The sequence below is a fragment of the Vipera ursinii genome (assembly GCF_947247035.1).
Source record: "Vipera ursinii genome assembly, chromosome: 9".
NCBI lineage: Eukaryota > Metazoa > Chordata > Lepidosauria > Squamata > Viperidae > Vipera > Vipera ursinii.
The window spans coordinates 3950977-4023065 of record NC_139523.1 but is presented as its reverse complement, the minus strand read 5'-3'; positions in this window follow the sequence as shown (position 1 = coordinate 4023065).

Below are 72089 nucleotides of genomic sequence, written 5' to 3'. Positions count from 1 at the left end.
GCCCCTCCCCAATCACTTGCTGGAACTGAGAAAGCCAGCACTTGTGGCGGCATTTGTGGACAAGAGGCTGGGCGGCAGCATCTGTTCCTTGTGCTAGAAACCCTCCTTGGCTCGGTGCCCGGCCTCCCCGAGCTGTGCTTTTGAACCAGGCATGGTAAACTTCACCCAGTCACACCACTTGGTTGTTCATAAAACTGTAGATCAGCAGATTGAAAGGGATCCTAGAGAACGCCTCGTCAAACAGGCTTCTTGGTCCAATATCTGCTAAAGCATTTTGAATAGGTAGCTATCTCCCCCCCCAAAGCCTCCAGCTTTCTATGAGGCAGCCTTTTCCCACCATTTGACAGCTGTTACCATCAGGACATCCATCTAGTTGTCTACTCTGAATCTTCTTCTCATATCTCTAACCTGTTCTTGTCCTCCAAGGCAACAGAGAATAAGTTTTCTCCCTACTGTGTTTGATAACTCTTTAGATAGCTGAAGTCTGCTATCATGTCCCTCCCAGCCTTCTCTTCCGCAGGCTAAACATGCCCAGTTCCCTTAGTTATTTCTCATAGGATCTGGTTTCCAGTCCCCTCATCGCCTTGCTAGCCATCCTCCAGTTTGTCAGTGTCCTTTATAGAGTTCAGTGGCTAGAACTGGCCCCATTATTGTGGGGGAGGGGGACTCTCACCAAGATAGAGTGGGACAGTGCTGTCCGGTGATCTGAATTATACTTCAATTAACATACCATAAGGGAGCATTTGTTTTGTCAGCAGCTGCATCACACCATTCAATCATGTTCAAGTTCAACATTCAGATCCTTTTTGCATCTTCCACTGCCAAGCTAGTTCCCTCCCCCCCGCCCACATGCTGTAATTTGCTCCCCCTTCCCCCCCATGCAGGAGTAATTTCTATTTTTCCCAATGAACATCAGATTATTTTTTTAAAAAAATTCTCTTCTAAATTGTTAGCCACTATTTAGAATTTTGTATCATCTGCAAATTTGATAATCACCCCAACAACCCCTTCATTCAGGTCTTTATGGTAGTAAAAATGCTGAGATCTTTGGCCAGAATTTAGATGTCCAGTCCCTTCTATAGGTAAAGGTAAAGGTTCCCCCGCACATGCGTGCTAGTCATTTCTGACTCTAGGGGCCGGTACTCATCTCCGTTTCAAAGCCGAAGAGCCAGCGCTTGTCCGAGGACGTCTCCACGGTCATGTGGCCGGCATGACTAGACGCCAAAGGCGCACGGAACGCTATTACCTTCCCACCGGAGTGGTCCCTATTTTTCTACTTGCATTTTTACATGCTTTCGAACTGCTAGGTTGGCAGAAGCTGGGATGAGTTATGTGGCACTCAGGATTCGACCCGCCAAACTGCCAACCTTCTGATCAACAAGCTCAGCGTCCTAACCCACTGAGCCACCACATCCCTTTTAAGTCCCTTCTATAGCCCCAGCCAAAAGGGCCACAGAAGGAGAGTGCTTGTCCACAGCAGCCTATAGAGGTTGCTTGCATCTGGGTAGATTCCAACCCCCTCCATCCAGTGGTGGCATTCAGTCAGTTTGCACCGGTTCAGCAGAACCGGTAGCTCATTTTTTGTTGCCCAGGCCCAGAATGGACTTCTGGAAGTGGCATCCACACAGAGAACCGGTTGTTCACATATTTGAATCCCACCTCTGCCTCCACCTCATCAACCAAATGGTGAGGAAGTCTGCTATTGAGGGTTGGGGCAATAACTATGTTGAGGACAAGAGGATGCGAGCGTGAACCATTGGTGCAGAGGGGTAGAAAATCTTCTGGCAATGCAAACTGAAACTAAGCACGTTTAATATCTTGGCTTCAAAAGTGGATTTTAATAAACTAAAGACATTAAACTAAGATCACAAGAGAAGCGAATGGGAAAAGAGGCTAAAGATAGATGGAAGTTCCCAAAAAAGAAGGTAATAAATCTTGGAGACTAGGGAAGTGCCAAAGGACCCAAGAAAAGCCAACGTTGTTGCAATATTTTTAAAAAGGGGGTAGAAGTGGACCCAGGAAACTATAGACCACTCAGCTTGACATCTAGCCTTCTTTGACAATGTGACTAGAATACCAAGGCAATGCTGTGGGTGTTGTACACAGGTAGTTCTCATTTAGTGACCACCATATCACTTAGTGATGGAGTTCCCAGTCCCAGTTATGGTACTTAACTGAGGAGTACCTGTACTTTAAAAAAGGCTTTTGATAAAGTAGAACACAGCCTTCTTGATTCATTGGAAGAGTGTGGGATGGGTGGTCCCACCACCATGTAGTTTCACAGTTGGCTGAACTGATAATTCCTCCCAGGAAACACATCCTACTTTAACCTTGGAACCAGACTTGGGGCAGAGGCTGGTCCACGCTAAATAGTGACACAGCAAACAAATATATCAGATGCCTTTTTCAAAAACAGCAATGGAATTTCACTCAGGTCCAGGGACTCCCTTCTGCAGACATTTGCCAAACTTAATCAGCAACTCCATCCTCTGGTCTCCACTCCGATATGGAGGAAAAGGGTAAAATGTGTGGCAAGGCTCATCCCTCTCTCATTCCTGTTTTATGTTGAATGTTTCCAGGCCAAGAGCAAACTGATTAGGAAATTCAAATGATATAAAGAGAACCTAACTTTTGGTCACCACGAGAGAAAAATGATGTTGAGATTCTAGAAAGAATTCAGAGAGGAACAACAAAGATGATTAGGGGGGCTAAACCATTTGAAGAACGGTCACAGGAATTGGGTATGTCTTGTTGTTAGTTGCGAAATCGTGTCGGACCCATCGCGACCCCATGGACAACGTTCCTCCAGGCCTTCCTGTCCTCTATCATCTTCTGGAGTGCATTTAAGCTCACGCCTAGTGCTTTGGTGACTCCATTCAGCCACCTTATTCTCTGTCATCCCCTTCTTCTCTTGCCCTCAATCTTTCCCAGCATGAGGCTCTTCTCCAGTGAGTCCTTCCTTCTCATTAGGTGGCCAAAGTATTTGAGTTTCCACTTCAGGATCTGGCCTTCTAAAGAGCAGTCAGGGTTGATCTCCTCTAGGACTGACCAGTTTGATCGCCTTGCAGTCCAGGGGACTTGCAGGAGTCTTCTCCAGCACCAGAGTTCAAAGGCCTCAATTCTTTGGTGCTCAGCCTTTCTTTATGGTCCAACTTTCACAGCCATATATTGCAACTGGGAAGACCATAGCCCTGACTATACGCACTTTTGTTTGCTTTTTAGTATGCTGTCTAGATTTGTCATAGCTTTCCTTCCCAGGAGCAAGCATCTTTTAATTTCTTGGCTGCAGTCCCCATCTGCGGTGATCTTGGAGCCCAGGAAAATAAAATCTGTCACTGCCTCAATTTCTTCCCTATCTATTTGCCAGGAATTGAGAGGGTTGTATGCCATGATCTTGGTTTTCTTAATGTTGAGTTTCAAGCCAACTTTTGCACTCTCCTTCTTCACTCGCATCAAGAGATATGTCTACTCTAGTGAAAAGAAGGACTAGGGGTGACATGATAGCAGTATTCCAATATATAAGGGGTTGCCATAAAGAAGAAGGGGTCCACTTATTTACCAAAGGATCAGAAGGTAAGACGAGAAGCAATCAATGGAAACTAATCAAGGAGAGAAGCAACCTAGAACTAAGGGGAAATTTTCTGACAGTGAGAACAATTAATCTGTTCTCCAGAGCCTGTGGGTGCTCCAGTACTGGAGGTTTTAAAGAAGAGATTGGACAGCCATTTTTCTGAAAAGGTATGGGATTGGGCTAGAAGACCTCCAAGGTCCCTTTCAGCTCTGTTATTTTGTTAATTGAGTATTCCATCCAGGGCTTTGTGTTGCTGAAAAAAACAATACAAATATTTATTACAGAAGAAAAAAATGAGAATTCACTAAGGCTTTCTTAGCAATTGGTAGCACCATCTCAAGCCAGAAATACTGTTTTATTCTGGTACCAAGTGGCAGACCCCTGGCACTTTCTCACTTTTTATCGGCATACAACATTTTATTTTTATTTATTTATTTTAATCCCATTTATATCCCGCCCTTCTCCGAAGACTCAGGACGGCTTACAATTTATGCACAAACCAATGTGCTTAGCAATAAATAACATGAATAACCTCTGAAGTTGGATGGAAATCCCAATGTTAACTTGCTCCCCAATTGAATCCCAGTTTCATGTGCAAAAATAAAGACTCTAATAAAACAACTCAAAGAGAAGGGTGAGGGGTGACATGATAGCAGTGTTCCAATATCTCAGGGGCTGCCACAAAGAAGAGGAAGCCAAGCTATTCTCCAAAGCACCTGAAAGCAGGACAAGAAGCAACGGATGGAAACTAGTCAAGGAGAGAAGCAACCTAGAACTAAGAAATTTCCTGACAGTTAGAACAATTAACCAGTGGAACAACCTGCCTCTAGAAGCTGTGAATGCTCGAACACTGGAAGTTTTTAAGAAGAGACTGGGCAGGCATTTGTCTGAAATGGTATAGGGTTTCCTGCCTGAGCAGGGGGTTGGACTAGATGACCTCCAAGGTCCCTTCCAACTACTACTTCTTCTTCTTCTTCTTCTTCTTCTTCTTCTTCTTCTTCTTCTTCTTCTTCTTCTTCTTCTTCTTCTGATTATTATTATTATTATTATTATTATTATTATTATTATTATTATTATTATTATTATTATCTCCAGCCTCGTTACTTGTATTGATTGTATCATGCATATCCCTGGGGTCTAGCCACCAAAGTGAGGGGGTGTTCTACCTAGAATGTTGGATCGCAACCGTTTTCAAAATGGCAGCGCAGCACACTGCTGTTTCTCCTTGGGAAAGGAGACCTTCAGAAGAGGTAAGTGGAGTGGGGTAGGATGCACCCAGGAGGTGGGACCCACTGGGATGGGATGGGGAAAGATAGGTGAGTGAGGGCAGATGCAACGTTCCTGCGGTTGGTTGTAAGGGTGATTGGTTTGATAAGTGCCCAAATTTTGTTCATGTCACCATGGGTGTGTCTGTGTGTGTTGCAGCAGCCATAACTTCAGGTACAGATTGTAAGTCCCTTTGTTCAGTGCTATCATAATTTCGAATGGTAGTTGAATGAATTGCCTTAATTCAAAGACTACTTGTACCATGGATGAAAGAGTGACTGACCTTAAGAAATAAGTGGTTATTGGAATTGGAAGGACTTGACTTAAAATCTGGTTGGCACTGCTATTTATGGTACAATACAATTAAGGTTAATGTAGATTTCAATAAGCATTTTATTACAGACTGAGAATTTGGAATAGGCATAATTAAAATCCCTTAATGATTGTCAATCCTAGAGGCCTTTTTTAAAGAAGAGAAATGGTATTCAAATAAAAAATGTCTAACTTATGCTGATTTGCTGAATTTTTCCTAAGAATTTAAGTTAAAACAAGAGAAAACCTGCAGTTGGAAGGCTCCATTGGTTTCCCTATGCTCATTTAATGAAAATATTTAAACTTGATAAGAAGAATTATTAATTTAAAAATAGTAAGATTGAATTTGATATGGAGTTGTATACAAATGATCATGTTATTGCTAAGATGTATGAACTTTAATTGAAAATGGAAACAGGATGAACACATTATGCAGTATAAAGTGGGCAATTTTTTTGGTTATAATATACAGTTTAAATCAGTTGGAGAATATGTAAAAGATAGGTTTGAAATTTACATTGAATCATAATCTTAAAGAGAATTTTTATAAAATGATGTATCATTGATATATGACATCAGATAAACTGTGAAGAATGTATATGGAAATTTCAAATATTTGTTGGAAATGTAATCACACTGAGAGTAAGTTTTTTTCATTCTTGGTGGGCAAATAAGAAAGCTAAAAATATTGGGATCAAATATGTATTCTGATTCAGAAGACTTTAAAAATGAAGGTACAATTGAAATTAGAGGTTTTGTTTTTGGATTTAATGGACAAACAAAGGAAACATCTTGTGCAAAGTTGCTTTTATATATGCTAACAACAGCAAGACTTTTATAGCAATAGCACTTAGACTTATATACCACTTCACAATGCTTTACAGCTCTCTCTAAGCGGTTTACAGAGTCAGGATCTTGTTCCAATGATTTGGCTTCTCAGTTTACTGACTTTGGGAGGATGGAAGGCGGAGTCAGCCTTGACCTGGTGAGGATCAAACTCCTGGCAGTTGGCAGAGTTAGCCTGCAATGCTGCATTCTCACCACTGAGCCACCACATCTCAAAGGTGGAAGGACTTAACAGTACCTGCAATGGAAGAGTAGATGGTGAAGCTGATGGAAGTAGTGGAGATGGCAAAATCGATAGCTTTGATTAAAGAAAACAGTTTAACTAATTGTATTTTCACTTTGAAGACATTTTTGGATTTGTTGTGAGAAATTGAAAGAAATGAAATATTGATTCATGGGATTTAATAATTAGAATTAGGTTTATAGAAATTATATAGACAAATTCTAACCTTAGAATAAGAGTTTGATGGGGGGTATTTAAATTAGTTTTGTATTAGAGAAAGTCGGAAGTCATTCTCTTTTGGTTTATCTTTTCTTTATCTTTTTGCACCTCTGTCTTCTTTTTTTCCTGATCTTTTTTCTTCAATTTTTTCTTCGTTGCTTATCTATTAATCTTGTATTTTTGAAAATCAATAAAGTTATAATAATAAAAACATTGTCTGGTTTAATTCATATTTTTTAAAAAACAAACACATTTTTTTAAAAGAGAGGACATATTTCTACAAAGCCTCACTAGACCGAAATTAACATTTTGTAAAGAAAAAAAAACAACAGTGATTACTCCCAGCCTGGAAGAGACATGCAGTGGCTTGTTTGTTGCAATAATTTTATTAGAATTTATAATCTCTTCATTTCAAATGCTCAGAGTGGTAAAATGTTTACATGATGCAGAATGATAGTAAACTCCAGCACCCCATCAAAAGTGGCCATCTGAATAGCTTATTCACATGGAAATGAATCCAAAGGTCCAAATTATCCAGACAGAATGGATTAGGAATAAAAGATTTTCCTGCCTCTAGTGAGATGGCTATTTAAATGCAATAATAAAATAAAATAGGAAGAGTAAGAAAATCAGGATTTCAGGATTCTGTTATTACAGCCTGTATCAATTAAGGAGATTTCTAGTATTTGTTGTGGAATCTGTTTCCTGATTTGGACTACCTTGAAGAGCTGATGGTTTAGTAAGGCTTCTTCTGGATAAACATTTTTACCAAGGACATTTTTCTAAATGTTCACAAACTGCTTAACAATCTGTTTCAGAGCTTTGCCTAGAATCTTTGTCAAGGTGATAAGACTGCGGATCCCCAGCTTATCTTGTTCTATTTTTTTTTAAACCTAGGAATAACATTTGCTCCTATTCAGTCTTTTGGGTCATCCTCCATGATTTGCCGAAGATCACAGAAAGGGGCTCCAAAGGGACATCCCGCACGTTCTTCCTACTCTCAGCTGTCATTAAACTGGTTCTGCTGACTGACATTTCATTATGCCAGTCAGGTGTTCCCAAGGGTCTCTTTATTTAACTTGGGTTGCCACAATTCCCTTTTATCAGGTCTATGTCGACACAGTTGCCCTCTAGGGAAAAGAGGAAAGCAAAGTCGGTATTTAGTAATTGCTCAGTTTGCACCAGGATCACCCCCCACCCCTTAAAACTTCTCCAACACAATGGAGAACTTGCCTTTTCTTCCTTAGGGTTCTGCTTGAGGCCCACAGTCAGCCCTAGTTTACTTTTTACCTTTTTAAAAAAAATAATAATAAGGCAAATACACCCTCCCCTACAAGCTCTGATAACTTAAAAGTGTTCCAAAAGGGAAACAGTGGGCTAATGCCTCCTTAAGTAACACCAGCTGCCTGCAATTAGTGCAGGTTCTTGTCCCACCAGGCTCAAGGTTGACTCAGCCTTCCATCCTTCCGAGGTAGGTAAAATGAGGACCCAGATTGTTGGGGGCAATAAGCTGACTTTGTAAAATGCCGCTTGGGGGGCGAAAGCCCTAATAAGGAGGCATATACATAGAATGAAGGCTATTGCTAAGCACATTGGTTTGTGCTTCTTAGATTTTAAGCCGCCCTGAGTCTTCAGAGAAGGGTGGGATATAAATGGGATTAAAAAAAGGTATTTGACAAACTGTCCTCCCCACCCTCCTGTCATTCTGCTCATGAAAGTTTATTTTAAGGAAATATTCTCTGTGGTGGATAACGAACTCTCAATGTTCCTTTAGCTGTCTTGACCTGGAAGTTACTCTGTTGTTGTGTCTTCTGTGTGCAGGGATAGTTGCAGAAATTGTAACCGGAGCCCCTGCCAGTCAGGGCCCGGGGCAGTCTTTGGCCTTTGCCTCACCCCCGGATCTGGCCATGGTGCTGAAACAAACCCCTGTTTGTTTAAATCCAGGTGCTGTTGCTGATGATGATTCAGCTCTGGTCTCAGCTTGGCCAGGGGAAGATAGTAGACATCCTTGGGTGGCTTTTTGCAGACAAGAGGAATTCATTGTAAAGTGAGCACTACCTCTTTTTGGATTGAACATCATTCTTGCCCCAGGAAAATTTTCTGAGGGTGGTGGATGAGAGAGAGAAGAATGTCAAGAAATCAGTGACATGACAAAATGGCAATGGAACATCTGTCGACATGGATTCTAAGCCTGTGGCTAGAGATGAGCGAGGCACTGAACACCAAGCTTGTTAAAGGTAACATGTTTTTGATTTCTCCTCTCCATACCAAATAAGATGTAGCTTGAGGGAAGTTTGTAATCAGTTAATTGACACTGAATTAACCATGAAATGTACTGTAGCTACTTTTCTTCTGCAGTAGAACCCTGTAGTACTTTAACAAGACTTTTAATTATTGATGATTATGTATATGGGGAAGTGTCCCTATTTTTCAAGTTCCATGCCCCCCACACGTCCTTCACCTTGAATTTTCCCAGAAAAATGATCTTCAGGGATATTATTCTTTATGTATAATATTAGGAAACAAGCCAACAATCAGTGGGTGAATGACTCAAGTGATACCTTGTTATAGTTATTTATAGAAGAAATTGAAACTTTCCTTCATGTACAGTAATTGGAATAGCTGGGTTTGTAAAACTGAGATGGTATCTCATAGAAAATGGGCTGTAGGCAGCTGAGATCTGAGACTCTTTGGTGATAACCTGATGAGGAGCTGGATTGGATCCTTCTTCACAGGATTTTGGTGTAGAGTAAGCACATATTGTTTTAGTCTTTTCTGTTGGACTGAATCCAAAAAAGGTGTTAAAAGACTGTGATTTATCACTGATTATGATGGCCAAATAGTTTTATTATCTTGTCCTTTGCGTTATAAGAAATTTCTATGATGCCACTAGAAAACTCATTTGGGGTTTCACAGAATGGCGATGCCATTAAGCTGATGATATTCATCTCTTAGTGCTTTAGCAACAAGTAAGCAGCACATCCCTGTGACTATTCTGAATTCAATTATAGGTGAGGCTGAAGGATTTGAGATGCAAACAAATTTAAAATAAGTACTATTTGTCTCTAAAAAGTTAAGCTTGTAAACTGCCACGAATGCTCTTTCTGGAAAACAAAAAGAGATTCCTTCTGAGATATCAGCTTTGTAGCTAGAGGGGACATTAAACCTTCTGTTGTTCTTGGAGTTTGAGATGGAAAGAGATTATTACAAATTATTTTTGTTAATCTGTATTATATTTTTTTTGAGTCAGTGTGGGGCAGCTCAAAAAAAAATGCAACTTCTTTCAAGAGTTATGTAAAATCTATGGACTGTATATTCACACACACCAGTAGTTACAAGAGTGTTGCCAACAGATTTAGTGCGTATCCTGTGAGTACACTTGATTGCTTGAGCCCCTAGAATCACTTTTGCCCTTCAATTTTGGAGAATCCTAATCATCACAACCCTTTTTGATCGTTAAGGCTGCCGGAGAAGACCTTTCAATGGGAATGTCCAAGAAGTCTTCTTGAAAGTCTTCTGGCAGTGAATTTGGGGATTTCAGGACAAGAGGAAGCCATTGTGGGAGAAACACCAGCCACAAGTAAACGAGTGGCTGCTTCTACTTGAAAAACAAAATGATTGCGGTGAGGTTTTCTCTTCTGTGATTCTGAAACTGGAATGCATTTTGTTTAGAGTTGCCAGCCATGCCCATATTTCACATCTTTCCACTCAGTGGTTTAAATTGTTTTCAGTGTTTCATTGTTTTAGTTGTGATTAGGATGGCTTATTATTGGTGTTTATATTTCCATGACTTTCTACAATTTATTATTAATGCATGCTGTTGGCAGCTTTTTAGTAAAAACCACCACCATATGATATAAAATAACAGATTCAAGAAGGACACAGCTTTTCATGTGATAGAAAAGTCACAATGGCTGTGCGAAGAGTGTAAAGGGGAGGAGAGGAAGCCACAAGGAACCATGGGAGGTGAGCAGACAGGTGGAGCTGCCAGAGGTGGTTATAAGATAGATGGCTAAATAAATGTTTTAAATAAAACATATTTTACCTAAATAAAAGTCAGCCACAAAACTGGGGTCAGAATGCATCAAACAAAAATAACTCTAGATCAGGGGTGTCAAACTCAATTTCATTGAGGGCTGCATCAGCATTGCGGTTGCCCTCAGGGGGCCGGGTGGGTGTGGCCAGGGTGGGCGTGGCCTACTGGGTGGGTGTGGCTAGAGTGCATATGGCCTACTGGGTGGGCGTGGCCAGCTCTACATGGTTGGCATCAAGGGTGCCTATGGGGGCCTGGGCAGGAGTGGGACGGATCTGAGGGTCTCTGGCAGGAGGAGGGTCTCTGGGCCAGGGCCAAGGCAGTGGGGGCCGTTCCCTCACTGTTTCCAGGATGGCTTCGCGGGCCACATGAAACCACTTCGCGGGCCGGATCTGGCCCCCGGGCCTTGTGTTTGACATGTCTGCTCTAGATGAACAGATATGTACAAGAAGTCATACAGGCTTGTAATGGGGTACTCTAGGAAAAATAACAGGATAGCATATCAAAATAGCAGAGTTGGAAGGGACCTTGGAGGTCTTCTAGTCTAACCCTCTCCCTGAGAAGGAAATCCTATACCCGTTTCAGACAAATTGCTGTCCAATCTCTTCTTAAAAACCTCCAGTGATGGAGCACTCACAAATGATGAAGATAAAGAGATGGCTTCCAGACTATCCAGCTGCAAAGAAGGGTGCCACGCAGCAGCTAGTCAGTTTCCATCCCAGGAATGAGACCAAGTGTGGCACAAACATTCAGAAAACAAAATTCACAGGCACTGCAACTGGGTTCAGACAATAAAGGATGACCTTGCTTAACTAAATCAACTCTGTTTCTGTTTTGCCGAATATGTTGGATCCTAAATTAATCAGCTGGGCTGGATTTCCACGACACTCTAAGCTAATCCACAAAAAACCCCTAACATATGAGTGCAGCTTTAACTGAGCTGTTTTAAACACAATGTGTGAAGTCCATCTGCTGTGCCCAGATGCTGGGGAAGATTGCCAGAGAGATCTGGGATCACGCCAGAGTTTTCCTCATCTTCTCCCTGGGGAAAAAGAGAGCAAAATCGCTGTTGCTTCTGCCACTCAGCTTCTCCTCTGACTAAGACAACTACTGTTCCCCAACACAGGACCTTTTTGTGCCTCACTTTCTTTGAGGTAAATATGAACAAAACACAGGCCACACAAACGTAGCAAGAAAGCGCCTTTTCTAAGGGACTGGAGTTCACGGCCAGGACTGAGCTGGATTCCTGAACTCCCAAAACTCGATTTTCACCCTGCTGAAGTACGCAGGCAGCCTCTGGTTACGGCTCAGCAGAGTCCTGCCTGTGGGAATCTCCAATCCTCACTCAGGCCTCGGTGGGACTTCTTCGGCAGCTGAGTTCAGGACACACGCAGGCAAAGGGAGCCGCGCCTTTGAGGAGCCGCTGGCCAGAGGAAGGGAGGGCAGATCACACACACAGAGGCAACCTTCTCACCCAGCTACCTCCAGGAAAATCCCAGGGGCCCTACACCTGCTGCCCTTTTCAGTACCTCTTGGCTTTGCCATTGGATTGCAGTCCCTTGCTGGAGCACCTGGTACAGGGGCTCCATTCATTTATGAACAAACAGTCGGTAAGGTGAGAGAGCAGAGCAGTCTGAAGCATAGAGAGAGTATTTGAAAAGTACACTTTTTAAATCGTCAGTGCTTGTGAGTCTTGAGACCAGAGTGCTACAATGGTTTAATCCAGGGCTTTTCAACCTGTTCACCCATTGTACCACTTCTAGGATATGGCAACATCCGAGTACCACCAGTCCCCTAGCAAGGTGTCAAAAACTTGATGAGCAAAAAAAAGGAAAAAAGTGATGAAGTACAGGTAGTCCTCGACTTACAACAGTTTGCTTAGTGACTGTTCGAAGTTACAATGGCACTGAAAAAAGTGCCCCCCAAGCCACAGCCGAGCAACACACCTGCCTGCCCGCCCAGCGGCGCTCTTTCTCCTGTCCAAGGTTTTCATTGTTGTGAGCATTTCTGTTGAGGATTGGCAGTGGGGGTGGGGTGGGGGTGTTTGGTTTTTATCCCCCCCTCCTCTGCTGGGTGGTTGCAGCAGGTTTTGGTCACTTCACATGACCCTGGAACACTGTGACCATGACCGTCATAAATATGAATCAATTGCCAAGCATCTGAATGTAAATCACAAGGCCCTGGGGATGCTGTAACATTCCAGCTGATCAGCGCTTCTTCTGGGCTCAGAAGCACCAGGATCAGCCCCGAGCTCCAGCTGCAGCCTGGTGCTGATCCTGGTGCTTCCACTGAGCCCTGACAGCCCAGAAGAAGTGCTGATCCTGGCGCTTTTGCTGAGCCCTGACAGCCCTGCAGCTCCAGCTGTCTCTCACTCAGGCTTGTGCGGTGCTGCCACCGGTTCAGCTCCTTCCCCTCCCCCGCTATCACTTCTCTAGGATGGTCACATAACACCTGCCAGGTGCCAATGTACCGCAGGTGGTACCCGTACCACTGGTTGAAAAGCCCTGGATTTTAGTCCCCTACTTTCAGCCCTTTGGTTAAGATCACTGCATGTGCCAAGATAGTCAGTCTCCATCCTAAAGATGGAGAAGCAAGGTTTGTGCTGTCTTGGAGGCAGTTGATAGAGCAAGCTTCCTAGATGTAATCTCTGAGGCCTTGGTCCACCGGAAGAAACTGTTCTGAAACTCCAGGAGTGATCTGAACGGCTCCATTCCCATGCTGCCTGTTGTTCTCAGGTGGCAGATGTCCCTAGAGCCGTTTGAGGGAAGGAGAGGGAACTTTTCGGGCCTTATCTTCCTTCACCATCTGAAAACTGTAATTCTCAAGACTGACACCCTAACACAGAGTTACACCTGTCTGGAACCACTAGATCTTCAGAGTGGGTCTGGAATTCTGCTTGCAGGCTTCAGGAAATCCTCCATTTATAGGTAACCTCTTCAGTGATAGGCCCATAATTGTGAAATGGTAGAATTATAGAATGGAATAGTCGCAAATGACCTTAGAGATCACCTAGTCCAACTTCCTGCACACTAGAGGAATCCACTACTTCAGCTTTTTCAGAAGATGATCATCAAGCCACAATTTAAACATCTCCAATAGAGAAGAAACCTGAAGAAGTCATACAACCATAGAGTTGGAAGGGACCTTGGAGGTTTTCTAGTTCAGCCCTCTGCCCAAGGCACCAGTCTTCATACCATCTTGAATAAATGGTTGTCCAATCTTCTTGAGAACCTCCATTGATGGACTACCCATAAGTTCTAGAATAACTCCAAGCTGATTGATTAATCATTCTTGTGTGAGGAAATTTCTCCTTATTTCCAGGTGGGATCTCTCTTTGACAAGCTCCTACCTATTGCTTTTTGTCCTGGTTTCAGGTGCCACGGAAAATAGATCCATGCCTTCTTCCCTATGACAGCCCTTCAGGTATTGGAAGACTGTTATCGTATCTCTCCTGAGGCTTCTCTTTGCTAGGCTAAACATACTTAGTTCCCTTAGCCTCCTGATCTTTGCTGCTCTTCTCTGTCCTCATTCAAGGGGATCAGCATTTAGTTTTTTGTTTGGTATTCTGTTGAGCAGAATGTAACGCAGTATTCCAAATGTGACTTCACCAATGAGATATAGTGCAGAACTATGATCTTATACTGTTCCTCTGTTGAGCAGCCCAGAACTGTGTTGGCTTTTTTGGCAGTTGCAGCATGCTGTTAACTCATACATAAGCAATGGTCCACCAAAGCAGTTAGATTTCTCTCCTAGGCACTACTGTTGAGCCAGGCACTGCCTATCTTGTTTCCTGTGTGTTTGGGTTTTTTCTGCTTAAGTTCAGGGCCTTACTTTTCTCTCCACTGAACTGCATCTTTCTGGACAGGGCACAACACTGAGGTCTGTCAAGATCCTTCTGATCACATCTTCCAAAGTGTTAGCAATTCCCTCCAATTTGGTGTCATCCACACATTTGATGAGCAGCACTTCAACCCCATCATCTGAGTCATTTATGAAGAAGTTGAGGAACATTGGACCCAAAGACAGAAACCTGAAGTACCCCGCTGCATGCTGCCCTCCATTTAGATGTAGTTCCATTGAGGACTACTTGTTGAGTGTGGTTGGTCAGCCAACTGCAAATGCATCTGGTGTCGGTACTGTCTATGTATCCCACGTTGTTCTGTCTTACCAAGAAGTAGGTTGAGGTCTACTTTATTAAATGACTTACTGAAGTCTAAGCATACCATATCCACACAATGTCTTTGGTTCACTAATTCAGTCACTTTATCAAAGAAGGCAATACGATTAATTTAGCAAGACCTGTTTTTTAACAAACCCATTCTGGCTTCTAGTAATTACCTTGTTTGTTTCTAGGTGCTCAAAAGCCTGCTGCCTGAATTATCTTTTCCATGATTATTTCCAGATATTGATGTCAAGCTGACTGGTCTGTAATTTCCTAGATTCTTTCCCCCCTCCCCCCATTTTTGTTTTGAAGATTTGAAAGCTCTTTTCCAATCCTTTGGCAATTCCATATCTGTCCCATTGTTGTACATCCATTAGGAAAGTTGTCTGTTGTCCTGCCTCCTGGACAAACTGTGAATAATTCTGCTACTTCTTCTACATGACAGTCCTTCATATCCTTGGACAACTTTCTTGTCTCTATTTCTTTTCCCTATCCAAATGCAGAATTTTGCATTTGTCTTTGTTGAATTTCATCTGGTTGTTTTTTTTGCCTGTTTCAGCTTGTCAAGATCTTCCTTCATTTTGTCATCTAAGAAGTTTGATATCACTGCTATTTTTGTGTCATCTGCAGATTTGATCATTATGGGTTCTAACTTCTAATCCATAAATACGTTCTCCTTGGGACTACATGCATGGCCCTATCTTTGTTAAGTCTAACTGGACTTTGAGACAATCTGTTCTTAATCTATGTTCCACTGAAGCTATATTTTAAACTGTGAGCCACCCGGTTTCATTAGCAGTTGGGTGGCATGCCCATTTGAGAGCCTTGGTGGAGCAGTGGGCTAATGCCTCCTTAAGTAACACCAGCTGCCTGCAATTAGTGCAGGTTCGCGTCCCACCAGGCTCAAGGTTGACTCAGCCTTCCATCCTTCCGAGGTCGGTAAAATGAGGACCCAGATTGTTGGGGGCAATAAGCTGACTTTGTAAAAATGCCGCTGGGGGTGGGTGGGGGAGAAAGCCCTAATAAGCAGGCATATACATAGAATGAAGGCTATTGCTAAGCACATTGATTTGTGCTTAGATTGTAAGCCGCCCTGAGTCTTCGGAGAAGGGCGGGATATAAATGGGATTAAAATAAAAAATAAAAAATAAAATTTGACAGATAAATGGAAAACTTTACAGTGTGCATTTTTAATTTTTTTTGTAAAAGAGTTTATTTTACTTTACACAATTGCCTGATGTATTGATACCTTCTTCTCTAACCAGCCTTGAGCATTGGCTAATCTGAAAGGTCCCCTGCTGTTGCTATTTGGGTTGGACTTTTCCTGCAGAAGGTTTGCTACAAAGCAGAATTGCTGGTGATGTTTTGCAAAAGTGGCCCCCTCCAGCTGCTTCTCCAGCAGGCTCAGACTGGATGTGGAATGTGCTTTGAGGAAAGGCTCTCAGGGAATTTCTCTCCTGCTGACATTGAAAGAGACAAGCTGTGTTCTGCTGAATGTGCCCAACCCCCACCAGCCTTGGCCAAGACCAGGAGGTTGCAAAATTCCCAGAGAAGCTTTCTTCTCCTGGTGATGATCTGGATGAGGCTGTGGAACTGATGAAAGAAAGCAAAATATGTTTATCATGCATGCTCTGGCCTGATCATGCCACAAAAGGAGATAGTGGCTGCCCAACAAGTTGAGTTTGGTCCGTTGCAACCTTGGTGTTTTGTGTATATGGAATTGTAGGAGAAAGAGTGGCAGAACCTGAAGGTGGAGTCAAAAGAGGAATCAACCTAAAGTCTCTACATAGCTACAAATGGACTAATTTCTCTTGAATTCTGTTGACCCTTATTTAGCATCAAAATATTGCTAACCATTAGTTGAGTAGATTCCAGTGCATAGGCATGAGTAGTAATAAATCAGTGTGGTTGGAACTTACACATCTGGACCTGGTCCTTCATGCCTGACACTGCCTCATTGTTTGAAAAGTTGGAACAGAACTTGGAGACCATCTTGTCCAACCAGATGCTCAGTGCTAGAACCCAGCATCCCTAACAGATGGGCATCCAACCCCTATTTTACAATTTCCAGCAAGGGAGATCCTAGCTACTTCTGAGGTTCTCTCAAGATTTTTTTCTGATTCCAGCTGAAATCTCCTTCTTTACAATTTTAATCCCCTATTCCTTGTTTTCTAAGTCATCTCTTAACATCTCACAACTCTGCTGTTGGAAAAAACCCCTACGTGATGGCACTTCAGATGCTCGTAGAGAGCTGTCATCTTTCCCTGCATTGGTCTCTGCTCCAGATTAAACACACTTAATGCCTCTAATTGTTCCTTCTAAGTTTACCTTCTTTGCTCCTTAACATCCCCCTCTTAGACTTATTCTATTTGTTAATGTTCTTTGTAAAAATAATAAAGGCGGGATATAAATAAACAAATCATGGTGCCCAAACGGGATGTTGTATTCTAGGTATGATCTAATCAATGAACAATAGAGAGGAACTGTGACTTTTGTTAAATTGCTTGGATTGCACTTCCTTTTTTATTTTTTATTTTTTGCAAATGCATCTTATGTTGGCTCAATCGGTTCTAATTCCAAATTTTGGGTTCAAGGACAATTTAATGTTTTCCAGGTCACTTTGAAGAACAATTTATATAATTTATCAGGTTAATGACCAAAATGAATATATTTTCTCCCCATCTCTCTCCCTCTCCCCATCATCTCTCTATCTATCTATCTATCTATCTATCTATCTATCTATCTATCTATCTATCTATCATCTATCTATCTATCTATCTATCTATCTATCTATCTATCTATCTATCTATCTATTCCAAAATATGAATTATGAAACAAAATTCAGTCTTTTCCCCAGGAGCATGAGGCTTTAGGAGATATACCAATGGACCACATTTCAAAATACATTTGGTGGATTCAAGAAAAAGGCTACATTTTTTATAATTGCATTTACAGTTGCATTGAATTAATATTAAGTATGCAATTATTCTCCAACTGTGCATTTAACAAATTTTGCTAATTATATTAAACTTTTCAATTAGTCAATTACACTTGGTAACTACTCTTAGGGAGACCGTACTCAGTGCTCTCCAGGGTAGGCAGTCAGCCTGGGACCCAGTTTATGCAGCTCTGTCTGTTTAGAATGCAGAAGTTCAGCCGAACTGCTCTTCTGCCCTAAAAAACATTCAGAAGACTCAGAGCTTGAGGTAACCCCATTAGTCTGGCTGTGACCTGCCTGTGACCTATCAGTCACTAAATCCGTTATTCCTCCATCCCCCCCAAGTGAGCTACCTGCTTTCAGTACATGCCAATGCATTTTTTCCTCCTTTTAAAGTAGATGTTGGGCATCGCAATTTACATCACAATAGAATCAGAACTTTCTGAATGCTGAGTTTTTTTAAAAAAATAATAATTTTATTAAACAATTTAGCTAATTTTCCGGCGTATAAGACGACCCGGCATATAAGATGACTCCCCAACGTTTGAGAAGATTTTCAGGGGTTAAAAAGTCGTCTTATACGCCGGAAAATACGGTAATATAAACTGCACAAAGAATACCGAATAGAAAATGCAAAAAGTCCCAAAAATATAGAGAGAAAAATAGAAAAGAAAAAAGTAAGAATATAACACGGAAGAAAAGAAATATATAAAGCAATGACTTCCTCCCTAATTACTATAAACAATCTTAACAACTTATCTCCTTCTCTTAGAAATAAAACAGATAAACATATCCTTAAAACCTCGTCGCTCAGTTCTGGTCAGCAAAAGTCATTAAAGGTTACCAGAAATAACTATGTATCTATTTAATCACTTTTATATAATTCCGTTTCACTTTGAACAATCTTAATCTTTAATCCTTTCAAATACTGTCCTAGAACTTAATTCTATTTTCATTTTTTCTTTCTCCCTTCTGACAAAATCCTTCAGAACTAACAGTCACTTTTTCCATATTGTTCTTATCATTTTTAAATCCACTTTCAGATTACTCTCAGTTTTATCTGGTAAAACTTGTTATTCTTCTTTAGCCTCTGAACACAATCTATCTATAATAGCAGACATTTTTAATGAATACATTAAATGTTTTGCTCCATTCTGAATTTGTCAAATTTAAGTGTTCTCCTTACAAAAAAATGGTAATCTTTAATTTGTGCTCCCTTCTAATGTCCAATGTTCAAATTCCCAACTTAATCAAGTTTTTGTTTAAAATTTCAAAACAAGAGCATTTTTCCATGGGAAGGAATCTTATAATTAATTCCAAAGTCTTATTTCAAATCTCTCTGGATTTTTGTTCATTTATAACTTTCCAAAACCAACTTTGCAATCATCTTTTTGCTGTTTATTCCCAAAAATAAACTGTTTTTTTATATATATTTTTTCCAAACTTCTTTTACTGTGGATTAAAAGAAACTGACCTGAAGTGTATCATAAAACTTATTGATTGAAATGTTCTTAATAGTTGAAATAAATGAATAGTTAATAGTTTATAAGTTGAAAAGCCATAATTAAGAAGCAATTTCCAAATCTGATGGGCAACAGAATTTTGTGTTCATAAGGCTATATTGTAGCTGCAAGCTTGATGGAAATCCTTTAGCTCAATTCATGAGCTAACTGCAAAAGCCTCAGTTCCTACAACTTATTCATGAGGACCAGCTGTCCGAAGTACAAGTGGGCAATCTCGTGATCTCTCCTTCATCCAGATAGATTTGGCCAGCCAGAAATTGTCTGGCCACTGACATAAGCAATAGAATGGTGTGGCTGGAAGGGGCCTTAAGGTCTTCTAGTCGGTCGGTTGTCCAATCTCTAATCTCATTGCAATACTGTTTCTGCTCCTTGGGAGACATTTAGTTTGCCACGAATCTTCACTGGACGTCCCTGGATGTCCAGATCTGACACAGAATGAGATCAGATCCACCTGACCCATCCATTTTAAATAAATGTCTGTTCCAAACTGCAGTGCTTGGTCACGGAGCTGGCTTTAGCCAAATCTCAAGCACATTCCTAAGATTTTTACTGTCTTGTCCCAAGCACCCACAAATACACAAAGAGGCAGTTTTGTTCTCCTTATTAAATGACATTTTCAACACACGCAGGTGCAACCTAGAGATAAGCTCACCCCAAATCCAGCAAGTTTGGCATTCTAAATCACAGTAGCAAGCCAGGGAGTATTCAGGCAAGTCTGAGGGCCAGATCCTGTAGCAGTTTGTTAGCTGGCCTGGGTTCAAGTCAGGACTGAGAGGCTCAAGAGTCAAGGCACATGGAGTTAACAGGCAGTTGTCATCAAAGAACAATTTGTGCTTGCGGCTCCCTTTTAATAGACGCTCATTTAGTGGGGTGGGACTCCTTGCTTGTGAACAGTCCCTCAGAAGGCCTTTGCAGCCCACTGAGCTCTTGGGTCTGGAGGGGCAGTAATTTCACACCCTCACCTTCAGAAAGCAACGGCAGCTGGGTTTGCTGGGGGCTGCTCAGCCCCACCTGCTCTGCCTGTTCAGACTGTAGTCCGTCTGGTGGCTCTGAAGCTGGCTGCTTGTCATCGGTCCTCTTTGCTGGTTCCAAATCCGAGCCCACCAAGACGTTGACAGAGAAATCTACACATCTGTACAGAAGAGGGAGAATGAAGCCAAATCAGAAAGACCATGCACTTAAGTGCTACCCGGTTCATCTCTGGCAATAAAGCCTGGTGGGAAACAGGAAGTTTCTCTCACAGCCGGAAAGAGGCGAGCACCAGGATAGGTGGCAGAATAAAATGGTGCAACTGTCTACTTGAGGGCACTGGAGAAGGTCAAGGGGTTCTCCCTGGGAAGGCCAGGTCTGTTTCCTGCCTGCTCACCCTCTGCCGTGTCCATCAGAGAACAAAAACCTAGAGCATCGTCAGCCCTCCAGGGTGCACCTCTTTCCTTTCCAGAGCCACAGGAGGCTCCCCCCCACCTCCACTGCCCTTCTGTCTCTAGGCACATTGCAAGATGAATGCCACAATTCCCTCCCTGCAGCAAAATAATGCAAATAATAAATTATGTAAATCACAAATGCATCTTTATGTTGAAAAATGGATCTCTAGCTGCTTCCTTTCTGCTCCTCTTCTCAGCTTTCTTTCTTAGGTCTTTGTTCTGTATGGGAAGCTTCTCAATCCTCCCCACCCACCCAAGAAGAAAGAACACCCCCTCCTTGTCATCTCCTCCTCCTCTTATAGTATCTAAACTGCATGGGTTTTGCTCTGGTTCATTAAGAAACACCTGTATTTATGTCTTAAATCAGATATGGCTACAGTACAATGACACAGTAATGAACATCAAGGAGTGATCGTTAGAGACCAGGACTAGGTGGGTTACCGGCATTTGCCCCTTCTAATTAAGCGTCCTCCTGAAACAGCCCCACTGGGGCAGCTTGTTACACTTCCAGATGGGAAGCAAATGCAGGTCGCCCAGCAGGCCACCAATGTGGGAGGAGATGGGGGTTGGGAAGACATGGAACAGCAAATTGGGGGAGGGGAGGAGGCCTCTGAAGTTCTCCACTTGCTGAAGACGGAAGCAGAGAAATTTGGGTGGACCCATGACCCACCATTTAGCCTCTTTTGATTCCTCCATATCTACAGCCATGACCTTAAATGCCCTCCTCTACAGAAAGAATAGGGGTAGGGGATAAGGGTAGAATTGCATTTTGCAGGTCTGGGGATCCTCTTTCATTGCACCACAATACTGAGAATTGGTGGCATCACCTTCCATTGTTTAAATAGATATTTCAAGACTTAGGATAGGTTTACAAAACTACAAATGACATTCACAAAAAGCTAAAAAAATTCTCCAGAAAAACTTGGGGAAAAAGTAGTCACAGTCATTTCTGTAATATATGCCCACTCAAAGTAGGCATATACAAAGGGCCGCATCCATCAGGCAAAAGTTGCTCAGACTAGTGAACAAACCTTAGATGAATGCTATCATCTAAATCTTGTCGTCTGAAGCCTAAGCATTTCCAGTTTCTTCAATGACTTTTCCTGTAATTTAATTCATACTTTCCTCACTGCCTTCTCTAAACCTTTCAAATTTATCTGAATCTATTTTAAAGTGATGGACGCAGTGGCTCAGTGGGTTAGGATGCTGAGCTTGTCGATCAGAAGGTCGGCAGTTTGGTGGGTCGAATCCCGAGTGCTGCGTAGCAGAGTGAGCGCCTGTCACTTGTCCCAGCTTCTGCCAACCTAACAGTTCAAAAGCACGTCAAAATGCAAGTAGAAAAATAGGGACCACTCCGGTGGGAAGGGAACAGCGTTCCGTGCGCCTTTGGCGTCTAGTCATGCCGGCCACATGACCATGGAGACGTCTTCGGACAAGCGCCGGCTCTTCGGCTTTGAAACGGAAATGAGCACCACCCCCTAGAGTTGGAAACGACTAGCATGCATGTGCGGGGGAACCTTTACCTTTACCTATTTTAAAGTGTGGTACCCAGAACTGGGCACAAAGTGAGGCTGACCACGGCAATATAATTGGATCTGTTCCCTTCTAAGAAAGCCATGCATCTCTTGGTGAAGCCTAAAATAATATTTTCTAAATTGCCTTTCTTTAAAGACTCTGTACTTCGGTGTCTAGCCTTTTCTAAAAAGCCTCCAGTGATGGAGCACCCAGAACATCTGAAGGCAAGTTGCTCCACTGATTAATTGTCCTCCCTGTCAGGAAGTTTCTCCTTAATTCCAGATTGCTTCTCTCTTTGGTCAGTTTCTGACGATTGTTTCTTATTGTGCCCTCTGATGCTCCTTTGTGGCAACCCCTCAAATACTTGAACACTGCTATCACATCACCCCTATTTCTCCTTTTCTTTAGACTAGCCCAGGGGTAGGCAACCTTTTATGACTCGTGGACTTCAACTCCCTAGACACCCCACTTTGGTGTTCAGCAATTTTTTTTTAGAAGCCAGACTTAACTGGGAGAGAAACCAGGCTGTTTCTCGCCCCTTCCATTTCTTCCTTTGATACAGTGCATCTAAATCAGATCTGAAAGGAGAGCAGGTCGCCCAGTAGCTGTATTCCCTTCTTGGCAGATGGTTGTGCTTTTGTTAGTGAGAAAGCTCATGGTCATTCTGGTCACCATGTGGGAACTGTCTCCAATTAGTTCTCCTGCTTTAATTTTAGTCAAAGCCTGTGGGGTGATTGAAAAAGAACAGTAAAGATTTTTTGACTCAGTACAATTTCTAGGCAAGTGGCTTTAGCACCTGGTCTCCTGTCCGATCTTTTGTAGTCCTGCTTAAAAGACACAGATTGCTTCTCACTGCAATAGATATCAACCCATGACTTTTGTACCCATGATCAGACTCACCGACAGACCTTTCTGAGTGTCTGGCATTCTTAAGTTCCTCTTCTTTTGGACCGGTGTTCAGCTCAGCTCCACTGTCTGGCCTCTGGCATCGGTCTTCAGGACATACAAGGCTTCCTGAAGTCTTGAAATAAAATATGCATGCATGCTGGTGGCTTTGACTGTCTACTCAAAAAAAGAGGAGAAGAGCAACACAAAAGGACACCAGTTCAGAGTCAGAGGCTAAGCAAAAAGAAGTCATGTGGGAATTAACTGGAAGATGTAGGTGGGGGTATGACCCCCTGGACTTAAAAAAGCAACTGGCAAAAGAGAATCTAGAAGTGGAAAGTGGGATCACAGGAAGAAAAATGGGGCAAGCATGTGCAGGCATTTTTTTCAGGCAGATACTGGAACTCAGTGTCACAGAACCAAGCGTTGACCACTGATTTAAAATATAAGGTAAATTTGAACAAAGTAACTATATCTACCCAAGTAGCTAGCAAGAATAATTTATTCATGTTCTGAATTTGGGCAAACAGGAGAAAACCATAAGTGTCAGCAAATGGGGACAAGATAACAGTAAGCTGATTAAATCCTTGAAATGGGAAATGGGAAGGAGCTTCTTCTAAAACAGGTTTGTGAGAAGTAGAATGAACAGGATCACGAAGGATGTATCTTGTTGCCCAGCAGCCTGGCCCACTACAAGTTGGGCGCCTGGCAAAAAAAAGTAGAGAGAAGCTGCATTTGAAGGCAAAGGCCCCTCTCTGCAGAGATTATGATGGCCGAGTGTAATGAGGAGTTACTTCAGAACAAGTACACAAACACACACACACACACATATACAAACACCGACAACCTGTGACCTGTTGCATCATTGTGGTGGAGATATTTATTGAGCTAAACAGATCAACAGAATGACCACAGGTGAGCAAAAAACAGGGGGAGCAGTAGCAAAGACTTCCATCTGGCTTCCCCACTGACTTTGCTTATGGGAAGTTGATGGGAAGAAAGTCGGTGGGGAAGCTGGCGGGGAAGGTTGCAAGTTACTACCCACACATCCTCCCCCACTCCCTCTGTGCTCACGCTGTGCCAGCCAATTGAACACCCCCGTGCAGCCTCTCCAAGCCCTGCAACACCCTCACTCATGCTTGCTAATTCTTGTTGCACTTGTCAGGACCACCAGCTTTGACTGGGTGCCTTGCTGGCATTCTATCATCAAAGGGAGGGGGGGGAAATGGGCAATTTACTATATAGTACATATCTTTATAGAAGGAAATTAGGAGGGGGGGATTGACAATTGAGAAAGAAGAGAGGCGGTTGGAATCTGGTTTGCGCTGTTAGCTTCCAGGAGGGGAGAAAGACAGAGCAGGTCTTGCACACCCTCACTCCCACCTACATTTGATAGCAGCATTTACCTGCCTGCTGGCTTTGGACTTGCAACTTCCATTCCCTTTCCTACTGACTTTGCTCGTGGGAAGCTAACAGGGAGCTTTGGAAATGGCTGTCACCTCACTTTGTCTGACCATGGCAGCATAGCAGTGCTGAAATGGCTGCCGCTTTTTCCAATTTCGCACCCATGGGAGTGATGAGTCCTGGATTTCGGGTGAAATCTGTAAGTAGCCCATTTGAGGCATCTTAGTTCCAAAATGACCCTTTTTCTTGCTTTGGAGTCTTGCCGCCAAGTTCAGAAACAGGGAGTTACATCCTAAGTCACTCCGCTATCAGATTTTGATTTCTCCAGTCCTTTTGCTACCAGCTGCACTCAGAGTTGACAGTTGGGATAGCTCCATCAAAACATTTCCCCAATTAGCTCAGTTTTTGATTGATTACTAAGAGAATTACTAAAAGAATCCAAAAATGTATGTGTTAAAAACTAGGTATAGATTGTATTGATAGTACGTGTGTTATATTCTGTGTGTCATAAAGGAATAAGTAAACCAAAGAGAAAGCGGGGGCGGGGGGAGGCGTCCTGGGACGCCCAACGTCAGGCGCAGGCCTTTAAGTGCCTGTCAGCTGCTTTTTCTTCTTCTTCTTCTTTAAATGAATTTCAGATCAACCAATGACTAAACAGTTGGGAGAGGAAATATATCTCTTTATAGTTCTAGATAATTGTCCCTAGAAAAGAAAACAACAAACCTTTAATTACAACTTGCATGGAGAAAGCTTGATTTGTGCTCTCCACTGAAATGCTGAGGAGTTGAATGTAAAATATTTGTAATATTTAGGGAACCCAGAGTTTTACATAAAAGTAAACAGCTCTGCCTGAAGGCGCAATTTCCAGCAACACAATAAAATGTGCAGTGGATTTATGGTGGCCATCCATTAGCTCTTACCAAGGCAACGCTCCCTATATTTGTCGTCCATCATTATAATAGAGGGTTAATGCACTGAATTTACATAAAAAAGTCATATTGTCGGCATGAATTATTTACACTCTCAGCTGTTTTTACAGCTTGGTTTCAAGCTGGATTCTGGGAGAGATTTTGCCAGTAAATTACTCTGTGCAAAGCCGGGAGACTCAGGGCAAAAGAAGGCTGGGGAGGCAATGAAAGGAAGCAGGAAGACCCAGCGAGGCCAAGAAAGGTAGGGGATTATATCCAGGATCCTTGGATGAAAAAGAAGACCCTCACCTGCCTTTTTCCCATCAGGGAAGGGGGAACATGAAGTTCTAAGCAAGAAAGAGAGGGTAAATTGCATCCTTTGTGCCACCTCAGAAGGAAAAGGCCCAGGATTGAAACTCGCTGGTCAAACTTGCTGTTTTTGTGAGGTGCAGCCTATCCCTCGTGCAGCCCATGAACTTGTAAGAAGATTGGCCCAGCTCATCAGAAGTGTTTTAAACTAAAATTGAGGGGGAAGGGTGACCAATCTTTAGAATCTCTAGAACACAAAACCAATCATAAATCCCAAGAAAACAAATCAAAGAATGAGGTAGGGAGTGATGAGAAAAAAAGAAAAACTCAAACAACAAGTAGGAGATGCAGGAAACATACCCACGGACAGGCATAAAAGTCTTAAATGCTTATATAAAAGGCCCAAAGCTTCGGGAACAAACAGGGTGAACTAGAAGCAATAGTACACAATGGCAGGTGTGACATAGTTGGCATTACAGAAACCTGGTACGATGAAACCCATGACTAGAATGCACTGATGGATGGATACACATCGTTCAAAAGAAATAGATCTACAAAAAGAGGAGGGGAGATGTAAGAGAACACTATATGTAAGAGAACACTATACATCTACAGAAATGCATGTGATCAAAGGTAAAACCCCTCCAGAATGTATATGGGTCAATATGAAAGAAAAAAAAGTGACATTGCCATAGGTGTATATTACAGGCCACCCAACCAATCAGAAGAAATAGATGAACTCTTTGCCAACCAGTTAACAAATGTATGTAGGAAGCATATCACAATAGTAATGGGAGCCTTCAACTATCTAGATATCAAGTGGGAGACAAACTCTGCAGCGTGTGAGAGATCAAACATATTCCTAACCAACCTATTCAATAACTTTGTTATCCAAAAGGTGGAGGAAGAACTAGAAATAAAGCTATAATGGACCCAATTCTTACTAGTTGAGAAAAAGTAATAGAGGGAGTTGAAGTTGCCGAAACCTTGGGGGAAAGTGACCACGTCATACTGGAATTCAATATAATGCAAATACAAGCAATCCAACCAGTGTCTTAAACTTCAAAAGAGCTTATTTTAACAAACTCAGAGAGAACCTAGGAAAGATTCCATGGATGAAAATCCTAAAGGGGAAAACAACTCAAGAAGTATGGTAAACTCTGAAAAAATGTGATCATAAAAGCCCAGACCAGCACAATACCACTGAAAAAGAAAAACAAGAAAGTCAAGAAGAAACAAGCATGGCTGCACAAAGATCTCTCAGACAAACTGAAAGACAAAAAGGACAAGTACAAAAAATGGAATGAGGGACACATAACTAAGGCGGATTATCAGCAGACAGCCAGAACATGCAAAGACAAAGTCAGGAAAGCAAAGACTCAGAATGACAAAAAAGGCTTGCAACAGAAATCAAGGATAATTTTAAAAAAAGTTTCTTTCAACATATTAATAACAAGAAAAGGAAACTGTAGGCCCACTAAAGAGAGAAGATGGCAAGGAAGTAACAGGGAGTAGGGAGAAAGCAGAGCTGCTTAATTCATTCTTTGCACCAATCTTCACAGGAAAAGAAATTATAGCCCAACATACCCAAAAAACTACTGCAAAAGACAAACTAGAAACAAAAATTAAAATAAGCAAGAAAACGGTAAGAGAACACCTATCCGACCTTGATGAATATAAATCACCGGGACCCGACAGATTACATACCAGAGTTCTGAAGGAGCTGGCAGATGTTATCTCAGAATGACTGCACCCATATCTTTCAAAAATCCTGGAGCTCTGGGAAAGTACCTGAGGATTGGAAAAGGGCTGATGTGGTTCCCATCTTCAAGAAAGGGGGAAAAAAACCCAGGAAACTGCAGACTAAGTTTAACATTAATACCTTGGAAGATCATCAAAAAGATAATCAAAAAACAGATCTATGAACAACTAGAAGCAAACGAAGTTATAACCAGTAGTCAGTATGGGTTTGTCAAAAACAGATCATGCCAAACCAATCTTATTTCATTCTTTGATAAAGCGGCTAAATTAGTAAATCAGCAAAATGCTGTGGACATAGTATACTTAGATTTCAGTAAGGCATTTGACAAAGTAGACCACAGCCTGCTGCTTGGTAAGCTAGAAAAAGATGGAATAGACAACATCACCACCAGAAGGATTTGTAGCTGGCTGACGAACTGTACTCAGTGAGTAGTCCTCAATTGCACTACATCCACATGGAGAGAAGTAAGCAGTGGGGTACCACAAGGCTCCATCTTAGGTCCAGAACTCTTCAATATCTTCATAAATGACTTATCCAACAAAATGAATTTTAATGTGGAGAAAAGCAAAGTTTTAAATTTAGGCACAAAAAATTAAAGGTTTAAGTACAGATTAGGCGAGACCTGGGTCAAAAACAGTAACTGTGAGAGGGACCTTGGAGTCCTAGTGGACGATCAGTTGACTATGAGCCAGCAGTGTGAAGCAGCCACCAAAAAAGTTTATACAATCCTGGGTTGTATATACAGAGGCATAGAATCAAGGTCACGTGAAGAATTAGTACTGCTTTATAAAAACCTAGTAAGACTACATCTGGAATACTGCAACCAATTTTGTTCATCATATCACAAAAAAGATGTTGAGACTTTGAAAAAAGTTCAGAGAAGAGCAACTAAAATGATCAAAGGCCTGGAGACTAAAACATATGAAGAATGGCTGCAGGACTTGGGTTTGGCTAGTCCAGGGGTAGGCAACTCTGGCTCTTTTATGACTTGTGGACTTCAGCTCCCAGAATTCCTGAGCCAGCATGGTTGGCTCAGGAATTCTGGGAGTTGAAGTCCACAAGTCATAAAAGGTTGCCTACCTCTGCGCTAGTCTAAAGAAAAGAAGAAATAGGGGTGATGTGATAGCAGTGTTCAAGTATTTGAGGGGCTGCCACAAAGGAGCATCAGAGGGCAGGATAAGAAACAATGGTTGGAAACTGACCAAAGAGAGAAGCAACCTGGAATTAAAAAGAAACTTCCTAACAGTGAGGACAATTAACCAGTGGAGCAGCTTGCCTTCAGATGTTCTGGGTGCTCCATCACTGGAGGTTTTTAAGAAAAGGCTAGACAGTCACTTGTCTGAAAAGGTATAGGTCAGGGGTAGGCAACCTTGGCTCTTTTATGACTCGTGGACTTCAACTCCCAGGAATTTTGGAAGTTGAAGTCCACGAGTCATAAAAGAGCCAAGGTTGCCTACCCCTGGTATAGGTTCTCCTACTTGAGCAGGGAGTTGGATTATTAGATCTCCAAGGTTCTGTTCTGTTCTATTCTATTCTATTCTATTCTATTCTATTCTATTCTATTCTATTCTATTCTATTCTATTCTATTCTATTCTGTTCTGTTCTGTTCTGTTCTGTTCTGTTCTGTTCTGTTCTGTTCTGTTCTGTTCTAATGGAAGAAGGAGAAAGACAGAAATCGGGATGGGCTCTCCTGCTTTTTTTCACTGGAATTGCCCTCTTAGAGCTGAAATCTATGACTCGTTCATTTCACTCTGCCCTACGGAATGAACAAACAGAACAACTCTGACTTCTCTGGGATGTTGGCAGAATGCGATTCTACCCCCTCAATTATGACTCAGCTGCCTCTTTCCCCCCTTTCTGCTCTAATTTCTCTCCCTTGTCCTTTAAGGTGGGCTCAAAATAAGAACTAACCAATCAGAGAAAAGTGGGACCTCCTTGGATATCTTGGTGGATGCAACCTAAAATTTCCACTGTCCTCTTTGCAGCCACCTCACGCTGCTGAATCATTTTTCTGTTTCCTGTGTGAAGAACATTGCACCTGCCTTGCTAGATTTCATTCTGTTATTTTCAGCCCATCTCTCTAACCTGTTAGGATAGTTTTGAAAGTTATTTCTGTCTTCTTGCCATTAAAATCTCTCTTCCCAGTTTATCTACACATTTGATAAGCAGCATTTCCACCTATTCATCATCATTATTAAAAGACATCGAAGTGTATGGTGGTCAGAATTGAAGCATGTGACGATCTGTTTAGTACCTCAATCAAGTCTGATGAGAAACCACTGAAAAGTAATTAAGAATGATTTCAAACAAGTGATGTGTCCACACAACTGTTATGCCATCCAGTCTATTGTTAACTTCCTAACTAGAATATCAGAGGGTGTTTTGTCAAATACATTAGGATGCATTATTTCCCCCTTATTCCCACAATCTATTACAGAAAGAATAAATAATTAAAATTAATGTAGGCAGACGTATTGATAATTCCATGTTGACCTATGAAAATTACAATAGATTGCTATAACGCAGCTGATCTGTTATGCACAAGACCCTGAACCAGATCACCACATGATTATTTTTAGGTCTTATTATCCTTTTCTAGAATCTTCCTAGGGATTGATGTGGACTGTATGATTTGTAAATCATTAGATGTTCCTGTTCACCACTTTGAAGACATGGACGACACACCAGCTCCGTCACTTTGCCTCATTCTTGTCGATGATCCTGGGCAGGGGTAGAATAGGGGTGATGATACTGTCCTGGCATGAGATAGATTAGAGTAGGGCTCTCCAAACTTGGCAACTTTAAGACTTGTGGATTTCAATTCCCATTTTCCCCAGCCTCCCATGCTGGCTGGGGAATTCTGGGAGTTGAAGTCCAGAAGTCTTAAAAGTTGTCAAGTTTGGAGACCCCAGGATTAGAGTAACAGAACTTTGAAAACCCAACAGCATTTTCCCTCCCTCTACCATTCCTTCTTATACCAAAGAATGCTAAGATAGTTTTAAGGTGTTTTTCTTTCTTTCTTTCTTTCTTTCTTTCTTTCTTTCTTTCTTTCTTTCTTTCTTTCTTTCTTTCTTTCTTTCTTTCTTTCTTTCTTTCTTTCTTTCTTTCTTTTGCTTTTTTTCTGCTTAAATCATGGCTTGCTAATTGCTGCATTCCTCTTCAAGGTCATTTCTAGGGTCCCCCTGAATGGCCATCCAAGTGGTGCCATTGAGGGATTTTCCCATGTCTTTGACTCCACTACCACAACACTGAGTGGCTGTCAACTGTAGGGTCCACCACAGCAAGTGGTTTTCCATCATTGACTGTGGATTGGAGTCACACTTCACTAGGCAGAGGAAGTATGAATCTAGGGCCTTCCTGGATTTGTGGCTCCTGCTTGAGGAACAGAGGGCAGCTGTGGCCATGCTGACCTTTGCATCAATGCATCCTGTGCATCGGTTCTGCCCATTTCTACTTGGGGAGGCACAATGCTCAAGGCCACCTATGCCTTTGTCATTTCTCAATCGAATCATTGCAACACACTGTAGAAGAGGCTGCCCTTGAACATTCCAAAGGCTGAGTTGCTTTAGGATGCAGTATTGGGTGCTTTATGGGATGCTTATATAGCACTCAGCTACCTCAGATACAAGCTCAGTGCAGACTTCTGGGGGCAATTCAAGGTGCCGGTTGCCACCATAAAGGCCTACATGGCACAGGATCAGGTTTTTGTGGACCACCAGAGATGTTTGCCTGTCTTACTAGATCTGGATTTCCAGATGAAGTAGTGTCAGCTGGTAATTTGAAGGCTCCTAGGAAAGGAAGCATGGCTTCTCTCTCATAGCACCTGCCTTAGGGAACAGCCTCCCCTTAGAGGCTCAGATGGGGTCTCGATCTGGCTTTCCTCCAAGGCACAGAGGGCAGGATGTTAATGGAGCCTGGTCTGTAAGCATTTCTCATCTTGGCAAGGAGACCTGACTTGGTTCTTCTTAATTGGTTTTGGATTTTTTAAAATTTTCTGTTTACTACTGAGTGTTCCAGCAGCTAGGTGAGCAGTCATATCAATTTGTTTATTACAGACTTACAACTATACGTATATTTTCCCAAGATTACTGCCTAATGATGACAGTCAGTGGAATGCTTGTAAAAGGTTTTGGCATGAACCAGATATCCCCCGCGGAATCCCTGTATGGCTGTCAGTTCTGGGAGAAAATGGGAGTCCTCGGTAATGAGAGATGGTCAGGAGGCATTCAGTAACGTTGGATGGTAGCCATACATAGAAAGAACCCTTCTTTGTGGGCAAACTAAGTCATGGAGCTCAGAGCAGGTGCCTTGATGCTCGCTTATATAGCAACTGAAAGGGTATTTCAGGGTAAGGCTTGTCCCCTTCCTTTTACCGCTGGATTGCAATGGTTAAGAAATAGTCAATTTCAGCATGAGTCAAGGAGAAGGAAACTTGACAATAGCAGGAGCGCTTAGATTTATATACTGCTCCATGGTGCTCCACAGCACTCTTTTAGCAGTTTGCAAATGTTAACACTGAGGCAAAAATGACCTTCCCCAAAATAAGCTGCGAACCATGAGCCTCTGTTCAAAATGAGGTAATTGGGCAGGCTAGAAAAAGATAGTGTATAAGCATGGGTCTCTCTCAGAGTGGAGGAAAGGCCTCAGCAGGGGATAAAATACCCATCTTAAAGAAAAGGTCAAAAACTACTAGCAAAATGGCATCCAGAACTTTGGTGTGTGCCGAATCAGACCTAAAGTCCAAGAAAAGGTATCCCATACCACCTGCAGGAAGGTTAGGGGATGCAGCAGTTCAGCTGCTTTGATGGTTAACTTATTAGCTCAGGGGTAGGCAACCTCAGCTCTTTTATGACTCATGGACTTCAACTCCCAGAATTCCTGAGTCAGCGTAGCCGAGGTTGCCTACCCCTGTATTAGCCCAAAGAAGCTTCTGTTCCAAGCCATTGTGACGTTAGACTTGCAGTGCATTAGAGCCCGGACCATGAACCCATGAATCCCTCAACGTGCATTGTGCCCTAACTATTTTATATTTCTCTCTATGGAATTAGCACCCCTCATCTAAATCTAATAAATCTAATAAAATCTCCGCCTTCCAAGATGGCAAAATGGAAGCTTCTGTGGCCTTCAAATGGGAGCCCTCAACACCTACAACTTTCTTTTTTTCCTTCTTGATGACTGATGGTGGCTCTTGTGTCACCACTATGAGGCAGACCAGATTAGGAAAGAGATTTCATGGAAAACAGATAACCAAAAAACAGAACTGCGAACAACTAGAAGCAAACAAAATTATAACTGGCAACCAGCACGGGTTTGTCAAAAACAGATCATGCCAAAACAAACTTATTTCATTCTTTGATAAAGTGACTAAATTAGTAGACCAGCAAAATGCTGTGAACATAGTATACTTAGATTTCAGTAAGGGATTCGACAAAGTAGACCACAATCTACTGCTTGGTAAACTAGAAAAAGGTGGAAGAGACAACATCACCACCAGATGGATTTGTAGCTGGCTGACAAACTGTACTCAGCGAGTAGTCTTCAATGGTACTACATCCACATGGAGAGAAGTAAGCAGTGGGGTACCACAAGGCTCCATCTTAGGCCCAGGACTCTTCAATATCCACCAATTACTTAGATGAGGGAATGGAAGGGGATCTCATCAAATTTGCAGATTTCACTAAACTGGCAGGAATAGCCAATATGCCAGAAGACAAGCTCAGCATCCAAAAAGATGTCAACAAACTTGAACAACGGGCCCTATCCAACAAAATGAATTTTAATGTGGAGAAAAGCAAAGTTTTACATTTAGGCAGGACAAATCAAAGATTTAAGTAAGATTAGATGAGACCTATCTCCAAAACAGTGACTATGAGAGGTACCTTGGAGTCCTAGTGGACGATCACTTGACTATGAGCCAGCAGTGTGAAACAGCCACCAAAAATGCTAATACAATCCTTGGTTGTATAAACAGAGGCATAGAGTCAAGATCACACGAAGTATTAGTACCGCTTCATAAAACCCTAGTGAGACCACACCTGGAATACTGCAGCCAGGTTTGGTCACCATATCACAAAAAATAGAGTTTTGAAAAAATTCAGGGAAGAGCAACTAAGATGATCAAAGGCCTGGAGACTAAAACATAGAAAGAATGGCTGCAGGACTTGGATTTGGATAGTCTAAAGAAAAGAAGAAACAGGGGAGACATGATAGTAGTATTACAGTATTTGAGGGGCTGCCACAAAGAAGAGGGGGTCAGTTTGTTCACCAGAGCACCAGAGGGAAGGATGAGAAACAATGGTTGGAAACTGATCAAAGAGAGAAGCAACCTGGAATTAAGGAGAAACTTCCTGACAGTGAGGACAACCAGAAAATTGCAATTCCTAAAATTGGCTTTTATTTAGAGTGGCGCTAGTAACATAATTGTACATGTATGATTATGCTTCTCCTCCTTCCTCTTTTACATTCCTGTAAGTTAGGGGAGTCTTTGTCTGAGGCATTTTCATACTCCACTCCGAAAAAGAAAAGCCAAATTTCTTTTTTTATTGCTTTGGAAATTCATCTACACCACATTTGTCGAGGTCCTCCTCTTTCCTCTTGTTTATTCCCCAGTACCGATAATCCTCGGCGTGCGACTACAACTGAGCTGAACATTTCTGTTGCTAATTGAGTCATTTGTTAAGTGAATTTTGCCCCATTTTGCGGCCTTTCTTGCCCCAGTCATTAAGTGAATCACTGCAGTTGTTATGTTATTAACACGGCTGTTACAAAAGGAGATCACACGATCCCGGGACCCGGCAACTGTCATAGGTACATGCCAGTTGCCAAGTATCTGAGTTTTGATCCCCTGACCATGGGGAGGCCGCAATGGTCGTAAGTGTGAAAAACAGTCATAACTCACTTTTTTCAGTGCTGTTGATGCCCTAGAGAGGTTAACTCATGTCCTAATCTCTAGATCTTTTAAATCATTAATTGTTTTTATGTACTGTAAGTGGGGCTGCCTTTGAAGCTCATCCAAAACCTGCAGCTGGTATAAAATGCAGTTGTGAAATGATGGTTGGACAACCCTGATAATGGAGAATTAGACCTCCTCCTAGTCGCTGCTTAAGATTGCCTGTCAGCTTCCCGATTCCCTTCCAAGTACTCCATGTTACCTTTAAAGGCCTTCAAGCACTGGTGGGATTCAGCCAGTTCGCACCAGTTCAGCAGAACCGGTAGCTAATTTTTTGTTGACTTTGGCGAACCGGCAGAAGCCCCAGCCCAGGGGTGGGGAACCTTGGCTCTTTTATGACTTGTGGACTTCGACTCCCAGAATTACTGAGCCAGGAATTCTGGGAATTGAAGTCCGCAAGTCACAAAAGAGCCAAGATTCCCCATCCCTGCCCTAGCCCTTTTTTTGCCCACTTCCGGAAGTCCGTTCTGAGCCAGGGAGGCCTCCTAGGCCCAGAACAGCTCACTGGAAGTGCGTGGATGCCACTTCCGGAAGTCTGTCCTAGGCCTCAGAGGCCCAGACCCAGAGCGGACTTCCAGAAGTGGCATTCACGCAGAGAACCGGCTATTCAGGAATTTGAATCCCACCACTGCCTTCAAGGCATAGCTGTGAGCATCAGCAGGCCACACCTGGCCAGATTTCTATCTGCCCACCTGCCTTGGTCATCAAGGGGTATTCAGGGCTCGGCTTCCTTGCTTTTCATACGCAAGTGGGGGACGGTCTTGTCTCATCGTGCTTTTGGTCTTTGTGGATGGGGGGGGGTATTATGAAAAGATTCATTCTTAGATGAATGTTAATGCATTTGTATGTATGTTGCTCGCTGCCAATGCATAGCTGGAGGAAATAAGCAACCGCAACACCATCACTGCAACAGAGTGAAATAGCAGAGAATTATCTCCACTCCACAGTAAAGTTTTCTTAATCAAGACATATCTTTGTGTTACCAGCACAGCGTCTTTCACCAAACGCAGCCCGTTGTTCATAAGTACTCGAGGGAAGAGTATTTCCATTATGAACTGTTCACCTGGATTGCTGTTCCTTCTTTTTCCATGGAGAGGAAGGACGGAGGAGAATGTCAGCTTCAGGTTCCTGCCTTTCCTGCCTAGATCTTCAGGCAGCATTGCTACGACCGTAGCTGCTCATGGCAGCTTGATTTCTATGCCCTGATTACACAAAAGGATAAATATGGACAGTATTTGTTCTTGTAGCAACTCTCTCGCTTTTCTTTCCCTGACACCCTTTCGGAGATACCATTCATTTCTGTGGGCCATAAAGGTGAGCCACCAGTTGACTACACTCACCGTAACATTTATCGGAGGAATTTAGAGGCTCCCTTTTAATGATGATTTGAAGCTGCATAGGCATTAAGCTGTATCCGGTGACATTTCCGCTGGGATTTTGACACCGAGTGGAGGATTGGACTTCCTGAGTGAACAGAGGCTTTTTCCAGTTTACAGGTAGTTCCTTGACTTACCACCACAGCTGTGCCCAAAATTTCTGTTGCTAAGCAAGACGGTTGTTAAGTGAGTTTTGCTCCATTTTATGAACCTTCTTGCCACAGTTGTTAAATTTGTAACACGGTTGTTAAGTGAATCTGGCTTCCCCCTTGACTTTGCATGTCAGAAGGTCGCAAAAGGGGATCACCTGCCACAAGTTTGAAGCAATTGCCAAGCAGCTGAATTTTAAGCACATGACCGTGGGGATGCCTCAATGGTCATAAGAGTGAAAAATGGTCATAAGTCACTTTTTTCAGTGCCGTTGTAACCTCGAACGGTCATTAAACAAACTGTTGTAGGTGAAATTCCCCATGGTACTTCAGCCCCGATATATGATTATTCCAGTCCTCTTTCTGTTCAAGCACAGTACATACAGTCCTCACTTAGCAATGCCAGCTGGGACCAGCAACTAGTCATCAAGCAAAGTGGTCACTAAGTGGAAACTGTGGCTGTGCTTATGATCGTACTTTCCTATGTTACAGACCTGCAAAGGTCGTAATTGTGAGGATTGGTTGCAAAGAGCCTTGGTGGGGCAGTGGGCTAGTGCCTCCTTAAGTAACACCAGCTGCCTGCAATTAGTGCAGGTTCGAGTCCCACCAGGCTCAAGGTTGACTCAGCCTTCCATCCTTCCCAGGTAGGTAAAATGAGGACCCAGATTGTTGGGGGCAATAAGCTGACTTTGTAATAATTATTTTATTTTTCCGACCTGGCAGAGATGGCGAAGATTTCGGCCTATTTGAAAGATCACTTGCAAGAACGCTATATTATGGAATGGAGAAAGTGGATTGAGTTTATCCAGAACAAGTATAGGGTTAAGAAGTTTTATGTAGCATTTGAATAAGTCTTCTTTCTTTTTTTTCTTTTTTTCTTTTGGTTTTTTTATATATATTTAATATTATTAAGGCTTGTTTTATCCTATATAAGCTAGAGAGTGATGGATTTTAGAGTTTATAGTTGTTAGTATATGATTGTTTATGATTGCTTTTTATATATATACCTTGTATTTAGCTCTGGGAAGTCGGGGGGGAGGGGGGGAGGTAGGGGGGGGAGAAGGGAGGGGGAGGGGGGTTTTAAAGGAAAACTGTATGTTAAAACTTTTCAATAAATAATTATTTTATTTTATTTTATTTTAATTCCATTTATATCCCACCCTTCTCCGAAGACTCAGGGCGGCTTACAATCTAAAGCACAATGTGCTTAGCAGTAGCCTTCATTCTATGTATATGCCTGCTTATTAGGGCTTTCCCCCCCAAGCGGCATTATTACAAAGTCAGCTTATTGCCCCCAACAATCTGGGTCCTCATTTTACCTACTAATGCTGCTTGGGGGGGCTGAAAGCCCTAATAAGCAGGTATATACATAGAATGAAGGCTATTGCTAAGCACATTGTGCTTTCGATTGTAAGCCGCCCTGAGTCTTCGGAGAAGGGCGGGATATAAATGGGATTTTTTTAAAAAAGGTTACTTTTTCACCATCACTTGACCACTGATTCCTGCTGATTTCTCATAGGAATACTCTGAAGACCCCCCCACGCGCCCCCTCCACAACCTTCTCGCTTCTCCGCCACCCAGGTGGTAAAGTTCAGATCTGTTTCTCCTTTCAGGACATGAGTTGAAAGTCTCTCAAAACCCAAGTCTATGTAGACAGCCTAGGAAATGCAGGACAGGAGGAAGGCAACAGCCAGAGAAGAGGGGTTGAACCTGGTTCAGGAAAGTAACTTGAGAAAAATCTCTCAAACATGGCCTTCCTTAACTTGCACAAAAATGAAATGAGAGAGGAGAGCGCATTCAGACTTGAAGGCCTACGTGGCCCTGGGTTCTTAGCCTGGCCTACCTTGTTTGCAGAGTCTTGGTCAGACGTGCGAGGACACATTTAGTAATGTAGCTAGGTGAAAGAGTCCAAGTGCAAGGGCTTATATAGCCAATTTCACACAGGGAAGCTCAGGTGCAATCCCACTGGCCATTTACACTTTTCTAACCAAGTAGAAAATCCCCCAAAAGTTTTCTTTTGCAGGTGCATATCATAATGGCGGCATTTCCATAGCAACCTACAGTCATCTATAGCAGCAGATTTGCAGTGCAGCAGGCAATCCCACTGCATTTGGACTGCATCCTTGCACCCATGTAAGCATGGCAATGGTTTGTTTGTCTTTTCTGTGTTGTTTCAACTAATGTTGTGCCCTGTTAATGAAACCTGTTTGGTCAGGGGCTAGACCATTTGATCAGGGCTGAATTCCCCATGAACCCCACCCTCCAATTTCTCTGGGTCCATCCGTCTCTTACACAGGCAATGCATTCTCTATCAAGTCTCCTTGTTGGATTGTCTGTGCCACTGATCACGTGGGATCTGTGTTAAGCTGATGGGGCTCTCCTTTCCCCTTTCTGAAGGCAGAAAAAACATTTGATCTTCCCTGCTCCACTTCTACCTCCACAATTTGATCTTCCCTGCTCTTCTTCTACCTCCACAATTTCTCAGAGATCACAGAAAGGGACGATTCCACTAGAAATCAGTGAGATACCCACCCACTGTATGTGCAGGAGACTCTTTGTCCATTGTCTGCTGAAGGAACTGAGGAAGTAGGATTTCTCCCATTAGTTTAGGAAAAGAAAGAAAGCTTGGCCTATGCTTAAGGGGATCTTTCCAAAATACACCACAGTATCTAAAATGGAAACTTTCTGGCCCTTTCCCAAGCCGATTCTCCCACATGGGGGCTGGACTAGCCCAGGCAGGATTGAGCTCTCGCTTTGCCCTAAGCAGGTGAGAAATGGTGGGTGACGAGAGGTGAGCAAGTTCACTCTGTGTGGCCCAGCTTATCTGTCGTGGCAGCTGATGTTCCTTGGCAGATGGTGCTTTTACAGGACATGAAATCCAGTATTCGGCAGATTCTCTCCAGCCCAGGGTGTTTTCTTCACACGGAGGATCGTGTGCTGCCACAACAAGATCACGTAGCCTGTCGGCTTCTAGCTGATTTCTCAGGATTAGTGGCTCCAAGCCCAGGAAGGGAAGCCTTCTGGCCCAGGGGAATTGAGATCGCAGGACCCAACTGCAGAAGCCTCCAGATGAAGCCTGCTTTTCCCCAGAGAGGCCCTGTGCTGCCTGGTGGGTCTCAACTACGCCTGGGGACAAGATGGGCTTGCACTTCAAAGTGCGTCTCTTACTGCTGGTTGTTCTTGATGCAAATATTAATGCTGGTCATGCAGCAGTCTGGAAAACAGTCTGGAAAGGCCCCCCTCCCCCCTTCCCTTCCCCATTAGGAGGATCCCCGTCTGTCCCTTGGAACCTACATTGGGCCCTCCAGCTGTTCCAAAGCCAGAAACATCTGTGCTGCTCCGGGCCACTGCTGAAGACTAGGAAGAGAACATCTGTAGCATAATTTCAAGCAGACGTTGATGAAGAATTCCATTCCTGTTTTGGTTTGTGATTTTTAAAGACTTGCATGAAAATGTACATTCCTGCATGTATCACTTCTCCCTCATCCAAGATGCAGCCTGCAAGCTCCCAGAATGACATGAATAAAATAGACTGTTAGATAGCTAGACGGCAAGCAAAGGATGGGGGTGGGGGGAAGGAGGAGCCTTTGCCAGGTTTAAGGCACCTTCTCTGCTCAACACCCCCACCCCACTCTTAAGAAAAAGGACATCACACGTCCTGCAATCCACCCATTGCAAATCAAGTTCAGCACTGCTTGGCAAATGCTGGCTGCCCCTGGTCTGCCCTCCTCATTGGCAGTATGCTTTCTAGAATGCAATTGCTGTGTGCATTTTCCCTTCCAAAGGGCGCTTCATATCATGAGTTTATTTTGGGGTAACTAATGGCAAAACTTGACAAATTGCAAAAAAAAGAAAAGAAAAGATGAATCCATACTGGTTAGCGTCTTGGTTTGGTAGAGAACAATGTATATGGGTTTCAATTAAAATGTGAAATCAATAGATGTTCCCCACACCCCAGACACTCTGATAGCAGTAATATGGGAGTGGGGGGGGGGAAACTGAGAACAGTCCCTGCTTTGGCCAATGAGCTTGCTAACCAGGGGGATGTCTGGGTCATTTGTGTTGCGTTGTGATCCAATGGGGATCCCTGAAAGCCTTTCTTGCGTCTGATGGCTGCAAAGTCCCCTTTCAGTTCGGGGAGTCTGTGATTCTCTCAGAGGGAGAACACGAACCTGCCCCTTGGGCCTCTCTTTTCTGTCTGGAAGCTAGAAATGAGAAGTGTTTCATTTTTTTTCGTTTGCTCTGGTTGAGCCTGGGAGAAACCTTTTCAAGAAGAGCAGAAAATTCCATGGTAGCTTATCCTGGGGAGGGAGGGAGGGAAAAGCAAGATGCTCTGGGCAGTATCCTAAGGACTAGATCCTGGTTGTGGCCTCATCAACGTCTCTTCCACTTGTGCTCTGTGCCGGCAAAGGGGCAGGGAGAGGTGGGGTGGTGGAGAAAGGACACCTCGATTCTAGCTTTCCTGCTTTGCGAAATGAATATTCATGACTGAAGCAATCTGTACTAGCCAGACTCTCTTGTCACCTTCTCCCTCACCCACTCCTCCCGACAAGAAACATTAGTTCTGTTTTATTCTATATTTAATGTGGAACTATTTTAACAATTTTAGTTAAAATGTGTACGAGAGAAAAAAAAAGCTCAAGAGAGGCAGAAGGCTGTGTCAGGTAGTGCATACAAAGCCATGTGGGTTGGGGGCAGAGAAAAACAACACCCCTCCCCCACACCCCACACCCCTCCCGCTTGCCTCTCTCCTGATGAGGTCCCCACAGGACTTGGGGCGGGGGAAGATGGATGGAAAGAGGATGCAAAATGTGAACATGTTGCTGAAGGCCCCCTTGCAAGTGAGACAAGATCAACTCAGGCAGACTGAGCTTTTTCCCCACAAGGAAAAATCCTATGAAGTGAGAGAATCATAAAGAAGATGTTTAAGGGAGCCCAACCCTCTGCCCAGGTTAGGAATCCCAATTAAAATACCCTTCGCACACGGCAGCCTCTGCTGCACGTCACGTAAAGAAAAGACCTCTGCTCTTTCTGCTATTGAGTCTACTGTCCAGTGATGATGATGCTCTTCCTCCTCCCCCTCCTCCCCCCTCTCCCCCTCCTTCCTCCTCCTTCTCCTCCTCCTCCTTCTCCTCCTCCTCCTCCTCCTGGATAAAAGCTCTCCATGCTGTCCTCTCTCTCCACTGTATTCACAATTCTTGCAGATGCATTTCTCTGATAAATTGAAAGATAAAAAGGACAAGTATAAGAAGTGGAAGGAGGGGCACATAACTAAGTCAGAATATCAGCAAATAGCCCGTGCCTGCAAAGATGAAGTGAGGAAAGCTAAGGCTCAAAATGAACTAAGGCTTGCGACCAAAGTCAAAAATAACAAAAAAAAAGCTTCTTTCAACATATAAAAAACAAGAAAAAAGTTAAGGAAATGATTGGTCCATTAGTGGGGGAAAGTGGCAAGAAGGTGACAAGCAACAGGGAGAAAGCAGAACTATTTAACTCGGTTTTTGCATCTGTCTTTACACAAAGGGAAAAAAACAGTCCAACCTACTAAAAACAGTGCCATAAAAAACAGAATAGAAATACAAGTTAAGATAGGCAAAAAAATGGTAAGTGAGCACCTGTCCAGCCTAGACAAGTTCAAATCACCAGGACCAGATGGATTACACTCCAAAGTTCTCAAGGAACTGGCAGACGTGATCTCAGAACCACTGAACTATATTTTTCAAAGATCCTGGAGCACTGGGGAACTACCAGAGGACTGGAAGAGAGCTGATATAGTTCCCATCTTCAAAAAAGGGGAAAAAATAGATCCAGGAAACCACAGACCTCTCAGCCTGACCTCAATACCTGGGAAGATTCTGGAAAAGGCAATCAAATAACAAATCAGCGAACACCTTGATGCAAACAAAGTCATCATTAAAAGCCAACATGGGTTTGTCAAAAACAGATCATGCCAGACAAATCTCATTGCATTCTTTGACCAAGTGACAAAATTAGTGGACCAGAGGATTGCTGTAGATATAATTTACTTGGACTTCAGTAAGGCATTTGATAAAGTAGATCACAACCTACTACTTGATAAGATAGAAAAATGTGGGTTAGATAGCATCACCACCAGTTGGATTCGTAGTTGGCTGACAGGCCGTACTCAGCGTGTGGTCCTCAATGGAACTGCATCTACATGGAGCGAAGTGTGTAGTGGGGTGCCCCAGGGCTCTGTTCTTGGACCAGTGCTCTTCAACATCTTCATCAATGATTTGGATGAGGGGATAGATGGGGAACTCATCAAATTTGCAGACGACACCAAGCTGACAGGAATAGCCAATACTCCAGAAGATAGGCTTAAAATACAGGAGGATCTGGACAGGCTCGAACACTGGGCACTATCTAACAAAATGAAATTCAATGGTGAAAAAAGTAAGGTTCTACATTTAGGCAGGAAAAATCAAATGCACAGGTATAGTATAGGTGGTACCTTGCTCAATAGTAGTAACTGTGAGAGGGATCTCGGAGTCCTAGTAGACAATCACTTCAATATGAGCCAGCAGTGTACTGCAGCTGCCAAAAAAGCCAACACAGTGCTAGGCTGCATTAACAGAGGGATAGAATCAAGATCAAGTGAAGTACTAATACCACTTTACAATGCCTTGGTAAGGCCACACCTGGAATACAGCATCCAGTTTTGGTCACCACGATGTAAAAAAGATGTCGAGACTCTAGAAAGAGTACAGAGAAGAGCAACAAAGATGATTGGGGGACTGGAGGCTAAAACATATCGGGAACGGTTGCTGGAATTGGGTATGTGTAGTTTAACGAAGAGAAGGGTGAGGGGTGACATGATAGCAGTGTTCCAATATCTCAGGGGCTGCCACAAAGTAGAGGGAGTCAAGTTATTCTCCAAAGCACCTGAAAGCAGGACAAGAAGCAACGGATGGAAACTAGTCAAGCAGAGAAGCAACCTAGAACTAAGGAGAAACATTCTGACAGTTACAACAATTAACCAGTGGAACTCCTTGCCTCCAAAAGTGGTGAATGCTCCAACGCTGGAAGTTTTTAAGAAGAGACTGGACAGACATTTGTCTGAAATGTTATAGGTTTCCTGCTTGAGCAGGAGGTTGGACTAGATGACCTCCAAGGTCCCTTCCAACTTTCTTCATCATCATCATCATCATCATCATCATCATCATTATTATTATTATTATTATTATTATTATTATTATTATTATTATTATTATTATTATTATTATTATTCATCTACCCATCTTAGCCTGTGACAGGTGGCCTAGATGCCCTCTTATACTTCTGTGACTTTTACTCAGCATAAATGCCTCAGCCTTATCATGCGCCCCAAGTATCACGGCTGTATTTCCTCGTCCTTGCTTCCAGTATGCATCTGCTTTGATTTCTTCTAGTATTAGTATAGGGTAGTTCTCTTGTTTTTTCAAGGAAGGTGAAGATGTTTTTCCAGCCCATAGCTCTTCTGCTCTTGTCCAAAGTTTGTCCCTCACAATGGTACATTCTAATAGGGAATGACACTGAGCTGACCATTAGTTTTGCTTGAAATTTATTGATCTTTCATGAATTTGTCTAGATTCCCCCTATGCCCTTTTGCCTATTATTTTCTCTCTGAATCTTTTTTCAAATCCAGAATTTTTATTAATTCTGGATCCTAAACATTGTAACTGTCAACTACTTCTATAATTACATAATTAAATGCTGCCTTTAACATTCCTGTTTTACTTTGGGAATGCTCTCTCCTAGGTCTTCTTTTTAAATTTCTGTAACCAAGATAATGTCATACATATATATATATATATATATGGTTATCGATATTCATTTCTCCAATTTTGACTCTAGCCTTTAGTTCCTCAAGACCTATATATTCAGGGTGTAGATTGAACAGATCTATAAAAAGCAGCCCTATATGATTCCTTTTCTGATGGTAAGCCATTGAGTATTATCAATTTTTTCTTATTGTAGCTGTCTAGTTATTGTAAAGACTCTTTATTAGAAAAAATCAGATGCTTCAGTCTACCCATTGCTTTGAGATGTCAAGGCCTTAAATCAGGGATGTCGCGGGCCAGATGCATCATAGTGAAACCGCGCCCACCCCATTGCCGGCAATGGCAAAAAAGTCACGATACATCGCGACATGTCATGTGATGTTGCGAGTTTGATACCTCTGCCTTAAATGAACACTATCAATAGTTTTAGAGTAATTGGTGACCATTCATCAGGCTATATCTGGCTTATATAGTAGCTAACCTATATCCTACTATCTACCATGCGTGGATGGTTCCTTGAGCTAAGACATGGGGATTATTACTGAAAGAAAGCTTTTTTCTCCCCCTAATACTGGATACTGGAATCCTCTGTCCTCTGTCCTGTATTCTGGAACAAGAGAAAATGGGCCTTGACCTTTTACTATGTTTCTTTCAAGTTTTTTTTTACCTACCCCTCTCAAAGATAAATGTTTTCAGTTACACCAGTGTGTCTTTGTAGGACTTAATTTTAAATTTGTGCATGCAACGTGAGATCCAGCCAGTGCCGAACAATTTGAACCCCTCTCCCTAGGATTTGAGAGCATCTATTGCAACCTAAGGGACGCGGTGGCTCAGTGGGTTAGGACGCTGAGCTTGTCGATCAGAAGGTCGGCAGTTTGGCGGGTCGAATCCCGAGTGCCGCGTAGCAGAGTGAGCGCCTGTTACCCGTCCCAGCTTCTGCCAACCTAGCAGTTCGAAAGCACGTCAAAATGCAAGTAGAAAAATAGGGACCGCTACGGTGGGAAGGTAACAGCGTTGTATTCCCCTTTTCTTTCTAGCTCTTCTTCCCATCAAATGGGAGAATGGAAAGAGACACTACCTCAGGTTCTTCAGGTTATTTCCTAGGGCTGACGGAGAGAGGATTGTCTTTGGGGCTTTCATTCGTGCTGAGGTGGACAAGCAGGAGGAGGTCTCAATCAATTGTCTTGAAGAGCTTTGGCAGCTATTCCATCCTATTTATGGTCCACGCTCCTGGGAGGCAGCATATTTCATAAAACCGCAGGTTCAGTCAGCTTGTTCTTCCATCCTTCTTCTTCTAGCTTGAGAACAGCTGATTCTATGACTGTTCAATGGCTACTTCACCACAGCAGTTGACCAGGGCTGCCTTTTGGCAATGACTTCTCTCCAACTCACTTGCTTCCTCCGGGGGTCTCTGGGGTTGTAGGGCCACCATTCTCTCCACATTTTCTAAGAAGGGAAGGTTGGAGACAGGTTTAAAATTATCGCAAAAAGTAGCATTGAACTAAGATTTATTGAGTGGGTGGCACACCACTGTCTTTTCAAGAGGTGGTGGAAACCCACCACCATTCAAAGAAGCAGTGGTTACTGATACCCCTCAGTCACCAATTCTTAGCAGTAAGAACCAATCAGTTCCTAGGAGAATTTTTGGACATTTCAGTAATGATTTTCGAAAGTTTCCCTTGGAAAGAGGTGAATGTTGCAGCTTCTGGCAAGATCAACCATAATCTGCTGTGGTTGCAGAGAAACCCTAACAGCCTCTACAACCTGGGAGGAGGTTTCTGTGAAAATGGATCATCAGTAGTGTAGATCTAAAGTCAACTTCCAGTTTGTGCTTCTGTAAAAATGTTACAAGCACTACCTTATCTTGAAACTCCTTATTGGGAACTTCCTGGATGAGATATAGCTGCCAATGTCCATTGTGCTGCAAATCTTCACAAATTTTGAGATTCTTTGATATAATTCCTTGGTTTCGGGCTAATGGAACTTAAACAGCAGGCTTATTTATTTATTTATTACATTTATATGCTGCCTGATAAGACAATTCTTGTTCAATGCAGTCCTTTTTCTTGCAAAACTTGCATCCCACATTCTCAAATCTTCACAGAGAGCCCAGATGCAACAAGCCCTAGCAGACTGACCAAGGATTGGCACAGTTGGGTTGGTCTGCACTCAGCTGAACTTTACAGTCACAAATTGGTATCTCCTTGAGTTTTGTAACTTGTACTTATTTAGTAATGCCTTTGTACTTATTTAGTAATGCTTTGCGGTATTGATCGGTTGGTTTGTACACCATTTATTTAATTCTAGGTGGCTTATAATATGTAAAACTCAAAAGCATCCATAAAATCTGAGTGAAAGAATTCACATTAAGCGCAACTAGTAAATACTGTTAATAAAACCCATTGCTACCAGTATGTAAGATATTTCTATCTCAATGCCCTCCCAAAGAGCATTGAGGTATCTCAATTGTAATATCCCTGACTGTAGGAAAACTGCTGTTCCAAAGTGAGGAATCTCAACTTGTCTTAAACCTCTATAAGTTGGGATGGCTTTAGAGGAGTACATGTGTGTCTCAGGGAGGCATTTGAATAAAGCAATGGAATAAGTAGGAGCTGCCTTTTATCAATAGTGGAATGTCTCAGACATTACCAGATGTTGTACGCTCCCCCTCATCTGGCCTTGAAAAAGCCAGGCTGTGGGAGTCAGCCAGTCTCGCTAAATGAACATGTGTCAGAGTCAGCTGTTCAGATTCTCTGGCTAGATCAGTGCTTATCGGTTTCTTGCCAAGAAATGAACAAGATAATATAACCTATAAGATGGAAAACTTGGTAAGGCTGTACTTGGAATATTGCATCCAGTTTTGGTCACCATGATGTAAAAAAGATGTTGAGTCTCTAGAAAGAATACAGAGAAGAGCAACAAAGATTATTAGGGGACTGGAGGCTAAAACACATAAGGAACGGTTGCTGGAATTAGGTATGTCTAGTTTAATGAAGAGAAGGACAAGGGGTGCCACGATAGCAGTGTTCCAATATTTGAAGGGCTGCCACAAAGAAGAGAGAGTCAAGCTATTTTCCAAAGCACCTGAAAGCAGGACAAGAAGCAACAGGTGGAAACTAATCAAGGAGAGAATCAACCTAGAACTAAGGAGAAACTTTCCGACAGTTAGAACAATTAACCGGTGGAACAACCTGCCTCCAGAAGTGGTGAATGCTCCAACACTGGAAGTTTTTAAGAAGAGACTGGACAGCCATTTGTCTGAAATGGTATAGGGTTTCCTGACTGAGCAGGGGATTAGACTAGATGACCTCCAAGGTCCCTTCCAACTTTATTATTATTATTATTATTATTATTATTATTATTATTATTATTATTATTATTATTATTAATCATCACACAGTCAGCCAGATGTTCAGACTGGATTTGGCATTTTTGTCTACCTATTGAGTCCTTACCAAGGACCTGGAATAGGCAGATGTAGATATCATCGCAGGATGGAAGGCCGCCTTTTGCAACTGACTGATGGTGAATTTGTTTCTTCCTTGTCAGGTACTGACTGATTCATTGCAGTTTCTCCATTGATGGATTGGTAGAAATGATTCTGATTGGATTGAAATTGGAGGTTCTGCCTATAATTTGCAATTCGAGCTTCATATCTACTGATTTTCCTAGCTATTGCTGTTATTTGCTGCTTTATTATTTCCAGTGCTTCCTTGATCTTCCTTGTTTCTAAGTGGTATTTCTTGATTAGGTATTCTTTGGTCTTCTTGTTCTTCAGCTTCTTTTCTTTCATCTGTTCTAGCTTGCTTACGTGTGATCTTAACTTGATGATCTTATTTTCTAGTCTAACCTTCCATTTTTGTGGTGCACAGTTTGTTTTTCTTGTTTGTTGATTTTGCATCCCAGGTATTCAGTGTACATGTTGGTTTGTTTCTTGCAGTGAACTGGTGCTTATACTTGATATTGCAGTATTTGCATCTTTTAATGCTTGTGCTAGCTGTTTCTTTGGAACAAGTTTCAATGCAGCCAACCTTATTCTGTTGTTTTTGTGCTGTTCTAGATGCTCAGTTATTCTTTGTTTCAATTCTTTTATTTCTTTAGTTAGAGGGCTTTGTTCTTCCTGAGGAAGAGGTGCCTGGTTTCCAAATGAGAACAGTTTTATATCTCTGCTGGATTCCTTCACTGCCAACTCCCCCTGGCTTGCCTCTACATTCTAAATTACTTTTGGCAAGGCTTTGATTTCTTTGCCCTGGTTAAACCTCTGCAGTTCGTCCAATTCTGTTTCTGTGAATACTTTATTTTGCATTATAAACCAACGTTGATCTGCTAGTCTCTGTTCTGTTATTTCTGATTCTAGGTGTTGTTCTTTCCAGAACTGGTGCATTTGTTTTAGATAACCTCTTCTTGTTGGACTTGATCTGTAATAACAGATCATTATTTCTTTGTTTTCAATCACTGTGTATTTGCGATGGGTAAACACCTTTTCTTCCAGTAGTTCTGCAGCTGCTGGCCCTGGTTCCTCAGCCAACAGTCCTGAGTCCTGTAACCCATTTTTCACCAGATATCCAGGAACTCCAACATCTAGCATGGATGATGATGATGATGATGATGATAACATCCAGGTTGCAATTGCTACAACTGAGCCTTGGATTGTCCCCCAAACATAGGCACTAATTGCTGTATTTCAGGGGAGAATGGAACGGCTGGAAAGTGCCCTCCAAATGACATTTGCTTCTGCCCTTATAGAGCAAATGAGGAGCTCGCTGAAAAGTCCCCTGCTAACTTTTGGGGATGAGACATTCCATACACCACAGACAGATGCTGAAGAATATTTGTTCATTTGCAAGTAGTCCTCAGCTTATGACCACAACTGAGCCCAAAATTTATGTTGCTAAGCGAGACTGTTCTTAAGAGCCTTGGTGGAGCAGTGGGCTAATGCTTCCTTAAGTAACACCAGCTGCCCGCAATTAGTGCAGGTTCGCATCCCACCAGGCTCAAGGTTGACTCAGCCTTCCATCCTTCCCAGGTAGGTAAAATGAGGACCCAGATTGTTGGGGGCAATTAAGCTGACTTTGTAATAATGCCGCTTGGGGTGTGTGTGAAAGCCCTAATAAGCAGGCATATACATAGAATGAAGGCTACTGCTAAGCTTGTAAGCCGCCCTGAGTCTTTGGAGAAGGGCGGGATATAAATGGAATTTTTTAAAAAAGTGAAGTTTGCTCCATTTTATGACTTTTCTTACCGCAGTTGTTAAGTAAATCACTGCAGTTGTTAAGCTCATAATATGGTTGTTAAGTGATTCTGGCTTCTCCGTTGACTTTGCTTGTAAGAAGATTGCAAAGGTTGATCATATGACCCCAGGACACTGCAACCGTCATAAATATGAGTCAGTTGGCAAGTTGGCTGAATTTTGCTCATGTGACTGTGAGGATGCTGCAATGTTGTAAGTGTGAAAATCATAAGCCACTTTTTCAGTGCTATTATAACTTCGAACGGTTACTAAATGAACTGTTGTAAGTCAAGAATTACGCCTGCCTGCCTGCCTGCCTGCCTGCCTGCCTATCTATCTATCTATCTATCTATCTATCTATCTATCTATCTATCTATCTATCTATCTATCTATCTCTATCTATCAAATGTAGGGACCACCCATCTCACTCTCAGAGTGACTCTGGGCAGCATTCAATAAAAAAATCATTGCTCTCTAAATTCTAGCCCCTCTTCACGTGATGGCCTTGCATCACACCCCTTAAGGCCTTTTGTCTTCCTTCCCAAAATTCAGTGCGGGTAAAACCACTGGAAGTCCTGAAATTACCCAACTGGAAGTTACCCCCAAACCCAGGTAGTGTTACAACAGGCAACACTAGATGAAACTTGGACTCTGGCCATGTTCCAGATGTTAGAGGACATAGAGCAGATCTCAAATTCCCATTCCCACCTGTATTGATGAAAGACAATGTATGTCTAGCTCAGGGGTGTCAAACTGCCGGCCCACGGGCCGGATGCATCATGCCAAAACTGCACCCACCCCATTGCCGGCAATGGAAATAAAGTCACGATACATCGCGATGCATCACATGACGTTGCAAGTTTGACACCCCTGGTCTAGCTAATCCACTGGTAGCATCCTTAGACTCTATTTACAGAAAGGGGGATCTCTAGCCTCTCCTGGAATGTGGCAGGCTGGAAAGCAAAGTTCTCAGATGCATTCATTTCATTATATTTCTTCCTTTGATACTTATGTTTCAAGAAATATGGTCTATAGAGGAGTTATCAATACCTGGATAGATTCCCTGTAGTCTGAATGCGTGTTCCAGTACATAAATGGCTTGAGTTCTGTGCTTTTAATCAAACTTAATGTTCCAGGACTTACTTAGTTGGAGTCCTGCTTAAATGTGGCTCTAGCCCATCTGCTCAAATTGAAATCCTATTCTGTCTTGTTGGTCTATACTTCCCCTCTAGGGGAAATAGACAAATAAATAATTGGAGGGATCAATTTGATACTTATATAAATATGTCATTACATCAATGCCCAGGCCCCAGACTCTGTAATTATCATAGCCAGTGACCTTAATGCACATATTGGTCAGTCCAAGGCTCTTGTGCAAGCTTATTTTAAATGGGCAATGCTTCCCCCCCAAAAAAATAAAATAAAATAAAATAAATCTTGGTACTATTCCTCTGTTGATGCAGCCTAGGACTGCATTGGCTTTTTTGGCAGCTGCATCGCCCAGCTGGCTCATATTTAAGTGATTGTCCACTAGGGAGACCTAGATGTATCAGTCAATTATGTCTGACTTCCAGACCTTCCTGACAAGATTTTCAAGAGACTGCCTGTTTCTGCGCACAAAAGTTCCAAGATTTAGTATGATAATGATTGCTACAAGGCTAAAAAGCTTCTCTTAAATGCAATAATTTCATTTTGTCAGGAAAATTCCTTGGGTGCTTCTAAATTATAAGGCTCAGGAAAAAAAGACCTTTTGAAGATAAAGGAAAGGCAGACTATACATGAAAATTAAAAGAATTTAATTTCAGCAGCAAAACTTGTTCTGGCCCTGTCACACAAATATCTGCAGATAAATGAGAGGATCATTTCTGTAATATCTTTAAAAGGGAATCTGCTGTGGATGTGTTTCCCTTTTGTAATGATTTCCTGGTTTGGCCACCTGTGCCTATAGCTGAGGTCGAAGATGAATAAAAAATATTTATTTATCAAATTTAGATACCAACCATCTCACTGTCCGCTTGGCTTTTGCAGGTAAAATCTTCCAAGATGCTCTCCTGGACAGCACCACTCTGCAATCTCTGCAAGATTTCCTGACGAATCCAGCATGTCATAATGATCATTTTTCATCTTACCAGATTAGCACTGTTAAATAATTCTAGTAATATTTCTAATAAAAAGACCAGATGAAGTAAATCCAAGCAGGAAGAAACTGGGCCTGATTACAAGGAGACCCCCCAATTCTCTTTCTGAGCTAATATGAAGAAGCCACGTCTGGCCATGACCCCAGGCGACCACTGCAGATGTCTTCTTACTTAGGTCCAGCCACAGAGGTGGACCTTGGCCATACCCCAAGGTCACCCTTGCAGATGTCCTGCTACCTGCGTCCAGCTGCAGGGGTCTCACCAGGAACACAGTGTGAAATGCCTGATTCAAATGCAGACGAGATCTTTCGAGCACCACCACACAATGGGTATTTGTTGGGAGAGAGAGAAGTAGACTTCAGCTTGAAGGCATTTATATGACCTTAACTTATTTTAATATCCTAGTGTAGAACAATATCCTGATGTAGGTGGCTTATAATATGTAAAACATTTTATTGGGATAGGTTTATTTTGTCACTCCAGCTCTACTCCATCTTACTTGGTTACCCACATCTCTCTCCTTCTGGATTTTTCATCCACCTGCCTTTTACTCCTGTCTTGTTTTCAGCTAACCCCCCCCCAACTCTGTTTCTCTTCAAACTTTACTAATCCCTCTCTTGCTCAATCTTCATGTTGTTCCCCCCCCACTTGTTTTCTGCTCAGCAGCAGAAGTCCACGCACTGATGCATATATAGCAGTTCTAATCTTCTACAATATGACTTCCAATGCAAGGTCCATTGTGAGGAAGGCTGTAGAGTGGGGGCACGACACAAATCTAGGATCAGGTTAATTCTTAATTCTGGAAAGGGCCTCATTTATTCTTGCAAGATTTCCCTTAAATAGGTTGCATTGCTCTTTATTTGTTTTAATTATAACTGCTTTCTATTTTAGTGTTATGGCAGCATGTTTTAATTGCTGATTTTTGAAAGTTTTATTTCTGTTTTATTCCCATGTTTTCTTTAAGCTTATTATATTCTTAGAAGCTGATCTGGGAAAGTTTCAGCTCTGAAAGGCAGCCTAGAAAAGTATTTTAAATAAAAAAAACCAAACCCTTCATCATCACCTTCAGTATCACCATCACCCAATCTCTTTGGGTTTTTGATTTAATTTCCCCTTGTTTGAAAATGGGTGCAAATGTAGGATATGACACAATCTTTATTTATTTCTTTTTATTGCATTAGTCTTTAGGGGGTCAAACTATTTTCCAAAGCACCAAAAGGCAAGATGAGAAACAATGGATGGGAACAATGGATGCCTTGGTGGAGCAGTGGGCTAATGCCTCCTTAAGTAACACCAGCTGCCTGCAATTAGTGCAGGTTCGAGTCCCACCAGGCTCAAGGTTGACTCAGCCTTCCATCCTTCCGAGGTAGGTAAAATGAGGACCCAGATTGTTGGGGGCAATTAAGCTGACTTTGTAATAATGCCGCTTGGGGTGTGTGTGTGTGAAAGCCCTAATAAGCAGGCATATACATAGGATGAAGGCTATTGCTAAGCACATTTGATTTGTGCTTAAATTGTAAGCCACCCTGAGTCTTTGGAGAAGGGCGGGATATAAATGGGATTTTTTTTAAAAAAAACTAACCAAGGAGAGAAGCAACCTAGAACTAAGGAGAAATTTTCTGACAGTGAGAACAATTAACCAGGGGAACAACCTGCCTCCAGAAGTTGTGGGTGCTCCATCACTGGAGGCTTTTAAGAAGAGATTGGGCAACCATTTCTCCAGAATGGTATAGGGTCTCCTGCTTGAGCAGGGGGTTGGACTAGAAGCCCTCCAAGGTCCCTTCCAACTCCGTTATTCTCTGTTCTATGTCTTCTGAAGTGCTTCATGCAGTGAGAAAAAGAAGGCTGTGACCTTAGGACTCCGTGAGTCCCGCCCCATCTCAGTCTGAGTCTCCAGCAATTCACCTCTCGGTGATACCTGTGAATGAAGGGAGCCAGTGGAACAGAGAGCAGGTCCTGGAAGGAGGCTAATTCAGATGGCACCACACTCAAGGGATGGAATAAGGGGGCAAAACTGGTCCCTTACCAGTTGGTTGGCTTGATGTCAATGCCAGGCAAAATTCTTGAGCAAACTGTTTTTGGAGATTCTCAATCATCCAGGTCATGGTTGTCCCAAAGGTGCTTCTCAAAAGGCAACTGGACTGTCTCGGTTTTTTGCTTCTCATCCAAAAATCTTCTTCAGAACTGAAGATATAGAGCAGTAGCTCAGTTAGAAACCTATCTTCTGACTGTGGCCTTCAGCTGCTTGTCTTCTGGTCAGAAACCGCTGGAAAAAAATGCTAGATGAAGAAATGTCTTTCAGATTTAAACCCTTCTCCTACCTTGATTCTGGGTAATGACCTGGAGTTCTTTTTGGCTTCTAAGACCTCCTGCTTCTTTACTGTCTCTCCCATCTCCCAAACGCCCAACAGCCCCAGGAAGCGACTCCCAATTGTTGCCTTCTCTTGGCAGTTCTTTGAGGACATCTGGTTCCAGTGATAGACCTTTTCTATGTGTGCCCCAGTGGGCTGGAAGGGCAAGTGGCAGAATCTGTGAATGTCCTTTGGTTTTTAAAAGAAAAGTCCAGTGTTTCTCCGGTGCACCATGGGGGAAGAAGGGGACAGGCAGCCCAGCAGCCAGAGAGTTGGATAGGAGTGGAAGGGAGTGCTTACTCACCAGAGGAGTGTTCCCTCCACAGCACAGTGAACCAGTGGCCTATACTGCAATAAAACACGGCGAGCAGTCCACCTAGCACCTTGGGTGCAGGAAGAAGTCAGAAGACCTCAGTTGGACGGAGCAAGAAGAGGTTGCCTTCAAGGGGGGCTGGATTGGGTTCAGGATCCCACGCACTGCTTCTCGCAGGAAAGAACGAGTGAGATGTCCTTGATCCAGAACAAACAGGACACGTGAAGGAGCCATTAGCTCCCCTCAGTTGCATGGTAACATGCATGCAGAGCAGCTAATTGGATTTTCGTCCCAGGAGACAATATAGGGATACATGTTAAGGGATGTGTTGGAAGGAACAAGGACAAAATAATTTTATCTGGATCTTTGGCTCCCTCCATCTAGTTCATGCAGATATAAAGAAGGGAAGATCTTCCTTAGGGACCCGGGGATCCTGTTCAGTAAGACAGACAGTTTGCAGTAGGAGAGAAAGAAATGTTTGTCTGCAATATTATGGCATGGTTTTCACAGATTTTTTTTTTGGAGATGCTTATTTGTTTGTTACTTGATCTCTATAGAATGGTGTGCTCATTTGGCAGCCAGTGGCAGCCAGGCAGAGCATGGCTGGCTCAGTCATGCAAAACCAAGTCACAATAGCCACTTGCTTTGTTTGATACAGGATAATTTGAAGCATTACATCAAGGACTCTCTATCTTAAGAGGTGGTGGTGGAGAAGCAGAGCCAAATTGGTTTGATAATTTGTGCGACTCATTTTCCTTCACTCCCTATTTTAGTTCAAGTGTGTGCATATGTGTGTTCGGGTTTGTTTGTTTTTTTTAATGTGCGGGGAAGGGGAAATAAAGAAAAATCAAAACACCTCGGTAATATGGCAAGTGGAGTATGTTCAAAATTAACAGACGTTCAAAATCCCATTGATCTTCTAGACCTATTCACCGAGCATTGGGGAAACTCTGGTTTTTGATTTTGTTTTAAAAATGTCTTCCATTCCTTCCCTCAGTGGATTGCTGAGCTACAGACCACTTTCATCCCTGAAGCCTTCAGAGGGACTCCAGCTAAGCCCCCTCGGCTCTTCTCCCTTTTCCACAGAGCTCCTGCGCGAAGGTTTAAAGTACAAATGTTCACACTATGCAACCCAGCTCTCTTTTTAGAGCAAACTAAAATACACACACCAGACACTTCATTGCAAGTGTGACTGCCTGTTCTTATCACGTTGCTTAACAGGGAGTCACTTGCAAGAGGAGCGTGAAGAACAGCTGAGGAGACAGCAGGGCCCTTCGTAGCCCATGTCGGGTGTGGGGAGAGCAGAGAGCCTGCCGGGGCTTCCCTGCGGTGGGGCTACATGCAGAAACACCAGGGGGTGGGGGGCGGTTGTCTGTGTCTATAGAGGGGGTGGGTGACACCGCAGCAGCCCCAGCCCAGCCCAGAGAGACCTGCCCCATTTGGAAAGCTCCAACCAGCCCAGACCAGGAGCAGGCAGGGGAGAGCGAGGCTTGCAGCTGATGGGCACCTGCTCTTTCTTAAAAAGGGGGGGGGAGTGCGGGGTGAAGCAGCCTCCTCCCCAGAGCTCTCTGGATTTCTGAATCCAAATCTCAGTGGTTTGCTTCCACCCTGAATCCCTAAAGTTTTTATTTTTATGGATGTCATCATCTCTTTCCCTGAATAAGATTAACACTTTTAGGTGTCAAAGATTTTAAATGCTAAACATTGTCCTAAAATGATTTCCTATTTTATATGTTAAATTTATTTGCCACCTATCATGCTGTGGGGCTACTCCAGGCAGCTTACAATAATAAAAAGGGAGAAAAGGGAAGGAGCGCCAGCGAGAAACAGAAGTAAAATAGTAGAACAATAAAATCAACAATGATAAAGGAACACAAGGAGAATAATGCATCAGTATGATAACCCAAAGGATTGGTTGGGTGGTGGTGGGGGGGGAGTGGAGTCTGCCATCCATCCACCAGCCTCCTCCAATGTGGACGACCCCCCTTTGGACCCCAAGCCCACCGGGTCCTCAGGCTCTTGTCTCTCTGCAGAAGGATTTGTAAAGGGCAAATCAAGCTTTCTAAAGTGCTGGCAGTCATGCCCTCACTTCTCTGGACTGCCGGTGTTCCTGGTACAGCCATGCCCCTCTGGCTGAGGAAGGGCACAGGGCAGGTGGTACATTGGCCCCTAAACGGGGGATGTTCCAGATGCTCCGTTTTGTCCTGGCTTTTCCATGGGCTGCAACCCTAACTTCACAAGAAGCAGAGAATGGAGGGCAGCTCCTGAGGGGTCGACCAGCAGCCTTCTGCTGGGTGCCCTCCATGTCCAGGGAGAATGTTTAGCACCATGGATTGTTCTGCTGTCCAAGATAAGAGGAAGACAAAGGGAATCCAGCAGGCTGACGGGGAGACAGAGAGAGAAAGCAAAGCCCACATTTTCACCTCATCCAAATCGAGAACCTTTCATTGTCCATTATTGTTAGATCGCGAGGTCATCGGGAATAAGAGAACAGCCAGCTCGGTGTGTAGCAACCTTTATTTCGTTCAGGCTTCACTTGGGGAAAAGGGGTTTACCTGGCTTGTTTTTATACCTGCCCAGGTGAATGCCATCCAATGGATTCAAACCTGGGCTTCCCGCCAGTGCAGGTAGCCAATCATTTTAAACCCTGGCTTCCCGCCAGGTCTGGCTATAGCCCGGAGCTGTCAAACCTGTTTGAACCAGGCTTTCCCGCCAAATGCAGTTATAGCCTGGAGCTGTCCAGCTCCGCGCCTCCTGCTGTGCTGACAGTTCGTGTATGCTAGAAGCTACATACACTACAATTATCTTTGACACTAATCCAACTTTAAGGTGGATTCATGATGAAAACTGTTAAGTCGTGGGCTCTGGTGAGCAGGAATGAAGACACAAGGCTGAGTACAGAGAAACCCATTCTTTTATTCTTGCTGGAACTGTATTTGAGCTTGGGCCACACGCAGCCACAATATATATGCATGGGTCCGGATTACCTTAGGGAGCACCTGCTGCCAGCATCAGCTTCCCATCATCCTGTGCGCGCCCACAGGGAGGGCCTCCTTAGGGCTCTGCCAGTTAGAGATTGCCGGCGGGTGATTCCCAGGGGGAGGGTGTTCTCTGTGAGTGCGCCCGCCCTTTGGAACAAACTGCCGATGGAGCTTCGGACTGCCCCCGACCTTCGCTCGTTTCGCCGAGACTTAAAAACTTGGTTGTTTGAATTGTCTGGCCTGGACTGGGGGATTTTAAATTATATTAATTAAATTAAATTAATTTTAAATTTTAATTTTTAATGTTATCTTAATTGTGGGCTGTATTCATTTAATTTAATTTTATTCTCTCTTTTGTATTGTTTTTAACTTGCCCTGTGAACCGCCCTGAGTCCTTCGGGAATAGGGCGGTATACAAATTCAACTATTTCTAGTGCAGCTCTTACCTCCTGCCTCTTTTTCTTGGCAAGGGAATTGAGTGGGATGGAAAAGTTGTCCCCAGAGTGGATCCTGTCTGGGTTCGGAGGTGTGAATCAGAAGAAAAAACAAAAACAGTAAGCTGACAACAAAGTAGAATTGGTCAATGGACACTTTTCACTTGTTGCTTAACAGTGAAGCAGCAGCTTGATTTGCGGAATACATTCAGTTGTAGATCAAGGCACAATCAGACTGACCACAATGTGGCTTTCATCTGGGTCCAGCATCTGCTGGAAGGGAAACTGGGCAACCTTGAAAGAGAGAGGGCTTCAAGGCTGCCTTCTGGAGCCGAATTTTTCTATCTCCAGCCAGGAAAAGCGCTTCCACTTCAAATACCATCAAAGAGAATCTCAAATAGGAAAAGCCTAATGTAATTCCCCTCCACCCCCACCCCCACCCCACAATTCCTCCCTCTGCTATGATTACAGAGCAGGTTGTTGAATATTTGTCTCTCATCACCAAGAAAGATCCCCTGCTGAGTGCAATTAAGACCATCAGTTCACAGCATCAGTCCAGGAAAGCCCAGGAGCTGCAAAATTCAGATCCAAGCTTCTTTGGCACAGGCATCCATTTTCGGGTCCCTTTCTAGCTTTTCCGAGCCTAGTCAAGATCTCATCCTGATATTCAAGACATGGACAGAGATGGAGATGGAAAACTTCCCTGTCTTCCGTAAACATTGATGCTGTGTGGCCGCAGAGCAATGTTTCTTCTAAACCAGACATGTCAAACACAAGGCCCGGGGGCCGGATCCGGCCCACGAAGTGGTTTCATGTGGCCCGCGAAGCCATCCTGAAAACAGTGAGGGAACAGCCCCCACTGCCTTGGCCCAGAGACCCTCCTCCTGCCAGAGACCCTCAGATCTGTCCCACTCCTGCCCGGGTCCCCATAGGCAGCCTTGAGGCGAACGATCTAGAGCTGGCCATGCCCACCCAGTAGGCCATACAGACTCTAGCCACGCCCACCCAGTAGGCCACGCCCACCCAGGCCACACCCACCCGGCCCCTTGAGGGCAACCGCAATGCGGATGCGGCCCTCATTGAAATTGAGTTTGACACCCCTGTTCTACACCCAAGCAGGTTTTCAGCCAGCAGGATTGAGGGTGCTCAGGAAAGCACAGAGAGACCCAATTGCTACAACTAAGTGCCCCGGATCCAATGGCAATGAATACCAGTAGTAGGAAAGGAACAATGGGGAGAGAGGTCGTCCACATCTGCACCCATGTCTAAGAGAGCCTCTGGGGCTCCACATGAGTGAGACGCTTTGATGGCCTTGGGGAGTAAGGCCAAGAGTGGGCAGCATATATGGGGCTATTTCTGTGCTGAAAATACAACATGGGCTTGATATACCTTCTGTATGTTTTTATGTTTAGGGACAATTCCATGTTGATGTTTCCTCTGGCAAGTGGGAATGCAGCCGAGCTCGTCTACTCAAGCTAATTAAGATCCCTCCTACATTAAAACAGCAAACCCTGAACAGTTGGTTAGTTGAATATGTAAATATATTTTAAATCATAATATTCTATTTTGGGAGAGTTGAGGAGCATTGCATTTCACTCCTCTGTGTAAACCACTAGCAAAGGAGGCTAAATAGTATAGCCATTCCTAAGCACATTATTTCAGACAGTCATGTTATTTTATTAAAGTTTATATTATGTTGGACCACATGGAAGAAAGAGAAAGGAAGGAAGGAAAGGAAAGGAAAGGAAAGGAAAGAAAGAAAGAAAGAAAGATAGAAAGAAAGAAAGAAAGAAAGAAAGAAAGAAAGAAAGAAAGAAAGAAAGAAAGAAAGAAAGAAAGAAAGAAAGAAAGAAAGAAAGAAAGATGATCCAAGAGAAGGAGGAGGGTGAGGGAATTCATGGCAATAATGTTTTCCAGCAAAGGAACAGAAAAATATCAAAGTGAAGTTTTTGTTGCAACAATGACACAAACAGCAGAGATTGGGATTTTTCAGAGAGGAGAAGCTGCTGTTCAGAGATGGAATTCATCTCCCAAAGGGGAGAAAGTGCATATTTGCAAGGAGCTGGCCTTTAGTGAGACCCCACCGGGAGTCTGGGTAGAATTCTGGGCACCGCATTTTGAGTTGGATATTGACAGGTCAGAACGGGTTCAGAGGAAGGCAACGAAGATGACAGAAGGATTTCAGGATTTGTCTTATGAGGATCAGCAGAATGAACGTCAGGTGAAAAAACAACAGGGAAAAATGCCTGGAACATTATTACTATTAGTTTTGTATTAGATATAAAACGAAACATATTAGTTTTCATGTTTCATAAAAGAGTGCAGTAGGGAAGATGATCAATTATTTTCCATTGCTACAAAATCAGAACCCAAAATAATAGAATGAAATTACTGCTATCTAGATTTTGTTTAAACTGCCTGCCAGTCAGATTTGTACAGCAGTAGGAGTATGGTGGGTTCTCCATCTGTATAGGTGAGACTGGCCGTGCAAGAATGGCGTAACTGTTTCTCCTGCACATTGCAATAGGGTTGGACTAGATGATCTTTGTGATCTCAGCACAATTGCACGGTCAAATGCAGCAAAGAGCTTAGTTGTGACTCCCTGTTCTTCCTGTGCCCTATAATTCTTACACTGTGAAGCCCTAGGCCCAAAACTATAAAAATTGTATTTCTATAAGGTCTTTATTGTTTTTCAGATAGCCGATAATGCCATTTCTATTCCAGTCATTCTTCAGGGAAGTTGGAGGGTATGAGACAGGCTTTGGAGAGTTGTAATTAAGCTTTTCTGTATGGTGGCTTCACAGAGCCTTTTTGGAGAGCAGTTAGTCACCCCTCTTGGCATCACCCAGAAGCCTCCTCATTGACACAGATCCAGGCAGTCCAGGGTCTTGCTTCATGTTCAGTTCCAGGAACCACCTCTTTACAAAACAGGAGTTCATTCTTTGGTTAAAAAAAGAGGGTCGGTGGCCTTCAAAAAAGAGGGTCGGTAACCTGACATTCTCCAGACATGGGGCCAATGGAGGGGACTTCTCCCACCTTGACGCTTCAGTTGAGAAGAATTGTACGGATGCATCCCACGTCCCAAATAACAAGATACATCTCCCCACATCTGGAAGAAAGAGAGAGAGAGAGAGAGAGAGAGAGAGAGAGAGAGAGAGAGAGGAAAACTCCTCGTCTAGTTCATTTAGTTCATTTTTACCTTGGTGTCTTTGAGGAAAAGGTGCTTTCTTATTCTGCAGGAACAGGAAGAAGCTCTGAGCACATTGCTGGAGTTGAAGGTAAAGCCGGAGGGCTTATTTCCCTCTTCGCAGCTGCCATCTGGCCAGTTTCAGCCTGGCATTTTGTTCACTGATGCTGGAGACCCCGATTCTGCAGCCTGTCTCTGAGTGAAGCAGATGCAGCTTTGCTCAAAACCCCAGTTTTCAACAGCAAGCAGCGAGTGTGTTTCCACCCAGGGTAGCATCTGTATTGGTCTTTACCCTTCCTTTTAAATTCCTTTCAGTGTAGTCTCATGGTCCACATGGTGGCAGAAAAAGGACAGAAAATGTTCAAGTTGCCTTTTACTTTATATAAAAAAAGAATGTTTTCCTCACATACTTGCCAGCCTGTTATCATGTTTAAAGGGACATTTAGAGGGAAAGTCGCAGAATTGGAAGAGGCCATTGACAATGTTTGGTGTCAGTGAGAACACAAAAGAAAGTACCCTGAGAGAGAGAGAGATAGAGAGAGATAGAGAGAGAGAGAGAGAGAGAGAGAGAGAGAGAGAGAGAGAGAGAGAGAGAGAGAGAGAGATGGGGATGAATCACTTCTGTCTGCAAATTTTAATCGTAGGCTATCAACCATAACTTAGGAGCCTTTTCTAAATTCAGGGTGCAGCTCTGACAGATATTTATTTAGACTTATATCATCCTTTTCTGCAAGAGCTTAAGACAGTGCTCTGTCCTCCAGTTTCTCCCTTCGAGGTAGGCTAGGCAAAGAGAAAACAGCTGCCTCCCCACCCCCCCACCCAGAGGCCCTCAGAAACCTCTGTGGTTCTGGCAGTCCTGAACCCCCATCTCCTGAGATTCAACCAAAATGGTTCTGCAAATGCTCCAAGTCCTTATCATTTAACTGGGTTCTTTAATTAACCCATCTTTTGCACTTGCAACAAAGCCATAAATCAAACCAGCAGTGCACCAAGCCACAATAGAACTAACCAAGATCCAGAGTATGAAGATAAAATTATGTGGAAATGCAGTTGTTAATGAACTCATTATACGAGCACCATCCCGTAGCTGGGGCAGGACAGGATGTCATCAGCTTTGGAAGGGCAGCCAGGACACTGCCACGGGGTGCCACGGGGTGCCACTTCATGCCTTTTGGCAGCCAGCCCTGCCCTGGACTGCTGGCTCAGGCTTCAGGACCCTCCTCCAGGAATGGACCCCTCCACCTTTCTGTGCCCCTCCCTAGCCATTTCCTATTCAGACGACAAGCGAAATTGTACTGAGTTCACATTCTCCAGACTAGGAATGAAGGGTGATCATGGAAAGTAATCTCTGCTGTCACTTATCTAGGGCTTATAAATCCTATTAAATAAACCACAGCGGTGAAATTAATTCACAATTAGATTAAAGGCTTAACATGAAATTGAGCTATGATACTCCTGCTGTTTGTAGAGATACAAAAGACAGCCATAGCCGCACCCTCATCCAAACCTTAGAAGGCTCCTTTTGACTCCAGGGTTTGAAACAGGTCCTCTGTTGCCTCTTAAGGCAGAGAAGAAATTTGCAGAAGAGTTTAGGTCAAAGACGTTGCCCTGGTAAAGGGTGAAAGGCGAATCCTCTGCCTAAAGACTACAGGACCGTCTTATGCAGCAGTACACAAATGTCCTAAATCAAACACACAAGGCTCTGCTGTGCATGGAGCTATCAGACTTTTGGAAGGTTAAATTCTTCATGGGATCTTTTTCATCCCACGATGATCCATTTGCTCTTTCTTTGCCACCCGCACCCCCAAACTAAGAACGCTCAAGATTCATCTTTTTAACCCGGACTGTAATTGTTAATTTCTTATTTATTTCTATTTGGTTTTTTTCCCCAAATTTCCAGGTTGTCTTCTTTATTTTCATTATTTAACAGTGTAAAAAGATGGGAATCAATCTCAATCAAACTGTCTTTCTCACAGCTATTAAACACACACTGATGCCTTTTCCCCTCTCTTGATTGCTTCATAGTTCCTATGCTGTCCTTCATATAGAAAAGATGTATCATGGACTTAGGCTGTGTTATCTGAAAGAGCTGTATGGTCCATGTGAGAGGGAAGTATTATAGTTCCTTTCTCAGGATCATTGATTCAATCTTATTTCCAATCTACCTCGAACAACTAGAGGGCTACTCTTGGGCAAAGACATTCAAGAACATAGAAAATCTCTAGGCATCGTATCAACCACTACTTTGGGGGAAGAGAGTTCGAGACTCTAGATTACACTCCTCTCAATAATCTGAGTAAACATGGAAAAATGCCAACCTTCAGACTTACAAAAAAGATGTTGGGACTCTAGAAAGCGTGCAGAGAAGAGTGACAAAGATGATTAGGGGGTCTAGAGGTTAAATCATATGATGAACAGTTGCAAAAATCGGGTATGCCTAGTTTAATGAAAGGAAGGACTAGGAGTAACATGATAGCAGGGTTCTAATATTTAAGGTGCTGTGACAAAGAAGAGGAGGTCAAGCTATTCTCCAAAGCACCAGTAGGCAAGACAAGAAACAATGGATTGAAAAATAATCAAGGAGAGAACCAACCTAGAACTAAGGAGAAATTTCTTGAGAGTGAGAACAATTACTGGTAATCACTGGAATTTGTGAGTGCTCCAACACTGGAGGTGTTCAAGAAGAGATTGGACAGCTCTTTGTACAGAATAGGATCTCTGTTTGGTAGAGCATTGGCCTAGAAGATCTGCAAGGTCCCTTGAAATTCTGTTATTCTGTCTACTTTACTTAGTTGCTCTGACTTCCTCAGGGCCAGATTCTTTGGTGGTGATTAAGACACTGTCTGCCCATATTATTTGGGGCTCCTTTTGGCCAGTGAACTATAAGAAGATGGAGTTTTCCCCTACCACTTGCATGGCCACCTTTGCCCCTTCTGGCTTCTGCAATCTGGAAGATCCTAGAAAAAACAGATCTGCAAACAACTAGAAGCAAACAAAGTCATAACTAGCAGCCAGCACGGGTTTGTTAAAAACAGATCATGCCAAACCAATCTTATTTTATTCTTCGACAAGGTGACTAAACTAATAGACCAGTGAAATACTGTGGACATAGTATGCTTAGATTTCAGTAAGGCATTTGATAAGTAGACAACAGCCTACTCCTTGGTAACCTAGAAAAAGGTGGAATAGACAACATCACCACCAGATGGATCTGTAGCTGGCTGACAAACTGTACTCAGCGAGTAGTCCTCAATGGCACTACATCCACATGGAGAGAAGTAAGTAGTGGGGTACCACAAAGTTCCCTCTTAGACCCAGTACTCTTCAACATCTTCATCATTGACTTAGAAGAGGGAATTGAAGGGGAACTCATCAAATTTGCAGATGACAGCAAACTGGCAGGAGTAGCCAACACCCCAGAAGACAAACTCAGGATCCAAAAAGATCTTGACAAACTCGAACAATGGGCCCTATCCAAAAAAAATGAGTTTCAATGTGGAGAAAAGTAAAGTCTTCTCAATGATTCCTTCTGGGAGGGGGAATTGCTGGCAGACCTGAAAAGGCTGCAGGGTGGGCCCTTATGCAGAGGCTGTGCCTTGATCCAGTGGTTTTGGATAAGTAGCTCCTGGTCTCCAACTTTCCTGTTGTTGAGGCAGCTGGGTAGTACCCTCGATGAAATACGTTACCTGGACACTTTTTAGTCAGGTTTGGACCAGGGTATGGAACGGAGACAGCAATAGCATGAATATTTTTGTTGATAGCCTCTGTGAGGACATGAATGAGGGAAGAGTGCTTCTCCTGGTACTCTCAATGGCTTTTGATATGATCAACTTGGGATCTCCTAGACCAGGGGTAGGCAACCTCGGCTCTTTTATGACTCATGGACTTCAACTCCTAGAATTCCTGAGTCAGCTATGCTGACTAAGGAATTCTGGAAGTTGAAGTCCATGAGTCATAAAAGAGCCGAGGTTGCCTACCCCTGTCCTAGACTGATGAGGATGGATTGGAGGCTATCTCTTCCCCAGGAGACGGTTTCAATGAGAAGTGGTGAACTGGACACACTGGGTTCATGCAAGAGCTGTTTTTCAGTGACAATGCTACATTTCTGGAAAAGTCCCCATATGGAGGTCAGGCTGGCCCCTCCCTGACTTTATTCAGAAAGATACTGAAAACTGAATTGCTTCAGAGAGGTTCTAATGCAACTGGACCATTTCTGTCTTGGGGTTTTTTTAGTTCTTTTATTCTTGAAGTATTAGCTTATTATATTCTTTTGATTTGATGTTGATTTTATTCTTACCATGAATTTTTTTAAGTTGCTTTTTTCTATATTGTATTAACAAGCCTGAATTCTTTAATTGTGATGAGATATAATAAAGAAACAGCCACAAAATATGAATATTTTAAAGTTATAACAATCATCAATAATTTTGAAATTTTGCAGGATATTGGAATAGTGCTTAAGAGAAGAGTTGATCTCCAAACTTCTGGCTTGGAAGATTATGTGGGATTATTTTACAGTTCATTTCAGCCAGGAGCATGAGGAGGCAAGGGAGCAGCAGAACACCTTGGCCGACCAGGTGCCATGGAGCCAGGCATGTGCCTGTTATTTTTATTTATTTATTTTATTTATTTTAATTCCATTTATATCCCGCCCTTCTCCGAAGACTCAGGGCGGCTTACAAGCTTAGCAATAGCCTTCATTCTATGTATATGCCTGCTTATTAGGGCTTTCACACACACACCAAGCGGCATTATTACAAAGTCAGCTTAATTGCCCCCAACAATCTGGGTCCTCATTTTACCTACCTCGGAAGGATGGAAGGCTGAGTCAACCTTGAGCCTGGTGGGACTCGAACCTGCACTAATTGCAGGCAGCTGGTGTTACTTAAGGAGGCATTAGCCCACTGCTCCACCAAGGCTGGAGGGGAGATCAGCCCTTGCTATCATGGTTCCGACTCACAGAGATGAATAAAGCAGAACTCCAAGGCTTGGAAATTCCTCAGAGACCATGTTTATTGGTTACAAAGTATTGGCACAGTCAAAAGTGAAACCAAGTCTGAATTTCCAACTAAAAACTACCCAGTTACAAAGTGTATTGTCTCACCCTCACAACTACGCAATCAGCTATGTTCCCCAATATATTCATTTGGCAGTCTTTCTTATACAACACCCATTCCCAGCTCACAGGAGCACTAGATCACCTTGGTTCCCATGGGACAGAAGATGATTTTGACTAGTGAAGCACCTGCACAAGCCCCCCCTCCCTCTGTTCTATGTGGCAACCTAGAATGAGGAAAAAATGGCTGCAGCCAGGCTCATTGTAAAGTTGACATGCTGCTTATAGCCCAGAGCCAATATTTGTCTCAGAACCAAGAAGGAACTAGGAATATAGATTGTGTTTCTTCCCTCAGTCCTATAAAAAGAGGAAGAGAGAAAGGAATATTGGATGGAAATATCTGGTCTCACAGATGATTCCAATGGGAAAGTTTTGATTCTGTGATGATGGGGCCCATTTCTAAGATGAGACTCTTAGCAAGAGATGAATTATAAGCTGACACCTGTGAGGGAGAAGAGAGACAAGAAAATGGCATGACACCAAGGATTGGGATCAGAAGTGGAAGTGATGGGCAGGGTGTGGAGGCACCCAGTAACAGACATGTAAATGCATAAGGAAATAGCACAAGTCACATGACCAAGGATTCCATTCTTAACTATAGGAACACATGCAATACGAAATGCAAACACAAAGAACTAGAACTCTTAATCCAGGAAGGCCAATATGATTTAATAAACACTAATCCCAGCAAAATGGAGTGGCAGTGGATTTAAAACTGACTGATTGCAGAGATAATCCATTTGTAGCTCTGGATGAGGTTGTATTCCCCTGGACAAAGTTGCCTTGTAAGCTGAAAGTCGTACTGGAATTGTAGCTCCCGAATGAAGAGCAAGTAGAAGCTGTGTACAAGAGGCGCTTTGCAAGCTAGTGGGCCAGTAACAGCCCTTTCTAGAACAGCAGGCTTTGTTCTTGGTCAGCCATGAATAGGCTCACGTTTTTTCACCCTCGTATTCATGAAGATATGCTAGTCTGTCATATTTCCACACAGACGTGTTTCCCTTTGAAGATCCTTCAGTACTTCAGGTAGTTCATTACTGCAGGAGCTTCACTGACTGTCAGTTAGCTTCTGGATGCAAATCAAGGTGTGGATGGCCACATACGGCTCAGGGCCTGGATGTCTCTGACATAATCTTCTCTGGGTTGAATCTATCCATCTAAGATCAGAGCCAGAAGGCTTGCAGAGGGTCCCAGCCTGAAGGAAGCACTATCTGGAAGGGTTGCTGAACTTTCCTGGTGACGATCCTCCTCCTTTGGAACTGCCAACCCCTGGATATTTGTACGTTGCATCTTATTGTGTTTCTGAAGAGCTACAAAAACATGGCGCTTCGGGACAACATTTGAGGACAAGTAAAGACCATATTAATCTCTAGTGGTGGTTATTAGTTATTATTGGCTTTTGTCAATTAATTGTTAATTCATTGTTCCAGTTATTTTATGATTTTATTCCTATTCTGCAACTGCTCAGAGTCTTTTGGAATGGTGCAGGCTATAAACGGAATTAAATAAATGTCTCTGAGAGTTAGGAAGATGCTCTTATTAATTTTATAATTCTACCAATGTTCTGACAGCTTTGGAACTACCAGTTACAACTGTTGCTAATAACTACACTATTATAGACACCAGACCAGTGGTGGGATTCAAATATTGGAACAACCGGTTCTGTGTGCGGATGCCGCTTCCGGAAGTCCATTCTGGGCCTGGGCAGCAAAGAAATTAGCTACCCGTTCTGCTGAAGTGGTGCAAACCGGCTGGATCACACCACTGCACCAGGCTCTATGTCAGCAAGATAACAGGGGAAAACAAATCTACATGATTTCTAATCCCATCTTATCTCTAACCCATATTAAAAACTTTGAAAGGTTACTTTAAGGGTAAAACAGACAGATCTCTCTCCTAGTCTTTGTCTCTCTCTTTCAGAATTGACCAATAAACATTACCTTTGGTGCATTTTTTAGAGCAGGACTGAATCTGGATCTTTGCTTCAGCCAATAAGGCACTTGGTTTCTAAGTGATGTGCTGGGCCTGTTCCCCCAAAGTATCTGAATGGAGCCAAAAGAAAGAAATTGGAGACAGGACACCAGCCAAGTGAAGAAGCGCTCTTGGCTCAGCCAGTGTCAGAGTCTTTGTTCTTCTGACTTGACTTACCCACATCAGGTCCTTTTCTGATGGGGACTCAACAGTTTTGGAGAACTAAGAGATTGTGAGTTCCAGTATAAAGTATAGGGCAGGGGTAGGCAACCTCGGCTCTTTTATGACTCATGGACTTCAACTCCCAGAATTCCTGAGCCAGCATAGCATAGCTAGCTCAGGAGTTCTGGGAGATGAAGTCCATGAGTCATAAAAGAGCCAAGGTTGCCTACCCCTGGTATAGGGAGACCTTCCCAGACTGCCAGGGCTCTCAGCTGAGCCCCTCCTACATCAGTAGGAAAAAGCAGTGGTAGAATTCAGCCGATCCGTGACACTTCAGTCCACGCCACCGGTAATTTTTTGTTGCCCAGGCCCGGAATGGACTTCTGGAAGCGGCCTCCACGCAGAGAACCGGTTGTTCCCATATCTGAATCCCACCCCTGAGCAAAAGGGAGCAGTCTTGTTGAAAAACATGAACATCATGAACATCAGCTCCAGCTTCTTCTTCAGCTAAGACCTTTCTGACCTCTCCTTCATGTATTGTAAACTACTGTACATGAAGCATCTCCTGCTTAGTGCATGCATGAAAGCACAGGGAAAGGTTTAAGTTCTCGACACAAAATTTGGGGGAGAATGGCTGCCGTAGCCTGCAGGGGCTGAACAGAGGCGGCAGGGAATGGCTGTCGGCCATGGGAGGATGGTTGCCAGTTGGATGGAAGGGGGAAAGCTACGGGGAGTTGGAGGGAGTGAGAAGTCAGCAATAACTTCCTATTGATCTTGCCTATTAGTATTATTTCAGATTATACCCCTGGGCACAAACAGGAGGAGCGAAGCAGCAGCTTGGGGAGAGCAGGGATTTCTATCCTTTAACCTCAGCGTTCCCAGGAACCATTTTCTCCTCTTTAGGCTGCCATTTTCTCTGGGGGTGTGCAGAAGACGGGGCGGGTGTGCTGTGGCAGGAAGAGGAAGCCAGCCCAGAGGTAAAGGGAGCTGGCAACTCATCTGAAGGACCAGAACAGCTCTGTGTCTGTCTGACTCCGCGGGACCCTCTGCTGCCCGGCTCCTCCTCAGAAATCCATCCTCCTCTTTGAGGCCCAAATAGCCTGACTCTTCCCCAGGTCAAATGTCCACCGGCCAGAACAAGCTCTCTTTGTTTCCTGCGGGACTCCTTGCACACATTTCATCTGCTTCAGCATCAGCTCTGCCTCTAGGCTATTGCCCAGGATAATTGGCAGGCGAGGATAAGCAAGGCAGGGCTCTTTCCAGCAGAGCCAGGGGGGGCCCGGGGAGGTGGGAATTTGCTGGGGGGGAGGAGAGACTGGCAAGTTACAAACCAGCAGAGAGAGGAGGGGGGAAATCCATTTTTAAAGATAACCCGAAGGCAAATATAATATTTATACTTGCAGCTTCCTCATAAACCCCCAAAGGTGTCTAATGAGATGGAATTGCAAAATGGTTGTGTCCTATTTGGTGGTTTCTCAGCAGTCAACACAGAGCTTGAATTTTCAGCTCTTTAAGTGCTGCAGGCAAAACTCCTGTGAGGCAGGTAGGGATCCAGCAGTCCTTGGGGGGCGGGGGGGGGCGGGATTCAGGCACGAAAATGCCAGGCCAGGAAAACGAAGGAAAAGAGCTGGCAGAGGCAATTTGGCCGGGTGGAGGACATCTCTGCACCTCACTTCATCCCAACGTCAGAATCACCAAAGGGCTGAGTGGGATGGAACTCCAGTGGTGACTCAAGGTCCCTTCTTGAGGTAGGCATCCGGGCTGGGATGGGCAGCCCCTGCCTGAATCCACAGCTGCCTGCCAACTAATGGGCTTCACTGACAAAGAGCAATGGCCATCAGGAAGCTAGAATCTCCTTCCTGTGATTCCTCTCCTGGCCCCAGAACATGAAAAACTCTCTCGCTAGCACTGCCTGGAGTCTCCAGAATAACTCCCTTGTGGCTGCCCTGTTTCTCAGGTGTGAAGGGTGATGGCACCAGGATCAAGCCTGAGCCTCTCTCACTCTGATGAGGCTACCTGACAGCTGCTTCAGGGACAGCCAAAACCAAATAACAACAACAACAACAACAACAACAACTGTTATATACCCACTCATTTCCAAGCAGTTCAACAATATAATACAAGGAGGAGAAATTGAAAGTGGCTAACAACTGGGAAAACCTACCTAATAATGAAAAATCCAACAAAAGGGGCAACACCAGGCAACTACAGGCCAATTACCTGCTTACCAACAACTTTCAAATTGCTAACTGGTGTGGTAGCTGATGCAGCACAACAGCATCTAGTTGAAAACAATCTCTTTCCACCCGAACAGAAAGGAAACCGCCCCAATAGCAGAGGAACAAAAGATCAACTCCTAATAGACAAAATGATCTTGGAAAACTGCAAGAAAAGGAAGACCAATCTGAATGTGGCATGGATTGACTACAAAAAGGCATTTGACTCTCTGTCACATGACTGGATAATCAAATGCCTAGAAATAACAGGAGTCAGTAGAAACATCAGAAAATTTGTGCAAAGATCAATGGCACAGTGGAAGACAGAGTTGCAGGTCAATGGTGAAAGACTGGGAGAGGTTAATATCAAGAGAGGAATATTTCAAGGAGATTCATTATCACCACTACTATTTGTTATTGCACTGTTTCCTCTGTTAACAATACTGAATAACTCAGGACATGGCTATCAAACATCAAAAACACCTGCCAGACTATCCCACCTCCTTTACATGGATGATCTGAAGCTGTATGGAAAAACATCATCTGAAATAGAATCGCTGCTGAACACTGTCCGTATATATAGCCAAGATATTGCAATGGAGTTTGGCTTGGACAAATGTGCCACACTTACTCTCAAACAAGGAAAATTAGTGAAAACTGAAAGAATAAAGATGCCCCACGAAAATAACATTAAGAGTCTGGATGAGGAAGATTACTACAAATACTTGGGTATCCTTCAAGCTGACAACATCAAGCACACTGAAGTCAAGAAAAAGATTAGAGGGGAATACATCAAGAGAGTGAAGAAGATCTTAAAATCCAAACTCAATGGAGGAAATACCGTGAAGGAAATCAACACCTGGGCAATTCCATTCATTAGATACACAGCTGGAATAGTGGACTGGACTCAAGCAGAACTAAAAGCAATGGATAGGAAGACCAGAAAAATAATGACAATGAATCATGCCCTACATCCACGCAGTGACATTGACAGACTCTATCTACCAAGGCAAATAGGTGGACGTGGAATGCTGCAAGTACATCAGATGTTTGAAGAAGAAAAAATGGCTTTGGAAGAATATCTGAAGGACAATGATGAAGATGCACTGAAATTAGTATATCACGAAGGCTTACTGACTACTGGAGAGACCAAACTGGCCTACAAGAAAGACCAAATGAAGAACAGAATAGAGGCATGGGAAGACAAAGCACTACATGGCCAGTACATTAAAAAAATAGCTGGGAAAGCAGATAATAACAAGAGCTGGCAATGGCTAAGAGCAGGAAAGATGAAGAAAGAGACTGAGGGACTAATTCTGGCTGCACAAGATCAAGCCTTAAGGACAAATGCATACAAAGTCAAAATTGAGAATAGTGCCGCCTATGCAAAAAAGCTGAAGAAACAGTGGACCACCTGGTAAGCTGCTGCAAGAAGATTGCACAGGTTGACTACAAGCAGCGGCATGACAAAGTAGCAACAATGGTGCATTGGAAGATTTGCAAGAAATATCAGAAGAAGATAACAAAATACAAAGACCTAACAAATAGAAATAGAAAGACTGTGGCAAAGGCAAGCAAGGGTAGTACCAATAGTAATAGGTGCCGGGTGCAATCCCAAAAGAACTGGAGCACCACTTGAACACCATTGGCATTGACAAATTCGCCATTAGTCAATTGCAAAAGGTGGCCTTGCTAGGAACTGCTTCCATCCTGCGATGATATTTGTAATACCATCAAACATCCACATCTGCCTATCCCAGGTCCTTGGTAAGGACTCGATAGGTAGACAAAAATGCCAAATCCAGTCTGAACATCTGGCTGACTGTGCGATTAATAACAATAACAATAATAGTAATATCACACATACTGACTACAAGCAGCAGCATGACAAAGTAGCAAAAATGTGCATTGGAAGATCTGCAAGAAATATTATTTATTTATTTTTATTTATTTGTTTATTTTAATCCCATTTATATCCCACCCTTCTCCGAAGACTCAGGGCGGCTTACACTCTAAGCACAAATCAATGTGCTTAGCAATATTATTTGCCTGTAAGCAAGAACTGGTGGGATCATAAAATAGAGAATGTCATAGAAAATGATAAAGTTAAATTGCTCTGGGACTTCAGAATTCTAACAGACAAGCACCTGCAACATAACACCCCAGACTTAACAATTGTCAATAAGAAAGACAAAAAAGTCTGGATAGTGGACGTGGCAGTGCCTGGAGGCAGCAGAATAGATGAGAAAGAACTGGAGAAGATAACAAAATACAAAGACCTACAAATAGAAATAGAAAGACTGTGGCAAAGGCAAGCAAGGGTAGTACCAATAGTAATAGGTGCCTTGGGTGCAATCCCAAAAGAACTGGAGCACCACTTGAACACCATTGGCATTGACAAATTCACCATTAGCCAATTGCAAAAGGTGGCCTTAGT